The 72,089-nt window shown below is 37.3% G+C and overlaps 3 protein-coding genes across 3 annotated transcripts; all 3 read right to left on the reverse strand.

Annotated features, from left to right (window-relative positions):
* Positions 1-17,715: 17,715 nt before the first annotated feature.
* Positions 17,716-21,409, reverse strand: LOC133834818 (probable fructokinase-7). Its single transcript, XM_062264572.1, has 7 exons — positions 21,124-21,409; positions 19,892-20,085; positions 19,150-19,362; positions 18,842-19,039; positions 18,551-18,691; positions 18,294-18,410; positions 17,716-18,114 (listed from the first exon to the last, which is right to left on the reverse strand). The coding sequence occupies exons 1-7, from the start codon at positions 21,143-21,145 to the stop codon at positions 17,983-17,985; spliced, it is 1,017 nt and encodes a 338-aa protein (XP_062120556.1). The 5' UTR covers positions 21,146-21,409; the 3' UTR covers positions 17,716-17,982.
* Positions 21,410-43,981: 22,572 nt separating this feature from the next.
* LOC133779117 (uncharacterized) lies at positions 43,982-45,598 on the reverse strand. The gene is made up of 2 exons (XM_062219114.1): positions 45,394-45,598; positions 43,982-45,300 (listed from the first exon to the last, which is right to left on the reverse strand). The coding sequence occupies exons 1-2, from the start codon at positions 45,596-45,598 to the stop codon at positions 43,982-43,984; spliced, it is 1,524 nt and encodes a 507-aa protein (XP_062075098.1).
* A 2,513-nt stretch (positions 45,599-48,111) lies between these two features.
* Positions 48,112-51,833, reverse strand: LOC133779118 (uncharacterized). The gene is made up of 6 exons (XM_062219115.1): positions 51,476-51,833; positions 51,331-51,354; positions 50,857-50,961; positions 50,670-50,770; positions 49,337-50,240; positions 48,112-49,250 (listed from the first exon to the last, which is right to left on the reverse strand). The coding sequence occupies exons 1-6, from the start codon at positions 51,831-51,833 to the stop codon at positions 48,112-48,114; spliced, it is 2,631 nt and encodes an 876-aa protein (XP_062075099.1).
* Between the last annotated feature and the right edge of the window lie 20,256 nt (positions 51,834-72,089).

Raw genomic sequence — 72,089 nt, forward strand, 5'->3', positions numbered from 1 at the left:
GAGGATAATGCCTTTTAGGCCTTCCATTTAATATTTTTTTGTCCGTCTGTATCCCTATACTGAACCAACACCATTACTCATACACTAACAAACATCTCTGCGACTCCCAGGGTAGATGGAGGTTTCCAACCCCAGTCATCATCTGCAACCCTCCTGTATTACGATGCCAGGTCTACGAAACCATCCTGTATGCAAACAATCTGAGTTCATCTGCCACTACTGGCTAAACTTCTCAACCCTGAGGTTCACACTCCGAACCAAACCATATCCAGGTCCAAGTAATCACAATGTTCATACACACATAGAACATAATAAACATTAATTCACATCTCTATGCACTTAGCTACCAAATTTATTACTGCCACGTTTATTCACACCTTCTCATGCTTCCTATAAATCAATAGACAAGCATAGCATATAAATTCAGCTTGGGCAATCACCCACAAGCAACCAAGATGCAATCCATCATTCCAATATTCATTCACATGCAACAGCAATGCTAATCAGCACGCCTCCATCACATCATGCAATAGTCAAGGGCCAGGCCCTATCAGTTTTCATGCTCCCTATAGTCATACAGCATAATACTTTCATATTTTATTCAAAAGCTTAAGCATATAGTCTCAAATATTCAATCAAAGAACCCTAAGTCGAGCTTGTCTTCAGCGGCAAGTGTACATGTCCAGCCTATCTCCAGGAACCCTTAAACCTAGGACGCTCTGATACCAAGTTGTAACGCCCTAGATAACCAAGACCATTATACCGTGTGTTTGGAACAGTGCAAGACTTGCTAATCAAGTCATTTAATTCAAAATGTGTTTCTAATGACACAAGCAGATTAGGTTTCAAAGAATTTTGGTTATAAACGATTAAACTTTATTAAAAACAAATGTTTAATACATGGGATCCCAAATCAAGGTTTAAATAACGTCAATACAAAACTCTTAATTACAAGTAAATAACCGAGCCACTCTAATGGCAAAATATACGTTTTAGGTTCCCGTTCATGTACAAATCCTCGACCGTGGTGGCCGAGCAGCTGACAATGTACACCTCGCCCCCAGAGCTCTCCAACCCATGGTCAACTTGTCTTACCTGCACCATGTAGTACCCGTGAGCCGAAGCCCAACAAGAAAACATAATATCATAACATAACAGTATTAACAGCTAACAGTTCACAAAGCATAGTCAAATAACCACAAAATACTATTCGGTTCCATCAAGCCATAAAATTCATTCAAAGCAGCACACTGATCAATAACCATTAATCCAGCTCCAGATACTCATTAAGTCACAGAAAATAATCCACAATAAACACATATCAAGCAATAACTAGGGTTAACGCCCGCAGGCCGCACCCTCTGTTTAACTCACTGCCTTTGGCTCGCTTAGGCTAACTCCAGTGACATGCCCACTGACTCCGGCCAGCTTAACCGAGCTCAGTGAATAATAAGCTGTCCTCGGATACCAGTGTCCAAGCCGCGCCATATGCGCAAGTGTGGATTTCGGCACCCTTAGGCCATTACCACATGTCCCCGTGGCATAATACCACCTTATTACATTCATACGATTATAGGGAACTCTTAGTCCCAACATATTCACATGGTTTATTATGATCACATAATAATACATTCAATTATAGGGAACACTTAGTCCCATCCTATCCACATACACAGGTGCAATTTTCTTACCTTGATTCCAAGTGCTATAATTAGAGAGGACGACCCCCAAGCACGATCCATTCCCGAGCCCTAGCTTATCACCTAGCCGCAACCAAGATAATGGATTCCATTAATATTTACATATAGGTTTTCATGTACAAAACTAGCTTCCGGGAAGTCGAATCCCACCAAGCACGGTGGTGAGATTGACCCCGAGCACCCTAGGCTCGATCCCCGTACTTTAAAACCTTGAACGTTCAAGTATGTGTCTAAGGGCTGCGGCCCCTAAAGCTTAGTCGTGGCCCTGCCCTTAAACAGAACCAAGGCCCTCCCTGAAAGAAGACACACGCCACGACCCTTGCCTTGGGCGCCGCGGCGCTCCCCCTTGGCCGAGCCCTCCTGGCTTATCTTCAACTTAGGGCCGCAACGCTCTAGAACAGAGTCGCGGCCCTTCCCTTCGAGCCCAAAATTTCCACCATTTCCAACCTCTAAACCTTACCCAAAATCATCCCAAAGTTCTCTATTTCATTATCAATCATTCCCAACACTCTTAGCATAAATTAAACAGCATAATTCAACAGAATTATAGCCCAACAACCTACTAGAACCCCATCTCCAACTTCTGAAACTCAAGAACCTCAAACACTCAAACTAACCATTCAAACTCAGATTAAAACCACTAAACCATGAATTGAAACTTACCTCTTTTGCTGAACCACTTCACCAAGCCAAAACCAAGCTAGTTCCCAAGCTTTCCTCCTTAATTCTGTCTTTAAACATCAAAACCATGTTTACCTCAAAACCAAACCAAAACCCAGAATTTATAATCACAGAAAAGAAGATTCAATGCTTACCTTAGTGTTGATTCTATTCCTTGGATGATTCTTGAACTAAGCCCCAAAGATCCAGCCTCAATTTCCAGAAATTCCCAGCTTGTTTCCCTTTAGATTTCAGTGTTCCTTTTGCCTTGTTTTTCCTTAAGAGAGAGTAGAGTATAGAGCTGAAAAAGAGTCGGTTTATTTTCCTCTAAGGGTTTCCTTAAGTTTATCTTATCTGCTAAGTTAATTCCCAAGGCTCGGGGTGCCGAAACCGTCCCCGAGGCCAAAACAGTAAAATTCCCCAATATTCCCACCTAGACTTTCTAACCTCAAATATATCTCCATATATTTATTTTCATAACCCGATAGTCTAAATAACTACCCGATACCTATAATATCCTTGACTTATCCAAAGCCAACTATTAAGCCCCGTTGTGACTTTTCCCGCTACCTGCTCCCTAGGATCGCCTCGTGCCGATAGTTACAAATGCACACACCTGTACACACATAAACATTTATCAATCTATCCACATAATAATGTGGTCCCAACAATTTATCACACGCATTCACATTTATGCCCTAACGGGCCAAAATTACAATAACAGCCTTACCATCCAAACAGGGCCCGCATTACTTATCCAATACCCATATTCATGCTTTCTTACCATTAATTCTCTTAACCTCCAATTATGTCTTCCCGGCACACTAACCAAGGCCCTTAAGCCTTATTAGTAATTTTGGGTCGTTACATCAATGACAAGTTCACTTAAATTGGAAATGCTTTTTGGATGCTTTTCAATGAGTAACACCCGCAAAGAGCGTGAAAGGTAGTCTCAATCTCTCTAAAATACAATAGACATAGGGCTAGTGTTTAAAATTCTTTGGGCTAAGTTACCAAAAGTAGGAAGTCAATGTAAATGAATATCTTAATTACATTATTCATTGAATGTTATTTAATCCATCTCAAAATAAATAAATAAAGGTGTTGTTCGATAATGTTTTTAAAAATAATTTTATTTTTATTTAAATAAAAAACAAAAAACAAAATACAAAAACTTGTTAGGTAAACTTATTTCTATTTTTTATTTTTTTTTAATACATTGAAAAAAAAATTAACAAATTTTATGTATCTCCTTAGATAACTCCATATTTTTCTCTCTAATAACACATTTTTTTCTCCTTTTCGTTTATCCATTTTTTTAATCCTTTAAGCTTTCAGAAAGAAATGTGTGCTATCTCAGGCTCCCATCGCCATGGTCGCGGACAAATAAACCGATTCCCATTGCCATGGTTGCCAGTGAAGAAGTTGTTGATCTCATTCTCATCAGTACAATATCAATCTTTAGCATAGCCTGGTCTATTGGTGGGGAAACTCCATGAATTGACCCTATTTTATAGGCTAATACTAACTCTAACGCCACTTTAATATTTCTCATGTTTTTAACCTTATACCCATGTGAAAGGACTAACTTACCCTTCTTAACATTTAGGCTTCTTCCTTCCTTTTTTTTCCTTCCCATTTCATTTTTAGCCACCTTCTCTCTCACAAAGAGAACAAACACTCTTCCTTCTCCCTCTCTCTCAAATCATCATCAAAGAGAGATCATCACCATTTTTCTTCTCACGAAGCTTTGGAAAGTGATGTAATCTATCACAATTTTTTTTTCTTCTCACCCAAGTTGAAGAAGATTGAAGATTAAAGAAAAATCATCTCCCAAATTTGAAGAAGTTTGAACATTTGATTTGATAATGAGTAAGTTTTTTTTTTATTATTTATAGGTTATGGGTGTCTTGTGCAATAGTTTAAATAGAATTTTCGAACTACTCTACACTAAAAAATCTGTGAAAAGAAATAATTTTATGTTGAGATGACGAATTTTCGATTGATTTTCGCGATTTAGGTCACTGCGTTCACACACTGTTCAAACGAGTTCACACATTATTCACACTTGGTCCACACATGATTCATACTTGGTTCACACTTGGTTCACACATGGTTCACACTAGGTTTACACATTGTTCACATATGGTTCACACACGATTCACACTTGGTTCACACACAGTTCAATGATTTCCACGATTTAGGTCACTGCGTTCACACATTGTTCAAACGAGTTCACACATTATTCACACTTGGTTCACACATACTTCACACATGATTCACACTTGGTTCACACATGATTCACATATGGTTTACACATTGTTCACACATGCATGCTTCACACTTGGTTCACACACAGTTCACACATGGTTCACACACGTTTCACACTTGGTTCACACATACTTCACATACTTGACACATGCTTGCTTCACACGTTTATTTCTTATTTCTTTTGGCTAGTTTTACCTAATAACCTTTGGGTTCCGAACCTTTTGTCATATATTATACAGGTCAAACACATATAAATATTGTGGTGCTATCTTATAAAAGCGTGTGACTCTGATATCACTGTGGTCTCCAACAAGGAGTTTGAGAATAAAATGAGCAGATGGGGAAAAATTCTACCATATCTAATTCAATCCAGTGGGCTAAGCCATAGGAAAGATGTCCAACTACAAGCAGAGAAAGTGTGTTTTGAGTTCACAAGACTTGCCACAGAAAAAGTGCCACAAACCAAAACTAGGTATAACTTTGTTAAGTGTTGATGCCCATAATCTCATCAAGAGAAAGTATGAGGCCGAGGCAAGGCCCTTAGGCCACTGTCGTCTCGGGAAGCCATCGCGCCATCACAACACGAGTCTGGGTTCGTTTCTCGTGGAGTCGATGCCAAGTGGCCCACGTTGGCAAGGCATAGGTGCCAAGGCTCAGTAGCCTCGCGAGACCCATCTCGCCCATGCACTCAGCCCCACGGCCTCGCCCCATGGCCTCGCCCATGCACTCGGCCCCACGGCCTCGCCCCATGGCCTCACCCGTGCACTCGGCCCCACGGCCTCGCCCTATGGCCTCGCCCATGACCTCGCCCCATGGCCTCGCCCATGCACTCGGCCCCACGGCCTCGCCCCACGGCCTCGCCCCATGGCCTCAGCCCCATGGCCTCACCCCATGGCCTCGCCCATGGCCTCGGCCCCATGGCCTCCTCCCATGCCCTCGGCCCCATGGCCTCGCCCACGGCCTCGCCCCATGGCCTCAGCCCCATGGCCTCGCCCCATGGCCTCGCCCATGCCCTCGGCCCCATGCCCTCGCCCCATGGCCTCGCCCATGGCCTCGCCCATGGCCTCGCCCCATGGCCTCACGCCCATAGTCTCGACCTCATGGTCTAGACCCCATGGTCCCGTGCCCATGGCCTTGGAGGTGAGAACACTCATAAGGGGCAAGGTACACACATGAATATAATATGGAATGTACCTACAAACCTAAAGAAGTCAGAGTACGGATATGGTACCCCTACCAGACAAGTAGTGGGAACGCCAGGAGTCAGAGTCGACACCACTACCACCTACACCACTACGCCTGCCACCACGCATCAGACATGGGTATATACAAGTAGTGGAGACATCCTCCTGACACCTGCTCCTGTACGGGATGTACGACCACAACCTCTGAAGCCACTCCCCTGACACAGTACATATGTACCACTTGGTCCCCTGGACCACTATGTACCTAAGGCCATTAGAGCCTACTATAAAATGAACTCTAAGACCACCTGAAAGAGGGTTGGGAATTTTACTGTAGCAGAGGCTTAAGTGTGAATGAAAGACTGAATTCTCCATTGTTGTTCTATCATTGTTCTTGAGTTATTGTTCAAATTTTTACGGCTTTCCGATTAGTGATCTTGATTTGATAATTTTTCCAACTCAACTTAGTTGATGAGTTCTCACTGTCAATAGTTTGGCGTCGTCTATGGGAAAGTTAGTTTCAAGCTACTGTTCCACCATTGTCTCCGGCAAGAAGAAGATGCCAAGACGCTCGAAGCGACTGAGGGAGCCGCGGGAGGTAGAGGTTCACCTGAACGGAGTCCAGCTGAAGGCCTCCATGAAGGACGCTCCTCCACCCAGAGACGTGGAGCCCCCGAAAGACCCTGAAATTCACGGAGGTGATAGGGTGGCCTCATCACCAGCCGCTCCACCTGAAGGAAGTCCTCCAAGAGCCCCACCGGTAAACGCTGACGAGTTCCCTCCTCCAAAACCGCCGCAGGCACCGAACTCCGGCCGGCATGACCCGGGCCCTTCTGCCCGTAGGCATGATAAGCACCCCCGGGTCCACTCCGTGAGCTCGAGTTCGAAATCCCGGTTTTACGAAGAGGAAATACGTGAGCTCCATCGTAAGAACCAAAGGTTGGAAACCACCTTGGAAAACATGCAAGAGGTCCTTAACGGCCTGCTGCAGGGTAAGTCAAGCGTAACTTTGCCTAAGAGGAAGGAGAAGGGCAAGGATGGGGTGGAGACCACTGTACCGGTAGATAATGGGAGAACCCGACATTCAACCAGTAACACCCCCCTGACGAACCAACGTAATCACCCCGAACCGCCTAAGCAGGCCCAGAAGCCAGCGCCGAGGACCAATGCTGCCCCTCGCAATGAGGATGAGGTCACCTCCAAAAGAGCACCCTCAGACTTGCAAGAGGAGCTCAATAAGAAGAGGGCGGGCAAAGGGACCACGCCCCCTGTGGCGCCTCGAGAAGGCAAGGGAAAGGCGGATCCTAGCCCGTCCGCTTTGAGGGACACTCTCAGCAAGAGGAGGCAGGACCTAGACACGGAGATGAGGAGCCTGCGGAGCAAGATCGTCACCGCGTCAGGCGGCCAGGCCTTTGAGGAGGACTTCGACCATGAGTCGCCCTTTATGAGAGAAATTCAGGCAATCCGACTCCCTACCAATTTTAAGGAGCCCAACATGACCCCCTACGAAGGGAACACGGATCCAAAATACCACCTGGATGCGTTTAATGATCTGATGAAACTGAGGGGGATTGGAAGTGGTGCTAGGTGCCATTGCTTCGTTGTTACTCTGAAAGGATCCGCCTACAAATGGTTTAAAAGACTAAGGCCGGGGTCCATCAGGTCCTGGCAGCAATTTTCTGACGAATTCCTCCAACAGCACCATGCCGTGTGGGACTACACGATGCCAGGCACCAGCCTGGCCAACGTGAAGCAAGGGGAGAATGAGAGCCTGAAGAGCTACATTCACTGGTTCAATATGGAGGCCACAAAAGTGGGGAGCCTAACACGCCGAGAGTTAAAAATGGCCATTACCGCTGGAGTGCTCCCAGGAAGCAAGTTGTGGGACAACATATTGAAGAGGGAAGTCACCGACTTAGATGACTTCTATGAGAGAGCGCAGAAGTACATCCGTGTGGAGGATGGCCACGCAAACCTGAAGGCAGGAAAGGAAGAGCCTCACACGAAGCCCCCAACTAACGATGGGTCGAATGTAGCAAAGAAGAAAAGGGCATACGATGGATCAAGAGATGACCACCAGAGGAAAACCAAACATGGGAATGATCACAGGCAAGCGGCTTACACTTACTACACAGACCTCACAGATACCAGGGAGCACATTTACCTCACCAATGAAGATCGAGTTCCTTTCAAAAGGCCCCCACCAATGAGAAAGGACCGGTCCAAAAGGGACCCTAGTAGATACTGTAATGGCTAACTTCGTCGTGGTAGATTGCACCTCAGCCTTCAATGCGGTATTAGGGAGACCCTCCCTGAGAGAATTGAAGGCGATAACTTCTGTGTATCACCTAGCCATGAAATTCCCTACCCCTGGGGGAGTAGCATGTGCGAAAGGGGAGCAGAAGGAAGCGAGGGAATGCTATAACATGTCCCTCCGCGCAGCCACCAAACCATCCATGTCAATGACGATGGTTGTGCATGAAGGAGCGACTCACACAAGTTAGATCCGCACAAGGTGGGACAGGCTACGGAGCCTTTAGAGAAGTGCTACCAGCAAGGCTTCGGCCCTTAATGCCAAAAGAACCTATGTTTAGCTTGTTCTTCGTTATTTTAGTAAGAATCAAAGAGGCTGCCCTAGGTAGCCTCCTAGTTAGATGTAACCCCCCCCCCCTTTTTTATTTTCAAAGTTAGATGTAAACCGCGTTCTATGAATGAAACTGTTTGCTACTTCCTATGTTTATTTTCTTCGCTACACGAGCATCAGCCAAAGTGCCTGCCGAAATAAATTTCACCAAGCACTTGGGGGGCAGGACAGGGGGCAAGAACATGCAGCCAGTAAAAGGGCTCCTAAAAAGGGACCCTCTGACGGAGGATCCTAAAAAGGACCCATTTCCCTCCTAACTCCTAAAAAGGGACCCTCTAACGGAGGATCCTAAAAAGGACCCCTTGCATTCCTAACTCCTAAGGGAGACCCTCTACATAGAGGATCCTGAAAACAACCCTCCATCGAGAGGACCCCAAAAAAGGACCCTTCAACGGGGATCCCAGAGGGACCCCCTATATCAGGGCCTTAAGCAAAGTCCTTACAAGGCATCTCCTGGGATCACAAGGATTAGCTACCCGTGTGAATACCAAGGAGGCCGTAGAGACTGACAAAAAGAAATATGGTAACGATGGTAATAAGTCTAGAGCGGCCACCAAGCCGTCTAGCCAATAATAAGTCTAGCCATTATATGGCGACAACAATAATAAGTCTAGAGCGGCCACCAAGCCGTCTAGCCAATAATAAGTCTAGAGCGGCCGCCAAGCCGCCTAGCCAAAAAGAATCCCAAAAGAGACCCTTGTAACAATAGTACTATGAATAACGACGAGAAGGACGCTTCTCGCAAAGAAATAATAAGCGCGCGCAAGAAAAACATAAAAGGATAACTAAGACCCAAGGGGTCAAAATATCCTTATAGAAGCAACCAAGAGGCACCAAAAGAGGTCCCAGTGAACCCTCTCGCATGGGCTCCAAAGGACCTCCAGCGTGATAGATAAAAGAGGGGGACCAACCAAACCCCATCATACAGGCTTAAAAGGGCCTCAAATGCAATAGAACAAGAAATAAACAGCAACATATGTATTTATACATTAGAAAAAAAGAAGAGTTCTTGAAATATTACAAGAGTTACCAAAAGAAAAGTAGCACGGATAATGATATTACAAAGTAAAAAAGAAAACAAAAAAGAAGCAAGACTATTTCAAGGCCTCCTACAGTGGGCGCTCCACCAGGCCGCTCGGGCAACGGCCTGTTCACCAAAAGAGGAGAAGTCGAAGTTGGGATCCTGCCTCCACACATTGTAAAGAGCACGATCTATAGACCTATGCTTGGTGGTGATCCTCTCCGCCTCCAAGGAAGCGTTCTTCTCCTGAGCCGACTGTAGTTCGGCCCTAAGGGCCTCAACTTCGGTCTCCAGTTGAGTAACCCTCTCTTGCGACGCAGCCGCAGCGGCCTTGGCCCCCTGGAGCTCGCGCTCCAAGTGGCTAGCCTTGCCCTTTAGTTCCTTGATCTTGGCCTTCGTCTTCTCCCCCTTCGAGAACAAGTTGGCAGACTTAGTCTGGGCCTTTTACAACTGGACCTTGGTTTCGCTAAGCTCATTTTCGAGCTCCTGGACCCGGGCCGTGAGGAAGTCCCTCTCAGCAGTAGATGCGGAGAGGACGCCGGACGTGTCAGCATGCCGAAGGGACACAATGTAGATCTGCACAAGAAAGTCAATGGCGTCAGCAATGAGTAACAAAAAGAAAAACACATGTACATCTATACATAATACTAATCGACGCAAGGTGCAAGACCTCACCCAGGCCGCGGCACGCCTTAGGGTTTCCCCAAGGTCTGGTTGGGTCACATTCCCTAGACCTCTCCAGTCGGAGATAGGGAGGTCCGAGGCAATCTGAATGAAATGCTGCGCATAGGATGAGGCCATCCTAGTCACCCAAGGCTCCGCCTCCGCGCCAGGAGCATCTGGTTGAACAGGAATGGACGACCCACTCGCCAAAGCAGGAGGAGGCGCAGGGAAGGAGAAAAACTGAGACCCTGGTACATTGGAAGGGGCCTCCGCGAGGTTGACGAAATCAGCATCCGGTAAGCCAATGTCATGAGGGACCTGAGGGAAGGCGTCACAGCCATCAAGGCCAGGGGGAGCGTAACATCCCGCTGCGGCCCGCGGGTCCAGAGATTGAAAGGCCATGTCCTGGTCATGGGAGCCATAGGGAGGGTATCCCCCGGGGGACAGGGGGCGCTGATAAGATCCCCCACATTCGAGGGGGGCATCCTCCATCTCCTCCTCGGCCTCACCGTCGTGTAGGGACGGCCCAGCCGGCATAGCCATAGCCTTCTTAGACCCAGTGACTGACCACAGAAGGTTGGGGTCGGAGACCGGGGACAGCTGGTAGCGGTTGAGGTTCGCCACAGTAAATAGGACCTCACCTTCTTCAGGGCGGAGTCTGCACTAATGAGTTTTTTGATGGCCTCCGCCTCCGGCCCAATGACCGAGGGATCAGCAAATTGCCCTGCAAGATCCACGCCAATGTCAGTACAAGCAAAAGTGCAAAACAGTAAGTTCTAATAAGAAGAAGAGAAAAACCAGGATACTTACTAGGGCCGGCGCGAAAGCCTTCGCGAACCGAGAGAGGCCCCTCTACCCATTAAAAGTCTTGTTTCCAAGGCCCTGTGTTGGACACTGAGCCCTCTATTAAGGGGAGCTTGTTGTTGGCCTTCTGCAGGTAGTAGAAGCCCTTGGACTTGTGCACTCCCATGAGGTTACACAGAGAATGCACCTCCTGCGCCGTCGGGGCGCGTTGGACGTTTCCCTTGAACCAGATGAAAAGGAAACTTAAAGTCAACCAACTGTTAGGCGACAGTTGCAGAGGGACCAAATCGAAGTAGTTGAGAACCGCCACGAAGAACGGGTGCAAAGGAATGGTGCCACCCGCCTTCAAAATCTGCTCACTCAAAGCCACAAAACCCTTCTCAGGGCGATCGGCCCGGCATGCCTCCTGGGGAGCATATAGGGCGTATTCTGGAGCAATGCAGTAGTTCTTCACGATCTCCTTCAGTTTATTCGAAGATACAAAGGACACTAGGCTGGATGCCAGCGGAGGGACGTCGTCCTCTTCCTGGACGGACACCTGTCTGCGTGCTTTCGACATATCTGCAAAATCAAAAGAAATATGTGAGGAAGAGGCAGAACACTTAACCCTCCATTTTTTCTTCCTAGCAAGATTTTTCCATCGAGGGAGTGATGGCGAAAGCACTAAGCTAGGATAAACTGAGACTAGGGGTTGGGGAGAGGAGCTAGCAGCCCCATGACTGTCATCAGGCGAAGAGGGAGTGGGAGGTTCTGGTGGAATGTGTCCCTCCATAAATTCTAACTCCCATCGCAATTCAAAAAGGGTCGTCCTAAGACGCGCTATGTGGTCACTAAGACCCAGGGGTGAAGGTCCTCCATCTCCTCTCGGCACCGAGTCAATTTCGCTCTCCACCACCCAAATTTTAAGCCTAAGTTCGGCCATACACTCGAGGTGGCGGATGCGGGCCTGCCTTAAGGAGTCATAGTCCTGGTGAGGGTTGCCCTCGGGGGACTCTGAGTCTGAGAACAGGTCAATAAACTCAGCCCTTGGGGGTATGTCGGACGGGCCGTCACTGGCCATGAAACCACGTCCCAATAGCAAAAAGGGGCTCACATATAAACGAGGGGAAGGCTACAAAACACAAAGGAATAGGCTTAATACCTCTAGATGCAAACGCCCTAAATGGCCTACTACAGGGTATAAAAAAAAAAAAAACAACAACAACAAAGAGGAGGGACGTGCATATGGTCAAACTCACTACAAGCTCAGACTAATGTACCTCATCCCACGTACTGCTAGTTTGGACCAGATAAAAATAAATAAATAAATAAATAAAAGGGAGAAGGAAAGAAAATATACCTCAAGCGATTAAGAGAGTGAAGTTGGGATCCAAAGAAGGTCGGGGAGCAAAAAGCACCGAAGAGTCGAAAAGGCACGTCTGCAAGAATTAACCAGAAAGGTGTGTTAGTCATAAAATATACACACCAAGAAATTAGCTCATATGTAAAAAAAAAAAATGAAGTGAAAATATATATAAATCAAATGAAAGGAACTATGGTGAAAGTGAGGTTGTGGGGGATTGAACCCCTTACCTCTTGGAAGGAATAAGGGTCTATGCACCACTAAGCCAAAGGAGTAAGGTGAAAATATTAAGCCATGCATGAGGGCCTATTTATAGGAATCAAGGTGAATAGTCTACAAGAGCACCTAAAGGTACTCTCCTAGACTGGGGGGCAAGTGTTGATGCTCATAATCTCATCAAGAGAAAGTATGAGGCCGAGGCAAGGCCCTTAGGCCACCGTCATCTCGGGAAGCCATCGCGCCATCACAACACGAGTCTGGGTTCGTTTCTCGTGGAGTCGATGCCAAGTGGCCCACGTTGGCAAGGCATAGGTGCCAAGGCTCAGTAGCCTCGCGAGACCCGTCTCGCCCATGCACTCGGCCCCACGGCCTCACCCATGCACTCGGCCCCACGGCCTCGCCCCATGGCCTCACCCGTGCACTCGGCCCCACGGCCTCGCCCATGACCTTGCCCCATGGCCTCGCCCCATGGCCTCACCCCATGGCCTCGCCCATGCACTCGGCCCCACGGCCTCGCCCCATGGCCTCGGCCCCACGGCCTCGCCCCATGGCCTCGGCCCCATGGCCTCGCCCCATGGCCTCAGCCCCATGGCCTCAGCCCCATGGCCTCGCCCACGGCCTCGCCCCATGGCCTCGCCCCATGGCCTCGCCCATGCCCTCGGCCCCATGGCCTCGCCCCATGGCCTCGCCCATGGCCTCGCCCCATGGCCTCGTCCATAGCCTCGGCCCCATGGCCTCGCCCCATGGCCTCACGCCCATAGTCTCGGCCTCATGGCCTCGCGCCCCATGGCCTTGCACCCATGGCCTAGGCCCCATGGTCCCGTGCCCATGGCCTTGGAGGTGAGAACACTCATAAGGGGCAAGGTACACGCATGAATATAATATGGAATGTACCTACAAACCTAAAGAAGTCAGAGTACGGATATGGTACCCCTACCAGACAAGTAGTGGGAACGCCAGGAGTCAGAGTCGACACCACTACCACCTGCACCACTACGCCTGCCACCACGCATCAAACATGGGTACAGACAAGTAGTGGAGACATCCTCCTGACACCTGCTCCTGTACGGGATGTACGACCACAACCTCTGAAGCCACTCCCCTGACACAGTACATATGTACCACTTGGTCCCCTGGACCACTATGTACCTAAGGCCATTAGAGCCTACTATAAAATGAACTCTAAGACCACCTGAAAGAGGGTTGGGAATTTTACTGTAGCAGAGGCTTAAGTGTGAATGAAAGACTGAATTCTCCATTGTTGTTCTATCATTGTTCTTGAGTTATTGTTCAAATTTTTACAGCTTTCCGATTAGTGATCTTGATTTGATAATTTTTCCAACTCAACTTAGTTGACGAGTTCTCACCGTCAACATTAACCATATTTATATTGTAAATAATCACTATGGTCTTCCAATAATTTAAAACTTTATTTCCTTGCAGTGGCGATTGTGGGGAATATGTCATCAAACATTTGGAGTACTTGCTAGCCAAAAAACCATTATCCGAAGTAAATGACAACAACATGGATTTCTTCAAAAAAAAAGACTTGTTTAGATTTGTTTTACCATAACTTACAACCATAGTTGTCTTTTACTTAAATATATGTATCTTGTTTTTGAATGTATGAAGAAACTATGTCAACTTCATCTCATTAAATGGTATTGAATGACTTCGTTTATTTCATCTTAATAGTGGAATAAATCTTTGTCACTTTTATCTTATTAAGTTATGTGTGAATTAGATCTGAATTAAATGTGAACCAGGTGTCAATTGTGTGTGAATTATGTGTGAATCGCATGTGAAATATGTGTGAATCGGGTGTAAACTATGTGTGATTTACGTGCATGTATAAATTAGATGTGTCCAGAACAACAAACTTTAACACAAAAAGTCGTATTACTGAACTAATCTAAAAATTCAAATTCCGCAATTGAAGAGTACAAAGTAAAACAATGAAAGTATAAACTAAGCATGTCTAGATGATGGGGGACAAACAATGGTGCACGTCACTCGATTGTGGCCCAGGACACCACATCTACTACATCTACGTTGTTTGCTATTCTTCTCACCCTTTGATAAACGTCGTTTCTTCTTTGGACGACTAGCCTTCTGCTTCACTAAGGGAGGAGCTATCATCATACTTCCTATGTCATTTGGTATCACCCAAGATTCTTCATTACCCAGCGTATATACAGATCCACTATAAGATGACAGCCACACTTCAACTGTGTAGAATCTGGAGCAGAAAGTATATGGACTAATGCCACGATCTCGAGCACCAGCTAAAACGTGTTCACAAGGAAGACCTGTTAAATCAAATCTTCTACAAATACATTTTTTCCTCCTCAGGTTGACATCTTCATCAAGATCACCGTCCAATACTATTATTTCATACTAACTAGATGGAAAAGGGAACGAGGCAGTGAACTTTTCTGCTAACTTTCGCAAATCAGCTGCCACTTCTGTGGCAAGAGGACTTGTAGTCGATGATGCTGCAGTTCGACGCTCGACAAGACTATTGTAAGTGATAGCTTTGGCATCTTCATACCCTTGCTTTGTTTTGCACTAAATGACCAACCTTCGTTCAAAACTTGTTCCCACGATCCATTATATAACACCACAATATCTATATGTGTTTGACCTGTATAACATATGACAAAAGGTTCAGAACCCAAAGGTTATTAGGTAAAACTAGCCAAAAGAAATAAAAAAATAAACGCGTGAAACAAGCATGTGCGAAGCATGTGTGAACCAAGTGTGAAACGTGTGTGAACTATGTGTGAAAAAAGTGTGAAGCATGCATGTGTGAACAATGTGTAAACCATATGTGAATCATGTGTGAACCAAGTGTGAATCATGAGTGAAGTATGTGCGAACCAAGTGTGAATAATGTGTGAACTCGTTTGAACAATGTGTGCACGCAGTGACCTAAATTGTGGAAATCATTGAACTGTGTGTGAACCAAGTGTGAATCGTGTGTGAACCAAGTGTGAATCGTGTGTGAACCATATGTGAACAATGTGTAAACCTAGTGTGAATCATGTGTGAACCAAGTGTGAATCATGTGTGAAGTACGCGTTAACCAAGTGTGAACCAAGTATGAATCATGTGTGAACTAAGTGTGAATAATGTGTGAACTCGTTTGAACAATGTGTGAACGCAGTGACCTAAATCGTGAAAATTAATCGAAAATTCGTCATCTCAACATAAAATTATTTCTTTTCACAGATTTTTTAGTGTAGAGTAGTTCGAAAATTCTATTTAAACTATTACACAAGACACCCATAACCTATAAATAAAAAAAAAAAAACTTACTCATTATCAAATCAAATGTTCAAACTTCTTCAAGTTTGGGAGATGATTTTTCTTTAATCTTCAATCTTCTTCAACTTGGGTGAGAAGAAAAAAAATTGTGATAGATTACATCACTTTCCAAAGCTTCGTGAGAAGAAAAATGGTGATGATCTCTCTTTGATGATGATTTGAGAGAGAGGGAGAAGGAAGAGTGTTTGTTCTCTTTGTGAGGGAGAAGGTGGCTCAAAACGAAATGGGAAGGGAAAAAAATAGAGGAAGAAGTCTAAATGTTAATTATAGTAAGTTAGTCCTTTCACATGAGTATAAGGTTAAAAACATGAAAAACATTAAAGTAGGATTAGAGTTAGTATTAGCCTATAAAATAGGGTCATTTCATGGAGTTTCCCTATTGGTGTTGGTCGTCAATGTTTGTTTCGCATAATTCAGTGTAGGGGCTATTGAAGATATGAAGGTGCTTTCATTTTTTAATGAAAAAAATAAGTGATTACTGAATGGTGTTTTATTTTAAAATGTTGTAAAAAACAAAAATATTTTTTATTTCATATTTTAAAAAACAAAAATTAGATACAACCCCAAAATAAAGCACACATGTTAAAAACAAAAATTAACAGGTTATCAGAGCACTCCATTGAGAAGGTAAAATATCTAATTCTTTGTAATATAGAGAAAAAATTGTTAAATAGTCTTCCAATAAGTGATGTAAAATTATATTTTTTTATAGTGAAATACTATTCATCAAGCTATAAATATTTTTTTATTTTTTTATAAACTTTTGTATATATATAAGTGTGATACTATTATATTTAATTATTTTATTTCTTAAAATGAATAAAATATTTTTTTTAAATATAATATTTAAATGATGTAGAGAAAAAATAGAGAAGCTAATGTATGGTATAATGTAAAAGTTTGAGGTAAATTATAAAAAAAATATATGTTTTGGTGTTGTATTTTGTAATACACTTTCTTTATAATATTTAGCTAAAACTCACAAAAACATCTTCCATCAGTTCTTTTACAGTATTTATTATAACTATGCACAAACTCCAATTAATCCATATCTACGTTCACATAACATTTACATATCATTTATATAATATTTTAATATTATTATTTTTCTTTATCAGCTTTCTCCCTCCTATTTAGTATATATATTTATTATTATTTTTTTCTTTTTCAATTATTTTATTTTACTTTAATTAATAAAATATGTTTAAAGATATAATATTTAAATGACGTAGAGAAATTATATAGAGAAACTGATGTATGGTATAATGTAAAACTTAGAAGTAAAATAGAAAAAGATGTATTTTATGGAGATATTTTAAAGGATAGAATGGAAAAAATCTATTGGGAGTGGGGGTGCTCTTTCACATATCTTTCCTACAACAATTTGTATGATTTAAGGACGTCTACTGTGTACTTTAAAATTGCATAATATTATTTTACTTTTAATTTCATTTTAATTGTGGTGTATAAGTTCTTATGTTTTGTTTCTCGTTTTATTGTCGTTCTTCTTATGTCGTTTTGAGTTTTTTTTCACTGTTATTTATTTATTTATTTTACTTTACGTGCTACAACACAACAAGCTTCGCACGTGAAGAGAGGCGAAACTGCGAAAGCGACGCAGTAATTAAAGTAACCTTTTCACACTACTTTATATCAAAAGAAAAAGAAAAAGCAAATACAAAGCTTTCGTAGAAGACAATTGTCAACTGTTTACTACGGGGGGAATCGAGAGAAAGCATGCCATGCCATTGAACTTTTTAAAAACATTACTAACGAATAACAATATATAGATACAGACACACATCTATATCAACTGAATTTAATATAGCGGATGAGAATTTTCCATATAAACAAATAAAACTTTCTGCCTAAGAGGATCATTAGAGAAAAGGTATTTATTTATTTATTTGTAAGATGGCGTGGAGTTTCCACCAACGAACTACATAATACCAAGACTGAATTTAGACAAAAGAGAAAAAAACTCATCAAGAAAATGGTTTAAAATATACAAATACCTAGTTAAAATATGCTTATGCCATTTGATTTAGCTCATCAAGGACACCCAGATTACATAATAGTTTGGTACCTGTGTTTTATGACTTAGCCTAGTCTCTTCTCTGCTTTATTATATATAATCAAGCAGCTATCTACTTTTGATTTGATAAGAACTGGAGCACAGCATCTTTTGTGGGCAATGCAGGAATGGCTCCTCTTTCTGTAACTGTGAGGCCACCACAAGCATTTGCGAAAAGTAGAGCTTCTCGCAGCCGCTTCTCATCCTGAGAATTCATACAAAAGTTACAATGTTTTCAAGAACACTGGCTAGTTTTCATCAGTTGTTTCATATCATCCCCTAAAGATCACTCTATACCATAAGACTGGACATAACTAAGTTCTGTAAAAGTAGATTATAAGAGTGAGTAAAGGTGGTGTGGCATTGAGCAAGAACCATGTGTACCTGACAAACACTTTGGTCGGAAGCTATGCTGTTCAGTATCCCACTAACAAATGAATCACCAGCACCAGTTGTGTCAACAGGTTTAACTTTAACGCCAGGAACCCGGCCCTTGAACTCCTGTAAAGAATTAAATTTTGATTGATGTAAGTTTCTAAGTTGAGTAGTTTGTTCATCTTCACTGCTAGACCATCTCTTGGAAGATAAAATACAAGATATGCTCTGACTACAGTAGTAATAGATTTGGTTGACTATACTACCTTTGTGTAATATCTGCAACCCGCTGACCCTTCAGTTACAATCAAAAGCTTAAGATTAGGATGAAAAAGCTTCCTTAACACCACTTCATCAGAATAAGGATCATCAATACCAGTAAGAAATGTAATTTCATCCTCACTTATCTGCAAAATTTTAAGAGAATACAGTTGTGATTTATGTATGTTCTCTTCGTAAGAGAAAATAATATAAAAGTGATTTCATCTCATCTTATTTTTGCCTCTGCTGTAGTAACTGATTTCAACTATGAATATCAGACACTGAGAGTATCATACCTTAATAAGATCAGCCTGGTTCCATATACTCATTATGCCTTGTCGAGCTGCCTCGGGTGAGGGCCACAAAGCCAATCTCAAATTTGGGTCATATGAGAGGAAGCAACCAGCTTTCTTGGCAATGCCCATGGCAGCAAGATGAGTTGACCTGGACGGTTCCTCGATCAAACTAATGGAACCATAGTGAAAGATCCCTGCCTGAGATAAATTTAAGATCGAATGCGTATAATATCAGTTAAGTGTGCTTATTACAGTATGTCAATCCTTTCTTTTCTGTTTTCTAGATAAAGATGGGAAGAAAGACACACCTGTTTAATTAGAGTAACATCAAGTTCTGCTTCATGAAAACGCATGTCAGCACTTGGGTTTCGGAAAAATAAAAACTCACGCTCACCATCAGCTCTGAGAGTAACAAATGCCAATGCAGTTCTTGCAGTTGGATCAAATCGCACACCAGAGTTATTGACATTGTTATCTTTCAAAATTTTAGCTAACATGTATCCGAATTCATCATCACCGACCTATGATACATATGGCAAGAACTTAGAGAAAATTTTATACTTCAGTCAAATGGGAACAAGAGCATGACATGCTGGAGAAACAAGAAATGACACACCCCATGACGCCAGAGGCTTATAGTGTGAAAAACATAAATCTTTTTCTTTTTAAAAGATAAAGTTTAGTCAAAATCAGGTGCAAGAACACCAGGAATCAATGTTTAAATCACTAATGGAAAGTGACAGTAGATTTCAAAATCAGGTGCAGATGCAAACAGACAACCATGAATGAAACATACACATGACATAGTTTGCATATTCTGAAAATGTGTAAGAAGTATTGACCTTTTTCTCAATTTACAGTTGGGATAAAAATGGAGCGGAAAGGGGACCAAAAAATCTTAATTTGCAGCAAAAATAAACCCAATTTTGCAAGTCGAATGTTAATAAAAAGTTCTCTGGCACAGAAACTAGCAGATCCTAATAGATAAATAATCTTATCATATCTTTCTTATGGCTATTCAATGGAAGTAATGAAAGAATTCTAATTCACCTTGCCTATGAAAGCTGATGAACCACCAAGTCTTGCGATGCCAACGGCCACATTCGCAGGAGCACCACCCGGAGCTTTCTTGAAAGCAGGTGCTTCAGCAAGTGAAACTCCAGCAACCGTTGGAACAAAGTCAATTAACATTTCCCCAAAGCAAACAACCAGTGAATTATTATTTTCTGATACTCCATTTGTAGCTGAGGAAAAATCATAGTAAAAATGATTTCGCTAGTATAAAGAACTGAATAGAATTAACAACTGTACATTTTAGACATGCTACTACCGAGACTAATGATAATTTTGACTTAATTACTAGACTAAATAAGAATGAAGTTTTGTGTTCCCCTGTCCTCCCCTGGCTTGAGTGGGGGGTCTTGATTGAAGTCTAGAGAAAATGAAAATTACGATTTTCTGAAAATGAATCAAAACTTGGAAGAAATTTAAAGCAAAAATATAACAAGAATGAAAGAGAGATGGTTCCAATTTAAGTTCAAACAGGTTCTCCAACTGGCATGGGGCGACCAAGCTGGCAGTTACTAAAACTTGAGTCTTTCAGACAAGGCCCAAATAACCTTTTTTTTTTTACCAGAAACAACACAACAGAGAATCTGTTCGATATTTCCAAAGTTTTATTATTAAAACAAATTTCATTCATCATTATAAAATTTCCCAATAGCCTAAAAACTGTTCCGGCTGAACTTTTCAAAGTCACGAGCCATGTAAAACTTAGCATATAATGAGCCGTGCAAGCAAGGACTTCACAACATTTTTAGATTCAGATTTCAGAGTCATATCATACAAACTCAAACAACCAACTCTATTGCATGATTGCATATTAAACACAATAAAAAGAAATGAATTTACACTATTATGTATTCACAAACTGGCACTAAGGATTTGGGATAAAGAAAAATGATTCACACATCAGAGAAAACGCCACAAATCCAATTGTAAAGATCTATTGCTCGATTAAATGAGAGAGAGAGAGAGAGAGGGAAAATGATATAAAAGAAAAAGATTAAGCATACAAACAGTTGGAAGAAAACCCAGAACAAGTGAAGAAGAAAGAAACAATCTTGAGCTCACAAAAGAGCTTAAACCCAGATACCAAATATCTTAAAAAGCATAGAAACACCAAAAATCTTAATACTTATAATCAAGAAAGCAAAGATTATGTACGTATATATATAATATATATGAAAAACAATGATGGAGGTGAAGGAGACAAAGCAAACCTGAAGTGGGATCCGTAGCCATTACGAAGATAAAAATGAGAACAGAGCTGGTGCAATAAGAATTGCAGAAAGCGAAAGAGAAAGAAGGTTAAAGGTTGGTGTGTTGAGAGAAAACAAAGTTAAGAAGAAGAGAAGGAGTAGAAGAGTGGTGGGTTGGGTTTAAATCTTGAATAATCGTTTGCAAGCTGACAATACCAAACAAATCTTTGACCATTCGTGAGTTTCCCCAACCATTTTTATAACCCAGGCCGACGCCTGTTTCAGTCTTTTTCTCAATAAATAAAATTAAAATAAGACTAAAATAAAATTTTGGTTTCATTTGTTGCAAATATATATATTTTGTATTTTATTTCGGCCATAAATAAATAAAATCTTATTTATCGAATAAAGACAGACAAGGTTTCCATTTCTTACTAATTGACAAAATTAAGTTGAGTAATAAACGTATCCGTTGGCATAAAAAACATTATTTTGGTAAACTTATTTATAATGGTTATAAATATTATATATATATATGGATGTCATTAGATACTCAAAGTAGAGTAGAAGCATTAATTTTTTATTATATTTAAAGTAGTTAACCGATTTCTTTAAAAATTATTTATTTTTATTATTTCCCATTAAAATAACTCATATAATAGTTCTACTCTCTTTTTACATCTCTATATTATTCTGTCTATTTTTTTTTTTTTATGCTTTATATTTATATAATCGTAATAGTTTTATAACACGTTATTAGCACGACTATCTAACTATCATTATTTGTAGGTTTAAATTCTTATCATGAATCTCTAGTCATAATCATTCGTTGAATCTTAACTAGATGATTCAATCTTCAATCACCATCTTGTGTTGATAACAAAATTCATTATCAAGCCTCTAGTCGTCATAGTTTATTGAGGTAAAAATATTTTATTGCGAATGTATGTTTATATGATTACCATATTATATATATATTGATCATAAAAAAATGTATATGTGAGTTGTTAATTTACCATTGTAATAGTATTAGATGGTTTAATGTCTTGTTATCGTAAATATGATTATATTCATATGTATATGTTCTTACTAGGCAATATAACCGCGCCTCGCGCGGTGTTTATAATAATTAGTATTATAATTATTTTTTGGAAAATAAGATTTTGGTTTTTTTTTGTAAAAATTTTAAGTTTTATATATATATATATTTAGAATTTATAACTTAAGGAGTTGTTAACATTTTCACTAAATGAGTAACATAGTATGAATCATGACCTTTGATGTTTGAGAATCATTTATATATATATATGGAAGACTTCTCAATGGTTACTACCCATAGATGGGTATTAACAATTATGATGATGTGTCAATATAATGACTTGGTATAGCAAGTCACCAACAAGTAATTTTTTTTTTATGTTAATGTTGAATTTAGTTATTATTATTTTTTTACCATAATTAATCTTTATATAGAAATATTAATCTTTATATAGAAATTGACATGTGTTGGGTGGTCCAGGTGTCATGCTTTGTACTGTCATTGTTATTTATTTTTATAAAAAAAAAATGTAATCTTAAGTCTTTGATGGTGAAATCGAAAAGGGAACAAAATTTTATTTATCTTACTTTAATATTTAAAGGGGCCACACTTATGAAAACCATTATGCCTGAAATGTAAAATGTAGGTACTGTACGTGATGGTGGTGGTGGTGGAGGATGTATTTGGTTTCTCCTTAGTAATTATATTATATATGTGTATGAATGTAAACACTCTTAGAAGTTGTGAATATTGAGTAGTCAAAATACTTGTTATAATTAGTAATAGAAACAGAGTTTTTCCACAATAATATGATGAAAACAATTCCCTCAACATCCTCCATAAACTTAAGATGCAAAATATATATTTTAAATAGAGTGATAAAAGAAATAAAATATCAAATTAAAATCAAATTCTAAAATATAAAATAAATTGATATTGTAAAATAAAAAATACTCACAATATATAGAGATTATAATAGTTTTAATTATTATAAAATCTAAAATCTTTCTAATATTATTAATAAATAAAATGAAATTTCTTAAGTGTACACTATTGTGAGATATTTATGAACTATGAAAAGATATTTAAAAGTATTATATGTTATTTTCTTTTGTTTTAGTCTTTGATTGTTTTCTTAAAAAAAATATGAAAGACACTAATATTTTTTCAATGATCATGTAAATAAATTGTGTTTTTTATTGGTCACTGCAAAAATAATTTTATTGGAATGGTAAAAATAAAAAATATGTTCTTGTTATAGCCAGATTTCGAGCCATGATAAATGTGACCTCGAAAGCTGGATTCGCAGCGAATGAACTCGTAAAGTCTTAAGTATGTTCCAAGACTAGACATCGAGCCTGCAAAGCTGAGACGACTTCGAATATGGTGGCCTCGAAATCCACACGATCTTGAAGGATGGCTCCCGAGATGCATCTGTCCTCAGGGGTGACCTCGGATCATGGGTTCCGAGCCTGACGCGCGTACGATCTCGAAAACCATGTGACCTCGAGAGATGTTATTAGCTCAAAAGTTGATGTGAGACCTGGGAGAATAAGGCCTTGGTGATATATGATAATAACCTTGAATATCTTAAAGTGTTGACTATAAGAGACGTGGTCTACATTTATTACTGTAAATCCCCTAAAATCATGGGATATTATTTGATTAGTTATACGCCCCCTGGTCTTCAAGGACGTTTCCTTTTATATCGGATTATAGGCATTTAAGGCCATTTGATTTATTTGCACAAAAAGAGTAACTACCCGAAATGTGTGGGATAGTATTCTACAATCTTCTCTATAAATAGAGAGGAGATGCACCATTGTAAGGGACCGAATCTCTTAATCTTGAGAGAAAACTCTGAAGAATTCATACTTGAAGAATTTTCAGAGATTATCTTGAGTTTAATAACAAAGACTCATGGACTAGGCAGATTTAACTGCTGAACCACGTAAAAATTGTGTTTTGTATTATCATATTTATATTGGCCATCACTGTTTGTTGTTTACGTGCTCTTCTTTCACTGTTGACGAAAAACGGCGTCAACAGTTTGGTGCTTTCATCGAGAGCCTTAAGCATTCATCCCTGAGTAAGTCATGGCCACTAATAATCAGAACGTTACTGAAGAAAATTACCCAAGACGTCCTGGGAAACAACCAATGGAAAACCCGGATGTTGAAGAAAGAAGTGGTTCTTTCGATTCCCGGGGACCACCTGCTCCACCAAGGGATGAGGATATGTATTACAATCCTGAGCGGTATGTTCCCATTGTGGAACTTGAAAACCGGCAATTGAAGCAGTAGTTGGCAGAGGCCAACAAACAGAATGAGGAATTGGCAAGGATAGCCGCAGAGGCGCAGGTGGCTCAGGCCCCCTTCTCCGCGCGAAAACCAAGTCCCTCCTCCAAGGGACGTACACGTTCCTCCCCGTAGACCCCGTGGGCGCCCACGAAAAGATGCTGCCACAAGGAGGCCGGCTCAACCTCCGGCACCAGCAGAGCCATCCCCTCCCCCTAGGCCTCAGAGAAATACTCGGGCAAGGGCCCCGGCTAACCCGCCTGTGGAAGTACCTGCAGGAACTGAGAACAACCGAACCCCTGCAGAGGCTCAGACTCAAAAACCTAGGAGCGCACCAAATGCGACCAACCCATCTCGGGCAAATTCTGGACCGTCTAGGCCGCGACATGGATGGCAGCCACCGTCACCCATATGGTTCCCTCCATCACCTATAAGATATCCTTCGCCCCCCAGCAAGAATGCTCAACCAGTTCGAGATTAGGGCGAAAGGCGTGCGGGAGGAAGACAAGGAAATGGGGAGGCTTTCCAGGAGCGGAGAGGCGCCCCATCTAAAAAAAGTCAAACATCTCGGTCTCGCACGGCGGAGATGAGGCGACATGGAAAGAATCCATCACGAAATAACCATGCGACGAGTTTTACCAGTGATGATTCTAGAGATACCAGGTCGGTCAGCAAGCATGACCGAGGTCGTAAGAATACTGGAAACCGCAAAAATCGTCCCGACCTGCGAGAGCACCTGAATCAAAGTCGGGGTAATAGTGACCCAATAAATCCGGACCTGAGGGATCGCGTGAATAGGCGTAGAGATCCCTTACGGAGACGCGAGCCTGGAATTATGATCGATGACAACCGATTCCAGACAATACCCTTTGCGGACCCAGTCCAAGAAAGAATCGATCAGCTTGAAAGGGCCTTTAGGCTTTTGAAAAACGAGCAAGAGAATGATCGATATGAAGACTCTGACGAGGAGCTCGAACCTTTTGCTCCCCATATTTCCAATACTCCATTTCCTCAAGGGTTTCGGATCCCTCACGTCCCAACGTTCGAAGGAAAGACCGACCCGTACAGTCATCTGAGCACGTTCAACACCATAATGAGAGCCAGTAACGTGGGTTACGAGCTCAGATGCATGTTATTTCCAGCATCATTGACAGGACCAGCTAAAAGCTGGTTCGAAAAATATAAGAGACATTCAATAACCTCTTGGGAGCAGCTGTCTAAAGACTTTAAAAAGCAGTTCAGAGCCATGATGGGGGTTCGACCTGAGGCGTCAACCCTCACTAATGTTCGGCAACAACCAGGCGAAACATTAAAAAGTTACCTTACAAGGTTTAACTTGGAAGTCGCCCGAGCTCGGAATGTGGATGACAGTGGACACTTAATAGCTGTCCAGGCCAGAGTAATGCCAGGAAGCGCCCTCTGGGACGATATGCAAAGAAAACCGGTGAGGTCCCTAACCGAGTTTAATAGACAAGCGCAGAGGTTTATCAATGTAGAGGAAGCGAGGTCGACACTTAATGTGACTTCCCAGCCCGAAACTACAACGATAAACGTAAACTCTGCCTCAACCTCGGCGGACCCAATAGCTTCAAAGCCTGCTGTGGAAAACCCTTCCCAGAGAAAAAAGAACGAAGGAAGTAATCCCGAGGCCAAAGGAGGAAAGAAAAAGAAGGGGGAGAGATATTTCTCCGTGTATAGAGTATACACCGAGCTCAATGAGTCTCGGGAGAACATATACGTGGCTAATGAAAACCAGGTCCCCTTCAGGCGTCCGGACCCGATGAGAAATCAAAAATCCAAGAGGGACTCCAGTAAGTATTGCCGATTTCACAGAGACACCGGGCATACAACCGATGAATGTCGACAACTGAAGGACGAGATCGAATGATTGATCTCGAGAGGTTACTTCAGGCAATATGTCAAAAACCAGAGTACTAGTCAGGCGGCCGCGAGCCAGAGAGTAGCCGCGCCTCCGATGGCACAAAACAATAATTCCCGAGCTCGGGAAGAAGATAGGCCCCCGCCGATAGATGGAGAGGATGTAATAACCATCTCGGGAAGGCCTCATCCCGCAGGAGTAGGCAGGAATGCCCAAAAGAGATACGTTAACGAGCTGAAAACTGGGGATGGGTCTCCTTATGAACCCAAACCTAGGGCTCCAAAAAGCCAGAGGATTGAAACACAACCAATAACCTTCACTGAGGAAGACGCGTCCCATGTCCAGTTTCCTCACCATGATCCACTGGTCATCACTCTCCAGCTAACCAATAAAAGGGTCCACCGAGTTCTCATAGACAATGGGAGCTCAGTCAACATTCTCTATAAAGCAACCCTCGAAAAGATGGGACTCTCCCTTCGCGACCTGAAAGCGTGTGCAATACTTTATACGGCTTTTCAAGAGAAGGGACCGCCTGCATGGGATCCATCAAGCTCCCCGTGACCTTGGGAGATTACCCAGTCTCGGCAACCAAGATGATGGAGTTCGTGGTAGTAGACTTACCATCAGCCTACAATGTGTTGCTCGGGAGACCCGCCCTGGTCGGGCTGGGGGCAGTTTCATCAGTAAGGCATCTGGCCCTTAAGTTCCCGACCCCCAGCGGAGTCGGAACATTGAAGGGAGATCAATCAGCAGGGAGGGAATGCTACAACATCTCCTTGAGAGGAAAGAAACAGACGAGCACACAAGCACTCGCCATCATTCAAAACAAAGACGGAATGGTCTTAGAGATTGACGAAGAGATTGATCCAAGGATTGAGGAGAAATTTGACCTCGAACCTTTAGAGGAGCTCAAAGAAGCCGATTCCTCGAAAAAGGTGAAGGTTGGAAAACACCTCCAAGATGAGACAAAATAGCAATTAATTTACTTTTTGAAGAAAAACCAAGATGTCTTCGCGTGGTCGCACTCGGACATGGTGGGAATAAGTCCGAGAATAGCAAGCCACGCACTGAATATAGACAAAAGCTTCCCCCCGAAGCAACAAAAGCGAAGACAGCTGGACGAAGATAGAAAGAAAGCACTAAAGGAGGAGGTTGATAGGTTAGAGGCAAACTGATTCATTAGGGATGCCTTTTACCCTGACTGGGTAGCCAATCTGGTGTTGGTCCCAAAGCCCAATGGGACGTGGCGAACCTGTATTGACTACTCAGATCTCAACAAAGTTTGCCTGAAAGACTGTTTTCCGTTGCCAAGGATTGACCAGCTCGTGGATGCCACGGCGAGGCATGGCCTGATATCCTTCATGGATGCCTATTCTTGATATAACTAGATTCCCATGCATGCCCCCGACCAAGAACATACGAGCTTCATCACGGATAAGGGGCTATACTGCTATAATGTCATGCCATTCGGGCTCAAGAATGCTGGGGCCACATATAAGCGGCTCGTGAACATGATGTTTTCAGAGAAAATAGGAAACAACATGGAAGTTTATGTCGATGACAGGCTTGTCAAATCTCAACTCAACAAGAACCATGTTGATGACCTCGAAGAGTGCTTCGGCGTACTCCGAAAATACAACATGAAGCTAAATCCTTAGAAGTGCACTTTTGGGATGTCTTCAGGAAAATTTCTGGGCTTTATCGTGAACTCTCGTGGAATCGAGGCCAACCCCGACAAGATCAAGGCCCTGATTGACATGCCCTCACCTCGAAGGCAAAAAGATGTCCAAAGTTTGACTGGCAGGATGGCAGCCCTAAGCAGATTCATCTCGAAATCTACAGACCGTGGTCTTCCATTTTTCAACCTATTGAGAGGAGGTAAGAAATTTGAATGGATGGAGGAGTGCGAGCTGGCCTTTCAGGAGCTCAAAAAGCACCTTGCGGAACCACCCATCCTGTCAAAACCTGAAACGGGAGAAACTCTGTACCTATACCTCTCAACCACCGAACACGCAATAAGCGCAGTGCTCGTTCGAGAGGAAGAGAAGGTACAAAGACCCGTTTACTACATCAGTAAAAGATTACTGGGGGCAGAGTCAAGATACCCCCTGATGGAGAAGCTGGCGCTTAGTCTAATTCATTCATCTCGTAAGCTCCGCCCCTACTTCCAAGCGCATCCCATCCATGTGTTGACTGATCAACCACTTAGGCAAGTCTTGTCTAAGCCAGAAGCTTCAGGTCGACTTCTTAAATGGGCAGTTGAGCTCGGACAGTTTGAGATCACCTACCACCCGAGAACGACCATTAAGGCACAGGTGTTGGCAGACTTTATAGTGGAATGTACCGGCATAGCCGACGACGAGGTAATAACCCCGGCCCACGAGCTATGGAAACTTTACGTCGACGGCTCATCAAACGAAAATGGAGCGGGGGTAGAGGTCATTTTGGTTACCCCCGCAGGGAGCAGATTTCATTCTGCCTTAAGATTTGGTTTCAAAGCATCGAATAATGAGGCTGAATACGAGGCTTTACTCGCGAGACTTTGTATAGCAAAGGAGCTCAAAGCTAGAGCTGTACATTGCTACAGTGATTCCCAACTCGTGGTAAATCAAATCTTGGGAGAATACCAGGCTCGCGGCACGAGAATGGCAGCTTATTTGGAGAAGGCAAAATCCGCATTGGAGTGTTTTGAATTTTATACAATCGAACAAGTTCCCCGCGAGCAGAACTCAAATGCAGATGCCTTAGCTCGGCTTGCCACATCCGCTGAAAATGAAGAACTGAACGTTGTGCCCATAGAACACCTATCGGCACCTAGCATTAATGATCCAGAGGAGGAAGATGTGTGTATGATCGAAACAAAACCTACCTGGATGACCCCAATAGTTGAATATCTCGAGAACGGAGTCCTTCCAAGAGACCGGAACCAGGCTCGAAAGTTGATGTATCAACTTCCCCGTTACACCATTTTGGACGGAAAGCTATACAGGAGGGGATATTCCATTCCGTTACTTCGGTGCGTAACCCCGCCCGAAGCTAAGAAGATCATTGAAGAAATTCATGAAGGGTTCTGCGGGGATCACACCGGGGGGCATAGCCTGTCCAAGAAGATCATACACCAAGGATATTTCTGGCCAACTATTAAAACGGATTCTTTCGAGTACGTGAAGAAATGCGACAAATGCCAGAGATTCGCCACGATTCCCTGAGCTCCACCATCCGAGCTAACCATGTTGACTTCCCCATGGCCTTTCGCGGTATGGGGCATCGACCTCATAGGCTCTCTCCCGACTGGCAAAGGCGGAGTAAAATATGCTGTAGTCGCCGTGGATTACTTCACGAAGTGGACGGAGGCTGAACCGTTGGCAACTATAACTTCAAAAAAGATCCTTGATTTCGTAGTAAAAAGCATCGTGTGCCGATATGGGGTGCCGAGGAAGATCGTATCCGACAACGGAACCCAGTTCAATTGCGACTTGTTCACCAACTTTTGTGAAAAGAACGGCATAATAAAGAGTGTTTCATCAGTAGCTCATCCTCAAGCGAATGGCCAGGTCGAGGCTGTGAACAAAACTCTCAAAAGTTCTCTGAAGAAAAAGTTGGAGGAAGCAAAGGGACGTTGGCCCGAAGAATTGCCCCAAGTCCTATGGGGTTATAGAACCACGGCTCGAACATCAATGGGGCACACCCCGTTCTCTCTAGCATACGGATGTGAGGCTATGTTGCCTATTGAGGTCGAAATCCCAATGATCCGAACTCAAATTTACGACCAAGACTCAAACCACACTCATCTCGAAGAAACCTTAGACTTGATTGAAGAAAAGAGAAACGAGGCTCAGCTAAGGAACGCTGCCTACCAGCAACGAGCTACTAGATATTTCAACAAAAGGGTTCGAGATTGAAGATTCGGTGTGGGAGATCTGGTGCTAAGGCGCGTATTTTTGGCAACACGAGATCCAGCAGCTGGTGTGCTCGGACCGAATTGGGAAGGACCATACCAGATAGAGTCAGTCATCCAGACCGGTGTTTATAAGCTGGCGAGATTGGATGGGAGCCTGGTACCGCAAGCATGGAATGGCGAACACCTTAGACCTTACTATCAGTAGTGTAGGAAGTGTGTTGCTTGTAACCATGATTGATTATCTGTAGTAGTTTATCTGCTTTTGAATTCCATCAAATAAAGATCTATTTCGTTCAATATGTTATCTCTTTTTATTTTTGCAATCTCTCTTAATTTAATAACCTATGGTCACACTCATAGGATATTAAGGGGGCATCATTGGTATATATACCATTGAAATAAAAAAAATTTTAAAAAAACATAAAAGTATTTGGATATAACCAGATACGCGAGCTTAGATAGTTTGGACATAACCGAATTATCAAAAACATAAAAGTATTTGGATATAACCAGATACGCGAGCTTAGATAATTTGGACAACCGAATTATCAAAAACATAAAAGTATTTGGACATAACCAGATATGCGAGCTTAGATAGTTTGGACAACCAAATTATCAAAAGATAATAACGTTTGGATTTAACCAGATGTGCAAACTTAATAGGTTTGGAACAAACCAGCTAAAACTAATCGACGAGTTGGAATTTAAACCTACTTCGAAATAAGTCGAGATCGAGGCTGGAATATCTTAAAGAAAAATAGTTTCGAACTCATAACCTCGGGGAGATAACCGAGGATGAGGAAAAGTAACTAAGCAATAAGATATAACTAAACCATTCACATTACATACCATACAAGTACTTTTGAGTTCATGGTTAAAGTAATATCCGACCTTGATAAATAACGAGATCAGGAGCGGATAATTCGAACAAACAATGCGTGGATGCATCGAGTTTTGAGCCTAAATCCCAACTATGTTTGTATGAAGAAATAAACATAAAAAACTTATTCATATAAAATATGCAAAATATTTCAAGCCAAGAAATGTAAAGCATATGTAAGTTTATAAAAAAAAAAAAAAAAATTGTATCAGCCCTACGGGCATAAATAAAAATAGTTACAAACAATAGAGGGACGCAGCCCCGAGGTAAGAATCAAGAAGGAGCAGTTCCCTTGGCTTTTCCGGCGTCAATGGCACTAGACCCCCCAGGACGAATAGCATGACTATCCTTCTGAGCAGCCTCTCGAGCAGCTTCACTCGCCTCAAGACGGGCACTCCACCGCTCTACATACTTGGCCTCGAGAGGACCCAGGAAGCTGGTATCGAGGTCGGCATTGTCAACCCAAATTTTGTACATGGCCTGGTCTACCGCCTTCTCCTTCTGCTCTTTGAACTCGTTCAGGAGGCGGGCCTTCTCGCCTTCCATGATGTCAAAAGTAGCAGCTTTCTCCTCTTCGAGCTTAGCGTTAGCCTTCTCCAGCTCGGCAAGACGAGTCTTCGCCTGTTCAAGCTCGGCTTTCGTCTTCTCCAGCTCCGCGAGGCGGGTCTTCACTTTCTCAAGTTCGGTCTTCGAGTCCTTGAGTTCATCAGCCATCTTAAGCTGGAGATCCCTCGACTCTTGGGCCAGAGACATACTCGTGTGCACCTCGTTGGTCAGCTTATAATTAAGCTGTGCTGAAACGACAAGGGCCTGAAATACAAAGAACAAATTAGATCGCGAGCTGAGACACAAACAGTTAAAGGAGAGTTGCGAAGGCTACCGTGGCAGTGAGTTCAATACTCTTATCATAAAGAGTATTACAGTCCGAGGCCTTGTGCACGAGGTCCCAATGGTCGGCACCGAAGCCAGAAAAACTCTGACCCACTCGAGAGAGGACGTCCGAGCTAAGCACAGCCCCTTGGGTCCCGGCGGCGCCGTCAAGCACGAAGTCCTCAATATGATGTCGGGTCGTCGGTAGTTGAACCTTGGAGACGGAAGGTTTCTTCGGGGGCCGGCTGACTGTTATTTGAGTGTCGGTTGGAGGAAGCGAGACGGGCGCGGTTGAACCAGACGCATCAACCTGGACAATCGGCTCCTCGGTTGTGCTCGCAGTAGCCTGAGCCGTTGGGGTCTTCTCGAGGCGTCTGGGGACCTTGGATGGTCGGTCGGACCTCCGCGAGGCTCTCGGGCGTTTACTCTTCTGAGCTCCAGCTCCCTCATCACTAAAAAGCACAGCGTCGAGATCAGGATCCATGGCACCTGCACAGTTCCAATCGAAGTTAGACATAATGATAATAAGCTTGGAAAATAAAAAAGAAAAAACCAAGTAAAGAAAGACCTAACTGGAACTCTCCCCCGAATTAGAGCTCGGGGACCATGAAATTCCCCCATCTTCAGAAGAGGCGGGGGGAGTACCTTCCCTATAGGTGGACGTCAACCTCGAAAGGTCCCTATAATCGTTGGTCCCATATTGGACAGCTATCCCGTTCCACACCTCGTCTGAAGTATAAATGGTGTCATACTTCCCGAGCCAACTATCAAACCTATGAACTCGATCATCTACCCAAGTCCATATGTAGAAGTGGTATCTATCATACGGGCATGAAACTAACCTATCGGGTTTATGCTTTAATAAGGTGGGGGACCACATTCTCGAGGTAAGGATGGCTTTTCCTTCATCCGAGTCTGAACTCAAGGCTTCGTCATTAGCTTCATTCCCCGATGGTGGACTCCTTCGGCGAGCTGGGGGTGGAGGCCTCACCTTTCTCCTCGGGGGGAGGATACCTGTGGGCAAAGGCACCTGCTCCCAATGATCATACTTCTTGTTGGACCAGTCTGAGGTGGACTGGCTATCTCCCAAGAGCCCGCAAGCTCGGAGCTTACTCTCATGTAAGAGGTACGAAAGAGACCTCCGGCCGTAAGGAACTTGGAGCAGGGTCTCTCCATGCTCCTTCATCGTGACGTCGGGGGTAGGACGTTGAAAATTGGCTGGAAAATAAGACACCTTTTAACTAAGTACAAACCTACAAACCAAAACCCGAGCACAGAGATAAAGAAAACTGGAATACTTACGAATCCGCCTGAATGAGTAGCATCGAGACGGGGACAGGCCGTCTGTCCAGAAGAAGGCTTTTTTGAAATCAGGTGGATGATTAGGGAGATCTTCAAAGACCTTTTTCTCTTTGGGATAGCTCGAAAGGTAGTAAAAACCATCTCCTCCCCGAGCTCGGGAGGGGTTGCTTTTTAGACAAAAGAGATATAAAATCTCCTGAGGTGAAGGTCCTTCCCACTTCAGCTCGTGGTATAACGACCTTAGGGCTGGCAGGACCCTGTAAGAATTGGTGTTGAGCTGGAACGGGGCCAACCCAACAAAGTCCGTGAAGTCCTTGAAGAAAGACTTCAAAGGCAGTAGAGCTCCTGCCTTCATGTGTTCCTGGCTCCAGGCCGCATACCTTAGCTTAATTTCAGGGTTTCCAGTCCCTGGAGCATGGCAGCTTCATTCATTAGAGGTCAGAGCTCGACATCTCAAGGAGCTTGACAGCCTCAGGCCATGTAATGCCAGGATGTCAGTTACCTGAATTATTGAGGTTACCGAGCTCCAGTAGTGCTCGGCCTCAAAAAATTCTTTCCTCGGCTGCGAGGAAGAAGGCTCCCCCATCAATGAAAATTGGAGTTCTCCTGGACTATACGCGACGGTGACCTTTAATGCGGGGTCGAGGGGGATCGGCCTAGGCCCTGAATTGGACTCTGGATAAAGGGCCTCCCGAAGAGTTCTCCTCTTCTTCTCTATGACCTCGTCTATTTGGCGGCGATAATGAACTTGAATATCCTCCTGCTCGTGCGCAAGCTCGTACTCACGAATCCGACGTTGATTTCGAGCAAATAGCGACTCCGGGCTCGGGGTTTTTGGCGAGTAAGGGATTGCCAGCAATGACCCCCACCATCTTTCCAGATTCTGTGACATCTAGCGAGAAAGAAAAAATGGTGAGGGCCATGCATGCAAGAATTACGAGCTTGACAGGACAAGCTCGGAGTTTAGGAACAAAACAAGCTCGATACTAAGATCCTTATTAAAGAGTCAGAACGTGTGTCCCACGAGAAAAGGAGGAGAGTGGACAATTTTTTTAAAATCCCGAAAATCAGGGGAAAAAGAGTGGCGGATAACCAGAAAAGGTAACCTTGGGTATCGTGCATTTGTCAAGGCCAAGGTTTTATACCCGATATCTTGGTGTACAAGAAACGTCTTTTAAAATTTTAAAACCCAGAAAACAGAAATCTTGCTCAAACATCAAAACTGGGTATGAACCAGTGATGTAAACCCAGTATGGAAACTTAAAACATAAAAGCCTATCGGATAAAAATTCCCTAACGTATTGTACTAAGAAAATAAACTAGTACATTGACAGAGATAACAAGAACAGTATGAACAAAAATTGGGGTAAGGGAAAACAAAGATTGGACACTTACACAATAATGGCAATTGCAGAGAAATTGCTGACTGAAGGAGAGGCTGCAAATATGAGCTCACGGACTCGAACAAACCAGAGGTCCTTTGTTTTTTCAACTGAGAGAACATGCACAAGAAAGAAGTTCTCTGGGATGGCCTCTGGTTTCGTCCCTTCCTTTTTTGTTTCTGATGCATGTAAAATAAGAGGAAGAAGAAGACCTTGAATATATAAAGGGAGAAAAGTGAAAAAAAAAAAAAGGATTAATCTGGGCCATTGGCCAGAATCCTCATGAAATCCAACGGTCAGGGGTCGATGACATGATGGTACCGAAAAGGTAGCAGACGAATGATCGTGGGCAGGTTTCCAAGGTACTCAAGTACCATAAATGAGCAATATCCAACTGACGCGTGTCCATTCTCAAGTGTGTGACGGTACGGTTCCCGAAGAAAGTAGTTCAAAAGTTTCCTTCTCTTAGGATTCGAACAAATACTTTTGAGGGGGCAAGATGTTATACCCAGATTTCGAGCCATGATAAATGTGACCTCGAAAGCTGGATTCGCAGCGAATGAACTCGTAAAGTCTGAAGTATGTTCCAAGACTAGACATCAAGCCTGCAAAGCTGAGACGACTTCGAATATGGTGGCCTCGAAATCCACACGATCTCGAAGGGTAGCTCCCGAGATGCATCTGTCCTCAGGGGTGACCTCGGATCATGGGTTTCGATCCTGACGCGCGTACGATCTCGAAAACCATGTGACCTCAGGAGATGTTATTAGCTCGAAAGTTGATGTGAGACCTGGGAGAATAAGGCCTTGGTGATATATGATAATAACCTTGAATATCTTAAAGTGTTGACTATAAGAGACGTGGTCTACATTTATTACTGTAAATCCCCTAAAATCATGGGATATTATTTGATTAGTTATACGCCCCCTGGTCTTCAGGGGACGTTTCCTTTTATATCGGATTATAGGCATTTAAGGCCATTTGATTTATTTGCACAAAAAGAGTAACTACCCGAAATGTGTGGGATAGTATTCTGCAATCTTCTCTATAAATAGAGAGGAGATGCACCATTGTAAGGGACCGAATCTCTTAATCTTGAGAGAAAACTCTGAAGAATTCATACTTGAAGAATTTTCAGAGATCATCTTGAGTTTAATAACAAAGACTCATGGACTAGGCAGATTTAACTGCTGAACCACGTAAAAATTGTGTTTTGTATTATCATATTTATATTGGCCATCACTGTTTGTTGTTTACGTGCTCTTCTTTCACTGTTGACGAAAAACGGCGTCAACAGTTCTATAAATATAAATATGTGATAGATTTTTTTATATAATTTATATTGTTTTTGTTAAAAAAAATTAAGTGATAGTTTATTTAAAATGAACATTTATGTATATTTTATTATTTAATTTTTTATTATAGAGAAAAACTATTATTAAGAATATATTGATTTTTTTTAATTAAAATTCTAAATAATGAAAAGACTTTTTAATGAATATTATATTTGTATACGAAGCTACTGAAATTTTTTTTATGTATATTAAAGGGTATTAAATATATCGATTGCCATTTATATTTTTGGAAACAAATAGAATTATAATTTTTCATTAATTACTAAATGGTATTGAATACACCAAACAATCTAGAGCATAATATCTTAATTAATTAATGAGACAAAGAATAATTCCATATATTGGGTGTAAATTTTATTAAATAATAAAAAAACATATATTTAGTTTTTGGGAATTGAAAATGTTAACATTTCAATAAGATACTAAATATAGATTTTTCTTTTTATATTCCAAATATGATTTGTTTGATTAATATACAATTCAAAAAATATATATAAATTTCGAATAATATAAAAATGTTTTGAAAAAAGTCAAAAAGTTATTGTTGCTTTTTTTTTAAAATTATTTTCAAATAAAATTAATAACTTTGATATTTATATATTATTTTAATAAATATATTTTTCTCATTTTGAATTTTGAATTTTGAATATAAATACACAAAAGGGTGATTGAATATTTGAAATTTAAATACTAATCATAGTCAAATTTTGTAATTAGTGAACTTATTAAATAAAAAATGTAACTTCCAATCTTCAAATAAATTTTATTATGAGACAAATAAAAATGACATATATTGGGTATTAAAGTTTATTAGATAATAATAAACACATATTGGGAATTCAAACTTTAACTTTACAATAAGAAACTACATTTAGTTTTTTATTTTTAATTATATTCTAAATAGGACATTTTTTTATAAAAGAAAAATAAAAAATATTTATAAATTTCGAATATGATAAGTTTTTTTTTATAGTAGCTTTTTTTTATTATTATTTCCATATATTGGATATTGGCTTTTATGAAATGCCAATGGAAAACATATAGTTTTTTTTTAGTTAAATTAAATTCTAAAGCTGACTTTGATAGTAGAATTATTGTACTTTTTTAAATAATAAGTGTACGCCCTGATATTCAGCCCGGGTCTTTTGTGCAGCTCAAGTACAGCTGGCTAGCTAAGACCAGTACTGAGGGGCCCACAAGTTGATAATTACACGAGCTGAGGAATACGACGCATTAAGGCACGAGTTGGAGATGGATATAAAATACAACATCCTGGGCACGAGCTGGCGTTATATTCAAGTCGTAGTACTCTGACAACCTGCCATGTCCAAGAGTTTATTAAGCTAGATACGTTATATATAAACGTGCATGATCAGACATCACATATCTGTTTATCCCTAAATTCTCGGACATGTAATATAAACGTGTGTGATCATGTTATATTATTTTATAATATAATGTAATATTATATTATATTATAATATAATGTTTTAGATTAAATAAGTGTGACAAAGAGTGTCACATATTGTAACATATAATAGAGAGTTACAATATTTAGATATATGAGATATATCCAAATAATGTAACATATTTGGTGTTACAAATTTGTAACTTCCAAATATTACCATTTATTGTGTAAATTTGGTGTTACACAATATTTTAGATGAATTTCATAAATCCATATGTGAAATGGTTGTTAGAGATATGATTTTAATCACAATAATGTGTTTTGGGGGTTACAAAATCAATTGGGAGGGTTTAGATCCGTTTGGAAAAACAACACAAATTGGTGTGCTGAAACTGGGTTGTGACCGACCACTGAATGATGGTGGCCGCAGCCTGGGGGACAGAGAGCAGTGGCCGCGGCCACAAGTGCATTTCAAGCCAATTTTTCAATTTTTTCCAAATATGTTGAATGGTTCCAAAAACTCAAATAACTCCTAAATCTCATTTTTAATTCCATAATAATCCAATTAATCATTGGTAACAGCCATGGGGGTTGGTGGAATTTGAAATTCAAAGGGTGTCTCTAAACTCTATAAATAGGAGCCTATAGCTCACTTGAAAGACACAATATTTATATCCATTAGAGCACTTGGCTAGAAACACCTTGAGGCTTGATAATTCCATAAAGCATTTCCAATATCTGAGAGAGATCCCTTAGTGCTTGAGTTAGAGGGAAATAAGCTTTTGGACAAAGGTTTTAAACCTTGTTCAAGTTGGTGATCCCCAACACTCTTCACTTAGGTTGTGTAAGTGAGAGTTTACTTTTTTTTTTTGTTCTTACTTTTTACACTATTGCTTTTCTTCTTATTCTGTTGTTTGTCATTGGTCCTTCGTTCGTAGTGGTCATTGTATAGTGAGAAAGCTCGCCCCTGCCTTTAGACGAGAAAGCCTTCTTTTACATCCCTTAGACAAATTAATAGAAAATGCTACAACCCATTGTTGTTCTTTTGACGATGAACCACTCCAGTACAACAAACTAAAGTGACCTCTACGCTTCGTCCCCAATGCGTAGGGTCGATTCCCGTGTGCTAGAGGGAGACCGGAAAGTTTGTGATAAGCATATTAGTAGGGTTTTGTCTTGTTTAGGCATTTGGTGTCCTCTTTGCCGGCCTGCTTAGCGATAGAGCCATCTTCTTTGGGGCCAGTGAGGAGGACAGGACAATCCCCCACTCTGGCGGTTTCTTTCTTTACAATCGGATTATACCCGTCCTGGTCCTATTTCAAACAAAAAAAAGAAGCAAAGAAGGGAAATCTTTGTAAAGGCTGCAAGGGATGTTGCCTTCAAATTGAGTAGTGAGTCTTATTTCTACTATACTTTTTTGTAATCGAAAGTAGACTCAAGCCTCACCTTTTTTTTTTCTGTATGTGAATTTTTCGAATCTAGTTCTAAATACTGGACTAATATTTCTCTGCTTCACAGACGATCCATTATTCTGGATAGAGATAGACAGGAACTAAGTAATAAGAACAGAATACCAAAGGCTTACTCCCATTTCTCTCCACTCTACTTACTCTATGAAGACTATGAAGGAATTCGTTCATAGAATGCTTTTTGATTGCACTACTTTTTGAAAACAACCAACCGTACGGGACAGACCCGGCGGAGGAGATTGTACCAAAGGAGACCCGTTTAACTTGTAACCTTTGTTTAGAGTTGTAATATTTTTTTATTTTGTTTCAAACATTATTACTTTGCTTGTAATCTTTTGCTTAGAATTGTATTATTCACTATTCTCTTCTTCTTCTTCTTCTTTTCCTTGTTTATTTGTATTTTTCAGTTATAGAGTTGTAACTCTTTTTAATCAATCATTATTTATTTTTAATATATTGCATAGAGTTGTATTTTCTGACCATTTCCATTGAGGCAAAAACTATTTTTCCTAACACAACAACCACTTGCGAGAAGAAAGGGACGAAGGAGACAGTATAAATACAAACTCTCCACCACAGTGGAGGGGGATCAGAAAAACAGCCTACAGACTAGCATTAGGAACATACCGAGCAACTTGGCTTGGTACTTAGCCATGATTCTGTCATACTGTATTGTCTTTTCGCGTGATTGAGCTCAATCGTTGTGCTGACACACTTTCGAGACTACCCAAGCTTCGAGCTCATCGTTCTAGTCACAACCTCCTCCCCATCCACTAATTTTGCCAAAATCATTCCTCGGAGAAGGTTGATGTGTTTGAGCATGCAACTCAAGCTCGAACACTGCAACTCATGCTCGATCGCCAAAAAGAACAAGTCAAGAATCATGCAAATTTGTACAAGTGTCCAGCCACTGCTTGTCATTTTTTAGCATACACTTTACGAGCCTACATTTTGTGGATCATTTATGACTGTGTCGAAATTCGGAAGAACAGGGTGTAACACAAACATACATACTATGGTATAGATAATATAAAGTCGATTTAATAAATATATGTAACAACATTGATGTCATATATTTTTTTTAAAAAATAATAACATATTTAATTTTTTTTATATTATTGTTTTCACTAATATTTTCGAAAAAAATGTCACACATAGTATAATATAAGCTCAATTTTGTAACTATATGTAACAACATTAATGTCATATTATGTATTATATAAAAAAATAGTTTCAAAAAAACATAAATTTTTATATTTTATTTAAGAAAGTTATTTTGATAAAATAAATATCACACACACTACAATATAGCTAATATAAAATAAAATTCACAACTATATGTAACAACATAAAAATCATTTATCGCTAAAATGTCATTTATCAAATAACAAAAATATTTAATTTTTTAATTGTATATATGACTAATGTTATTATAAAATTAATGTCACACATATTATGGTGTAGATAATATAAACTCATATGTAACAATTTTATGGAATATTTGTAAAAAAAAAAAAAAGAAGTATGAAATAACATAAATTGTAATAACACATAGTACTTGATTAATTTGGAAAGTTACAATTGCATGAATTCAATATTATGTGTTCATTTTTTTTAATAATTAAATTGTTTTATGGTATAAATACTCCCCAATCTCTCCAAAAAAACACACACACTCACACAAAACCGAGATTCTATATTATTTTACTAAAAAAAAAGCTTCATCCACAATCACTAACCGTGTCTACGATCAACATTTCTGATACAACCTATTCCAAAAATAAAGAAACCTCTCCATCTTCTCATTCCAATGATCAAGACAGAGTTCGTGATGTGTTACTCTGTGACATGTGTAATGACGATGAAGTAGAGTCCCCACTGAAGAAGATGAAGATTGAACTAATTAGTGATGATGAGAAAGATGTCAAACCGTGTGATGCTTCTCTTGGCGAAGACCTAGAATTTAATCACTTTTTTAAAGATTTTGATTACGGTATCGGTCGTATGATTGAAATGAATAAGTTCATGGATGGACTTTTTGAAGAGGTTGCAAAGTTTTCTAGTGCACTAGAAAATCGTGTTAATCAATTCAAACTTTTTTTGAGGAATAAGTGAAAATGAAAGTAAAGAAAGGAAAACAGTTGAATGAGAAGAAGATGAAGAAGAATGAATAATTTTTTTATGAAGATTCAATGTGTTTTTTTTAATATGTTTTTTTTATGAGTTTAATTGTGTTTGTTTAGCATATGTGTCATTATTGTTTGGTGTTATTTATAATATTGCATCATTTTATATTATGTTTTTGTTTAAATAATCTATATTAATGGAAGCTTAAGTTTTTTTCCTATTTGACCCCTTTATTTTAATATTTTTTTATGAAATAAATTATTTGGAGACTAACACTACAATGATCTTATAAAAAAAATTCGATCATATGTTCTTTTCCTATAAAAAAAAATTAAGTTATGGTGTTATTAAAAATAATGTCCAATAAAAAAACGTAATTAATTAATTTTTATAAAAAATAATGTAATTACTTTTCAATGAATAATCTCTAATAAATAAATATATTACAAATGTAAAAAAAACTACTGTGTTTATATATGGAAACAATAGAATTATAGTTTTTTTATATTTATTATAGGCTATTAAAAATACCCAAACAATCCATAACATTAGATCTGAATTAATATAATGGTTAAAAATAAATTTAAAAATTGATGTAAAAAATGGGGGATAGGTTCTATGGACACTAATTTTCACATCAATTTTTACTTTCAGTTTGAACCATTAAATTATTTTAGATTAGATGGTCTTGATAACTTGATTATTTAATACTCTTTGGTCATTAAACAAAAATCTAATAGTATTTATTACCAAAAATAACAAGTGAATCAATAAACATATTTTAAGTTATTTACTTTAATATACAATAAAATTATAATTCAAGATGCTTCTTACAAAAAATTGAAAGTACAAAATATATATCTTAAATAGAGGGATATAAGATTATAAAATAAATTCTAAAATATAAAATTAATTGATATTTCAAAATAAAAAATACTCACAATATATATAGAGATTATAATAGTTTTAATTATTATAAAATATAAAATCTTCCTAGTATTATTAATAAATTAAATGAAAATTTTTAAGTTTACGTATTTGTGAGAAATTTATGAATTATGAAAAGATATTTAAAAGTATTATGTTCTTTTTTACTATATTCTTTGATATTTTTTTCAATGATTATGTAAATAAATTGTGTTTTTTATTGTTCACTGTCAAATTAATTTTATTTGGATGGTAAAAATAAGGAATAGGTTCTATAAATATAAATATGTGACAGTTTTTTTTTTATATATTTTTTTATTGTTTTTTGTTAAAAAAAATTAAGTGAAAGTTTATTTCAAATGAATATTTATGTATATTTTATTATTTAATTTTTTATTATGTAAAAAAACCTATTATTAAAAATATATTGATTTTTTTTAATAAAAACTCAAAATAACGAAAATATTTTGTAACAAATATTATATTATATATGATGCTAATGAATAAATTAATTTTTTATGTATATGTTAGGCTATTAAATATATCAATTACTATTTTTATTTTTGAAAACAAATAGAATTATAATTTTTCATTAACTACTTAATAGTATTGAATAAACCAATAGAATTATAATTTTTCATTAATTAAAATTTTAAAATAATAAATATATGTACACACTAATATTAAAATTATAAATTATATGTGGAAACTAAAACATGTTACACATATGTAATTGAGTTAATTATAATAAATTTTTATTATAATTATCATGTTTCCAAATATATTATCTTCTTCTTTTTGGATTGACTTTTGACATAAATATGGTCCATTTATCCTTCATACACATTCTAAATCTACAAGAAAATTTGGCTTTCAGCAAATGCTAGTTACGAACATTATGTGCAAAATGAAGAAAAAGATACTGAAAATGCATCGTTTGAACATGAAGTGGAAGTCGATGCGGAGGGTTTGCGTATAGAAGGTAATGAGGATGATGATGTTCATGCACATGAAGAATGGGTCAAACCTGAAGTTGCACAATAGAATATCTTGCTTGAATTTTTTGGGATCTAAACTTGTTAAAACAGGTAAAACAACTTCTCACGATAACTTACAAACTAGTTCTAACAAACTTTTAAATGTGATCAAAATATTTAATTTATATTTTAAACAAGATCCTTTTTTTAATAATACAAAAACCTTAAGCATATTCTTTTTTAATTCAAAATGATGAAAACTTGGTGGACAACAAATAATGAGCTAGCATGCATGTGTTTCTATCTCTCAATTATTCTATCAACTCAATGATAATATATATTAACGTGCTAACTGATTAATATATTAATGTTGCTTTTTTTGTGATTTTAAACAAGATCCTTCCTCCCTTTTCTTTTTGTCACATTTACTTAAAGTGATGAGTTACATTTATAATGCAAATTTTCTATATAATGTTTAGATAAGATTTTTTTAATTATTTAATTTAATAATAATGTGACCGACATGTCATCAGGTCACTCTTCTAAAAATTTGAAAAAATCACAATTTATTTTTAGAAATTTTAATTAAAAACTATAAATATGGACCATTGATCTTAATCCAATAGTTAATATCAAAGTAACCATCTATGGGTAGTAATCATTAAGAGTGCAGCCATATATATATATTTGTTGATTCATTTTAGACTAACAATGAATATTATATTTAGTAAATAAATAAAAGAGTTAATGTAATTCACGATTTGGGGAAAAAAATCATATGTAGTATTATTTTGATTAGATGAGTTGTGAAACAAATAAGGCAAGGAATAATATTGAAATTAGTTAATACTCATATTTTTTTTACTACTATGTTTGTGTAATGAAGTTGATATTGTAATTTACAATAATATAAACACATGTAGCTTCAAAATATATATTTTGCTAAAGATATAATTGAACTATGTACAATAGCAAGAATGGAGAATTTATTTGATTAAAACTAGTAAAATTTATACCTTATAAGGTAAGAATTTGAAGGACATGAATAAGGAGACTATATCATTTTCTAGAATAAATAGATTGTTTTTGAGTGGGTATTTTGAAATACTTCTTTGTAAACAATATTTTTTATTAAGGTTGGGTCTCCCACCTCATCATCAGCATTTAGTATGATCAATCCTTCTCTTGCGGTAACTCGGGACACAGCAACATATAATTGACTGTGGGTGAATACTTGCTTAGGGAGGTACAAGCCAACATGTTTACGAGATTGTCCTTGGCTTTTGTTGATTGTCATGGAAAAACATGGTGCCAAGGGAAGTTGTCTTCTATTAAGCTTGAATGGCCATCTTGATTCATTGGGAGACATGATAATTCTTGGAATTGTGACATTTTCACCAATATTTGTTCCAGAAATGATGTCGCATCTAATGGACCATTTACCAAGATGCCTGATAATCAATCTTGTGCCATTGCATAGGCCTTCTGTTTGATTTAGATTTATAAGGAGCATTATAGGAGCACCTTTCTTAAGTCGCATCTCATGATTAGGGATGCCATTAAATTTCAAACCATGCAAAAATTCAGATGGATACAAAAGATCTTCATCATTTGTCTTTACACTTGCTTTGCATATACTTTCTGAGCTAAAATATGTTCTCCCTTCACCTGGTATAATATTCATAATCATCTCATTTAGTTCATAGACCATTTCATTTTTTGGTATTAATATTGCTCTTTCTGTCAAATATGTAGGATCGTTGTACTTTTGTAAAAGTGATGGGTAGATAACTTTAATTATGGATTTCATTGGATCTTGAGATGGATTTATGGCGATATCAGAAGGAAGCTTAATTAATTGTCTATCAATGTCATCATATAATGAACCATCTCCAATCTGCAACATCCATTTGTCAAAAGAAGCTATTTTAGCAGCCTCAAAACCAGTCAAGCTTCCATTATAGAGCCTCATATTTTGGTTGAGCTCATATATTTTGAAAAATGGCCACAAATATGATGAGTTAAGAAAAGCATCAACAATATCAGCTCTTGTACCTTTTGGGACAACTGGTAATATTTGTCGGAAATCACCACCACACACTATTGTAAGTCCTCCAAAAGGTTTGTTAGAGCTATTTTCAAACCTTGTTCTTAGAATATCTCTTAAGGTCTTATCCAAAGCTTCAAAGCAGAACTTATTTGCCATAGGTGCTTCATCCCAAATGATCAATGAAGTTTTCACAAGAAGTCCAGCTAGTAGGGTGCCTTGTCGAATTTCACAAGTCGACTCTGCTGTAACATTCAAGGGAATATGAAATCGTGAATGAGCTATCCTACCATTAGGCAATAATAAAGCAGCTATGCCTGAAGTTGCTACAGGCAAGACTATTTTTTATTGTGATATGAGCTTTGCAATTATTGTATTCCATAAAAATGTTTTACCAGTACCACCATGTCCATTGATAAAAAATAAATTGCCTTGTTCATTCTCTACTGGATGTACTATTGCTTTATAAGCTGATTTTTGGAAAGGATTTAGAGCAGCAAATGATTTCTCATGCAATATCATTAATTGATCTCGGTCATAATCAAGCTCTTCATTAACCAATCTATTACCCGAGTCTCTTATCAAGGATGGATTAGGCAGGGGCATTCCATCTATATCTTTCAAACTTTTTCCCATCTTCAGCATGATACTTTCAATCTCGAACAATGTGTATGCTCCAATGTAACGACCCCAAATTCGCTATTAAGGCTTAAGGGCCTGGAGTAGTGTGCCTGGAGGGCATAATGGGATTATGTGTGTGACTTTTATGAGTTTAATGCATGATTATGATTTAATGCATGTTATATGACTATTTGATTATTTGTGATGCATGACTATGTGAATTAGTATGCATGTAGACCTGATTGTCTTAAAAAGAGCATAATAGTAATCTGGCCATTTTGGGCATGTTTTGTGTTGATATCGGTGATCCATGACTCGAGACGATCCTAGAGTGAGCGGGTTAGCGGAAAAGTCAAAGCGAGAATCTATACCCGGCTTGGGTTAAGCCTGGGGAGTTTTAATGAGAATTTGGAAATATATTGAGGTTAATCTTGATGATGAGGAATGTATATTTGATGATTAATCAGGTATTGGGTAGCGAGCGGGAATTATTAGGAACACTTGAGGAATTAGTGGGAATTTGGGTAATAGGACTAAAATGCCCCTTTATGGGCATAAAGGTTTAGAATTAGTAAGGGAGGGCATTTTGGTCATTAGGCTTGTAAGAGATAAAATAAAGAAGGGCTTTATACTTAGTGGATTTTGTAGAAAAAAGGGTTATAGGCTGAAAAGAAAGAAAGAAAGAAAGAAGAGAAAAGAAAAGAGAGGGAAAGCTGAAGGGTTTTTGCTCCAAAAGAACGGTTTGTGGCTCTCCCAACCAATTTCCTTCATTTTTCTTGGAGTCAAGGTCAGTGGAGAGCTGGGGTAGGCTGAGAATCAAGGATCCTAAGCTAGGCTTGAGGATTGGCAAGGGGTTAGCAAGATCACATCAGAAATTGAGGTAAGTTCTTGGGGATTTTCTGTTTTAGGGCTTGACTGGTTTGGATTGTGTTTTTGAGCTAAATGGATGGGGTTTTTGGGGAAAACAGGTCAAGGTTGTGAAGGTGCAAGCCAAGGAGGTCTAGGGTTCAATTCAAGGTCGAAATTCCACCCACAGTATGATTTCTAAGACCCTATCCTTGTTGTTTGAGTGGATTTCTGGTTTTTGGGTTCATTGTGTTAGATTTTGAGTTTTGGGTTGCTTGAGCTTGGGATTGAGTTCATGGGATGCTTGGGATGAGTGTGAGGTGTGGTTATGTGTGTTTTTGGGTTTGGAAAAGGTCTGGGCAAGATTGGAGTTGAAATGGGAGAAGAAAATCGCAAAATGCGATTTTGGGTTTGGTCTGGCTGCAACTAGCCCTAGTCAGGGGGCGCTGTAGCGCTAGCCCCTGTTCTGGTGGGGTGGTTCTGCTTGTAGCGCTACAACGCCCTCTTTTGAGCGCTGTAGCGCTGCACTATTCACAGAGGGGATTTTTGGGCTTTTGTGAAGGGATTTTGACCTAGGGTTCAGGGCTCGATTCCGCCACTTTGTTTTGGGGATCTAGGACTTCCCGGGGGCTCGAGATTAGTCCCGAGGTTAGGTTTTGGACTTGAGGATTGGTGATGACTTTGACTTGTGAATTTTGCTTAGGTAAGTGCTAGGGCTCGGGTAGGATCGTGCTCAAGGAGTCAGGTGATCAAGGCTACCGAATCTAAAGGTAAGAAAACCGTAACACCCGAGAATAGGGCATGGGCCCACTGTGTGATTGCAGGGCACGGCCCTAGATTGTATTGTGTGAAAATGTGTAATCTTAGATGAACTATTGTATGTTTGAATGGTTAATTCATAATGTATTATATGTGTGATTATAATGGAATGAACGGCTAAGGCCGAGAACGGCGAAGGCCGGGTACGGCCGTGGGGCCGGAAGTAACGCTCAGCACATGTTATGCTATAGCCAGGGTGGGACCCAAGGGATACATGAGTTATCCTACGGTGAGGATCGAGACCCCAAGCTTTGGTAAGGCCTCTGGGGCGGCATGGCCGTGCTTGTTTAATTTGATGGTTTTCCTATTTGTCAGTGAATTATGCCAGCTATATTATTTGCATATGTTATGTACTATTTGGGTTTTCTTGCTGGGCTTCGGCTCACGGGTGCTCCGTGTGGCAGGTAAAAGCAAGGAGTCAGTCAACCGGCCATGAGTATGGAGAGCGTGGGGGCGGCGCGTACATGTTCGGCCTGCCCGACTGCTTTGGTTGGGGGCATTTTGTAAATGGCTGTATTAATCCATTCTTTTGATAGTTAACTTGGTGTAAATCTATTTTTGAGTTGTAAATATTTTGTAAACCTTATTTTGGGATCCCAGATGTTTTATACTTACGTTTTCAATGAAGTTAAACATTTTAAAAGAGTACAGCCTTAAATTCTGATTTATCCACACTTTTGGTTTTAGAAACCACTTAGAGTCAGTCAAAAGCACGATTTCTATTTTAAACTCACTTAGTAACGGCTCTAAGGTAGTAGGGCGTTACATCCAACTTGTTGTTCAGTTAACTTAAGATCATTCATTCTAAATCTCTTCCTTTGCAATGAAGTTATGTCTTCTGACAATGCAATATAATTAGATTTTCAAAGTTGTGATGCATCAGAAACCTGACAGTGAATGAGTATCATGACGAAAAGATGTCTTAATTCTTTTCCAGTTGCCCATATTGCAGCTTCAATCAAGCAATCTATCCACTCTTTATCGTCGTCTAACAATGCCAAAGCATAGCATGCGCCTTTAAAATTAGGATATGTCACCCCATTTATTGTTCTAATACTTTCATAAGAAGTGCTCCCTTTGACAAAATTTAACAACATTCTCAAATAGAAGTGTTCTCCAGTCGAAGGATGCACGAAGTAAATTCTTCCAATTTCCAATCCATGTTTTCTCCTAGTCCATGTTTTCTCCTTTGAATTCCAAACCCAACTTACAGGGAAATCCGAATAAGTTAGCTCTCGTGCATCATCATAATTCTTGTTTGCCTCCAACCATTGAGTGAACTTTGTTTTTTCTATTCCAGGTATGCAAACAACATTTTCAACACATTTGTTTTCTTCGAATATTACTGTGTGCTCTCCAGGTAAATGGAATGGTAATCTTTCAACTGCTGGCTGTCTGTAATGTATGTCGAATTGGAATATTCTCCAGCAAGCTTCAGTTGCCGAGATATATATGCAATCCAAATATGTTTTTATCTCATCTATTTCTTTGGCAGTGTCAATAAATTCCATTGTTTCAGTAGTTCTGTCAGACCCTTTATGAACATATTTGAAAAGGTATTTGACTGATCTAGAGTAATTGCAAACCTCGACATTAATATGTGCATCAAATTTGACAACCAAATTCCTATGATAAGGAACTACATATCGATTATCTAAAAGGACACCTTTCTTTTCGACATGAATACCTACATTTCTCCTTTTGTAGACTGGAAAGCCATCTGTGTCGATGGTCGTTTGATCATTGAAATTTTTTGGAAAATGTTTTGTGCACCTATCTTGCATCATACATGGAGAGTTTGAATTAAGTTTTCCACAAGGTCCATGAATCATAAATTTATTGACGACATTATAACCATCAGGATCAACATTTAAGTCCGAGATTTCCGCGCTTATTATATTATCAATATGGTCTGTTGAAGGATTTTTCAATGTCGAATGCAAGAAAAGTAGTATGTGTGCTTGAGGCAGTCCTCTTTTTTGGAACTCAATTGTGTATATACCTGCGACAACATAGATAAAAACTTAAAATTTAGAAATTTTGGTGGGAATTGTGAAATTATTGTTGGTAAAAACATTTTTTATAAACAATTGAGTTGAGCTCGTTGTGGATACAAATGTGAAATAAACTTGCATGCGATTATCTTTCCAAACGGTTGTTCTTTTTTCAGATCGTGCATTAGTTGGAATAGCTTTATCTCAAATACTCTGCATATGATATCGACCTGATTGTTATCATATTTTTGGCCTATTAAATGGATCATATCATTTATTTCTGACCACTTTGGGTTGCAAGTGAAAGTAAGAAATAAATCAGGATATCCTGCCCATTTACACATTGCCACAGCATCTTGATAATTTTGTACTCTATATCGCGGTCCCCCAGTGTGTGACGAAGGCAAAATAATTGATTTCCCCACTTTTGAGCAATCTGAATCACCACGATGAATAGCGTCCATTAAACTAGAAAAAAGGTATAATTTGAGTTTTTTTTGGTTATTTCGTATCCAACGAAATCTTTCTTCTTCAATTTCCATGTAAGAATCAACTATATATTGTTGCAGTAGTCTACCAGATCGAAGAAGAGTATGACCCTCATTTAATCTTTGCTGCAACCTAAAGCAATAATGTTGCCTCATTGTCAACTTTTTCCTTTTAAAAGAGCTTTCAGTTACGTCTCTCAAAGGTATGCCAAGTCTATATCCATCTTCACCATAAGGGTGTATTAATGGGTACGTCATAGACATGAAACTTGGATGCAGATCTGTGATTCTCTTAATTCCTTTAGTTCGGTGCTCCACAATAACGTCACGTTCGAAGTTCGCTTCACTAAAATCACCAACTATTAAGCCTGCTACTTCAGATGATGTTGGCATATTGTATTGACGACCATCTGTTGTCCTGCTACTTAGGAGGCGTAAACGAAACGTAGATTCTGGTTGTGCTTTGAATCTATCCCTTGCCATTCTAAAGGATTTGACCAAATTATTATGCTGATCCAACATTTGAGATAATTCATGAACGAATTCGTGTTCAATCTCTATCTTCCTCCCATGTCTTAGTAGTGTATCCATTCGGTTTCCTATCTCATTTTCAGTATCATATATATATATATATATAGTTGAGCAAACTGTGGTTTTTTCCCAACTTCTGGCAACAAAGAACCAATGTGATGATAATTCTGACCACTCATCCAAAAAATATAAGGACCTGCCGATTGATTGATAGACATATCAACTCGGCCACCCATTGATGTGAATGCAAACATGGAGTTATAAGCTCTTATATTTTTTCGAAATTTAAACCCTTTTTGTCCAGATTCTGGTCCTAAGAGAAATTTAAGTAAAGGGGGTGCTTCTTTCAATAATGGCATCTGCACACGTCCTTCCATACAAAAAAAATATGAATTTGGGATGTGAGACCTTTTGTGTTTTCTTTGTCCGTTCCTCATACCATAAAATGGCACCACAATATTGACATGTGTATGAAGGGATTCCAAAATTCCAAGGTGTTGTATAATAAGCTGTTAATTGAACAAATAATAATATATTAACAAATAAAGGATGTAATTTCGTCCAAGTGAATATGGTAAGAAAAGCATTATAATACCTATTTTATCCTCGAACTGGACAAGATTAAGTCCATGAACGGTAACTTGTTGTTTGAGCTTTTTAATTTCTTCGTTTGCTTCCTCATCATTGGACCGAATTATAACTATATTACCAATAAAACATATGTTACATAAATATACTAATATTATCATTAATTCTACATGTAGTTTTATGTAAAGAGGTACCATTATTTGAGCTTGCACCATCTAGTGAGAAGTATGTGGACTCATGTATGTTTTCCTTGAAAGAGAAGCACACTCTTTTTACTGGTCCATGTTAAACTGCATAATTTTATAATTCCAAAAACAAAGAATAGTTTAATAATTTCTAATCTTAGAAGCATTAACAATAATTAACAAAACTCAACAAAAGTAAATATTAATGTACCTGTATGAAGTATGTGTTTTCCTTTATTTTTTTTTATTGTTTTGATCATTATGTAACGATTTATTATTTTCATTTGTAGTTGTACCATGTGATTGGAGGAGATTTCCACCTGAAACATATTACAAACATGTATTAATATACATTTAAAATTTGTTTATATCTATAATAAAGATAATATTTTGTTTTAATTGTAAGTAGGAATAAAAAAATTATTATGGAGAATAACTTACAGTTTGATTGAAGCAATCCAGTGTCACTTCTAATGTTGTCCAACTTCATAAATTTTATGAAAAATTTGACAATTTGAAGGGTCAAGATGATTCTCTTATTTAAATCATGTTTGTATTTATCTTGGATAATTTGAATTTTTCGCTTCAACCTTGTGTGCTTGCATATAGTTTTTTGAATGATAGGTAAATCATCATCTATTGTATGATACTGGACATTTAAGGCATATCTCTTGAGTTTTAATTTTTGAATCCTTTCGTGACGAGCTAAAGATGAAAGTTGAGATTGCAATAAGGAAATTTGTTGTAGAACATTGCTTAAGTGACCACAATCTTTTATAATGGCATAAATCAATTCCATGTACTCTGTTCCCTCACCAAAAAAAAAAAAAATACAAAATTGGTGAAAAATGAAAAAAAAAATTAAAATATAGTGTCATTAAGCATAGAAACTATACAAGTGAGAATTAATAAATGGTACAAATTTTTTTAATGCATATTATGAAATTTGATGAAATATTTTCTCAATCTAGCTAATTATAAAGATTACATTTAAGCAGACAATAATATTAATTTGTACAATATCTTATTAGTACCTGAAGAATGCGAACTTTGTTATTTTCTCTTCATACTACCGTGTTGATTGCTAAAATTGGAACTATTCTAAGTAGATTGTATCATAATTAAATAACATGAAAATAGTTCATTAGGAAAACTGGTTACGCAAATTAAAAGTGGCAATATGTAAAAGCAATAGTAGTAATAATAATTGAAAAAAAATTATTATAATTTTGCAAAATTAAAAAGAAGAGAAGGAGCGAAGAAGAGAGTGTTTGAAGTAATAGCCAGTAAATAATACCTTGAAAGAACTTTCAGAAGAAGAAAAGAAGAATGAAAAAGGCTTTGAAATTTGAGGCTTGTTGCTTTGCTATAAATATATGTAAACTCTAGTAAATAATGCATAAAAAGGACTTGGGCATTATGTTTAAAATAAATTAGAGTAGATGAAAATATGACAGTTATAAAGAAGGTTTAGAATATATATATAAAATCATGAAGATATATTTATATATAATATTATTAATTTATATAATAATTAAATGGTAAAAAAATCAACATATGGTTACACCATAATAATATCATGTACTTCATATTTGAGATATTTATGATAAATAATGCTTAGTTTTTGCCACCGAAAATAATTTATATAAAAAAAAAAAAATCAAAGTGTAACCGTTAATCTAATCTATAGATTTTTCTAATTTTTTAACATATATTAATAAAAAAAATCAATGTGTAACCACGTTATTTATTTTTTAACATATATCTAGCTAAGCAGAAAATTAAAGTGAAAATCAATTATTTAAAATAATAAAGTAAAAATCAATTATTTAAACTAAAGGAAAAATCTTAGCTACCTTATATAATAATAACCAACATATATTATATTTAAAAATAATATAATTATTTACGTTATAGCAACATTATATAATTATTATATCATAATAACTACTTTATATAATTAGTTATGTTATAGCTAGCTAGATATATGTTACAAAATAACTCATAATTTAAAAACATATATTTTATATTTAAAAAATTGTGCTAGGCGGCACAGTTATACTTTTCTAGTAATTAATAATAATAATAATAATAATAATAATAATTAAATTAGTATAGCTACAACTATTTTTTGTTAATAATAAAAACTCAAAAATATTAAGTTTATTATCTTATTTAAATTTTTGTAAGTTTATTAGGTGTTAAAATCAAAGATAATGTATATGAATTTAAAAATTAAATAAAAAAGATGATGGATTTTGTAAATGAATTAAAAAATTAGATTAATGGAGAAAATTAAATAAGTGTTTTGAAAAGATTGTAGAGAGATAATGTATATGAATTTGAAAATTAAAAAAATAGATAATGGATTTTGTAAATGAATTAAAAAATTAGATCAACGGAGAAAATAGAATTAGTGATTTGAAGAGATTGTAGAGCGGTTATATTTTTCTAGAATTAATATGTATAATAATAATTAAATTAATGTATTTATAGTATAGCTGCTACCATTCCGATATGAAATGATAATATTAATATTATTAAGGTAAGTAATATTATTGAATATATATATATATAAGGTTGGTAGTATTATAATCGTTTTGTTTGATAAATGCTATACAAGTGAGAATTAATAAATGCTACAAATTTTTTTAATGCATATTACGAAATTTGATTAAATATTTTCTCAATCTAGCTAATTATAAATATTATATTTAAGCTGACAATAATAGTAATTTGTACAATATCTTATTAGTACCTGAAGAATGTGAAATTTGTTGTTTTCTCTTCATACTAATGTGTTGATTGCTAAAATTGGAACTATCCTAAATAGATTGTATCATAATTAAATAACATGAAAATAGTTCATTAAGAAAACTGGTTACGCAAATTAAAAGTGACAATATGTAAAAGCAATAGTAGTAATAATAATTGAAAAAAATTATTATAATTTTGCAAAATTAAAAAGAAGAGAAGGTGTGAAGAAGAGAGTGTTTGAAGTAATAACCAATAAATAATACCTTGAAATAACTTTCAGAAGAAGAAAAGAAGAATGAAAGAGGCTTTGAGATTTGAGGCTGGTTGCTTTGCTATAAATATATGTAAACTCTAGTAAATAATGCATAAAAAGGACTTTGGCATTATGTTTAAAAGAAATTAGAGTAGAAGAAAATATGAAAATTACAGTATATAAAGACACTAAAATTTGTTGCATGCATTAGATTAGCCTGTGACAAAAACACACAATATATTAATTAAATATAAAATAATTAATAATATAAAGAAAACTGAGAAAAGAAACTTTTTTACAACCTTCTCATCTATAAAAATCATATCTATACTAATTAATTCTCTATTCTTCTTAGTATTGAGAGACTCCCACACTCTACACACTCTGATCGTTATCATCCAATCATCTCTATCATTGTTTAAGTGAGAAAGAAAAGAATAATGTATTATGAATATAAAAATTATAATTGAATGAGTTTAGAGAGAATAAGAGAAAAAAAATTATAATAGAAGAAAATATGAGAATTATAGAAAAGGTTTAGAATATATATAAAATTATGAAGAGATATTTATATATAATATTATTAATTTATATAATAATTAAATGGTAAAAAAATGAATAAAATGAACATATGGTTATACCATAATAATATGAGGTACTTCATATTTGAGATATTTATGATAAATAATGCTTAGTTCTTCTTTATATTTTTTATTATTATATATTTATGAAAAATATATGTACTAAAACTATATACTTTAATTGTCACCGAAACTATATTTAAAATCATATTTATAATTTTTAGATTAATTTAATAGAAAAATTGAAAGTTAGTTTGACATTAATTGTATTGCAGTTGAAAAAATATCTTATTTAAATATATTAATAAAAAAAATATTAATTAAACTTAAAAATGTTGAGGTCGCATCTTAACATATATTAATAAAAAAATTAATGTGTAACCATGTAACCTCTTTCTACTAATTAAGATGCAAACAAAATAAATAAGTTTGTATATTATTAAATCAGTTTGTAAAGTATTATTTCAGCACTTTAATACTTTACATGAATCGGTTTATGTATTTATTTTTTAACATATATTAATAAAAAAAATTAATGTGTAACCGTATATCCTCTTTCTACTAATTAATATATATAAGATGCAAAAAAAAAAAAATTGTATATTATTAAATTAGTCGTCTATAAAGTATTATTTCAGCACTTTAATACTTTACATAAATCAGATTGTATATTTATTTTATCATTATAATAAAATATTTGTTTCTAATTTTGTAACATATATTAATAAAAAAAATCAATATGTAAACGATAATCTAATTTATTGATTTTTCTAATTTTTTAACATATATTAATAAAAAAAAATTAATGTGTAACTGTGTAACAATTCTTTGTTAATTATAAAAATCAAAGATATATGAATATCTTATTTAAATTTTTGTAAGTTTATTAGGTGTTAAAATCAAAGATAACATATTTTTCTAATAATTAATAATAATAATAATTAAATTACTGTATTTATAGTATAGCTACTACTATTTTTTATTAAAAATAAAAACTCAAAAAATATCTTATATAAATATCTTATTTAAATTTTTGTAAGTTTATTAGGTGTTAAAATCAAAGATAATGTATATGAATTTAAAAATTAAATAAAAAAATAATGAATTTTGTAAATGAATTAAAAAAATAGATTAATGGAGAAAATATAATTAGTGTTTTGAAAAGATTGTAGAGAGATAATGAATATGAATTTAAAAATTAAAAAAAAATGATAATGGATTTTGTAAATGAATTAAAAAATTAGATTGATGGAGAAAATATAATTAATGTTTTGAAGAGATTGTAGAGCGGTTATATTTTTCTAGTAATTAATATGTATAATTTTTTTTTTTTGACAATGAATAAAACTTCATTAGATAATCAAATCATTCATTAATACAGAAATGAACTCCGAGGGAGCGTTACTCACTCGCAACTACGATCAGCTATAAAACAAGTAGATCTCGCTAAATAGTGAGCTCCATTGTTTGCAGACCGTTTAACAAACTTTAAAGAAATAGACTTATCTTTTAACTCAAACAACAACTCCTTGCACTTAGAGATTATCCTACCAAAATAAGATCTCATGGTAGATGAACTTCGAATGGACTGTATAGCCACAAGGCAGTCGGACACCACTTCCACCTGACTCCAGTATTGGTGCTTTATCCAGCTTAAAGCCTCAAGTATTCCTATCGCTTCTGCAACTTCAGGCAAAATTACACCTCGAAGACACTTAGCTCTGGCCTCCACCAGTAAACCAGCATGGTTACGGGCCACACACGAGTAGCTGTAGCAGTTTGTTGAGGCGAAGATTGCTGCATCAGTGTTGATCTTAATCGTATTTTCTTTTGGTACCTGCCAATGCTCTCTACCATCATCAGGGGACATCAAACCGAGAGATGGATCAAATGTTCTGTCTTGAGCATAATGCCATTGATTAAGAGCAGTTCGAGCTAACACTATCACATCCGCAACTTCGACACTCTTTTGTTTCCAAACTAATTCATTGCGACTCTTCCAAAGTGCCCAACAAAGCATACCAATCAGTTGCCTTTCCTTTCCACTCCAACTTTCAAACATCAAAAAAAGCCAATCAGCAAAAGAACTTTGCAAAGCAGACGGGTCCCCAATCCCCAAACTTACCCAGCAGGCACGAGAGAAAGGGCAGGAGACAAGAACATGGCTGATGGATTCTCTTTCAGTTATGCAGAAAGGACACAAAGCATCAATTGCAACATGTTTTATTCTCAGTTGCACTTTAGTTGGTAAACAATCTGTGGAAGCTTGCCATAGAAAATTCTTCACCTTGGGTGGCACTTTCAAATTCCAAAGTCTTCTCCAGAAACCCGAGTTAGCAGGTGTTGTCATGACCCTCCTGTAACATCTTGTAGGCACTTTTGACCGAGTAACAACCCAGCTTTTCTTTCTTCCAATACCATGTGTCTTCATCTGCTTTGTCAAGGGGAATACTAACTATCAAGTTAAGATCTCTCTCTATGAAAAGATCCTGCAGAATCTCTAAATCCCACTGCCTTTGATCTAAATGCATCAACTGAGAAACTGATTTCCCAATTAGAGAATCACAAGCCGTGTGTATGTAGGGGTCTTCTTCATTTGGTAGCCAAGGATCAGTTAAGATATTTATAGTCACACCTGAGCCAACACTAATTGCAGCACCCTTTTTAATCAAAGGTTGAGCCTCCATGATACTTCGCCAAACAAAGCTCGGATTCCATCCCAATTCAGCAGAGAGAAAAGAACCTTGAGGGTAGTACCTTGCCTTATAAATCTTGCCCACCAGAGTTTGAGGATGCAATAATAGTCTCCATCCTTGCTTTCCCAGAAGAGCCACATTGAAGTCATAAAGGTTTCGAAAGCCTAATCCACCCTTCACTTTCGGTTTACACATCCTCTCCCAACTCATCCAATGTATACTCTTATCCTTTTTGAGTTAGAGTGCCACCAGAATTTACACATAGTACGCTCCATTTCTTTACTCGTTTCAACAGGCAAAAGGAATACACTCATTGCATAATTAGGTAAAGCTTGTGCAATTGTTTTCAATAATATCTCCTTCCCTGCTTTAGATAACAGCTTCCCTTCCCAGCTTTGAACTCGATTCTGAACCCTCTCTTTAAGGTAACCAAGGATGGATGTTTTTTTGTGCCCAATAATATTTGGAAGACCCAAATAAGTACTATTGTCATCGGCCTCATGTATCCCCAAATCCCCACATATAGCATCACGAGTTCTTACATCGGTATTTCTGCTGAAAAAGATGGAAGACTTATCAAGTTAATCTTCTAGCCAGAAGCTCTCTCAAAAACAGTTAACAAATGCATTACATTATGGGCTTCGCTCTCATTAGCCTTACAGAAGATATAACTATCATCCGCAAAGAAAATATGGGAGACTAAAGGTGCACCCCGAGCCACCCTAATGCCTCTGATTAAGTTTCTTTGCTCATATCGTTTAATTAGTGCAGAGAAACCTTCAGTGCAAATAATGAACAAGTAAGAGGACAAAGGATCTCCCTGGCGTAAACCTCGTCCCGGAATAATATTACCAAATTCCTTGCCGGCATGACTGATTTGATATCGTGCAGAAGTAACACAAACCATGAAAAGTGACACCATAGGCTCATCGAAACCCATCTTCCGAAGAACTGCTTGTAGGTATCCCCACTCTACCCTGTCGTATGCCTTACTCATATCTAGCTTGAGAGCCATAACCCCATTCTTTCCTGAGTTCTTGCGCTTCATGTAATGCATTATCTCAAATGAAACCATGATATTGTCAGTTATCAAACGGCCTGGGATAAAAGCACTTTGATTCTCAGATATTACATAATTCAGTACTTTCTTCAATCTATTAGCAAGCACCTTTGAAACAATTTTGTACAGAACATTACACAGCGATATGGGACGAAGATCAAGCATAGAAGTAGGATTCTTCTTTTTCGGCACAAGAACAATATTAGTAGCTGGCAGACTTGCTTCAAACTCACCAGTCTGGAAGAAATCCTTCACTAACTTGACTGTATCCGGACCCACTATTCCCCAAAATTTTTGGTAGAAACCGGGACTCATCCCGTCTGGCCCCGGGGATTTATCCAGGTGCATTTGGAACAAGGCATCTTTTACTTCATTGTCTTCAATGGGAAGTAACAGCTGTTCATTATGTGATTGAGTAATCATACTGGGAATACAGTTCACTACCTCCTCCCAATTAGACTTAGAGGGCGTGAAAAGCTTCTGAAAGTATGTCACCATGACCTCTTGTATCCCACTTTCCCAATCTACCATTTGGCCATCTTCATTCTGTAGAGAACGAATATGATTAGTGCGTTTCCTGGTTTTTGCAGCAGCATGGAAATACTTTGAATTTTGGTCTCCCTCTTTCAACCACAATTGCTTAGACCTTTGTTTCCAAAATATCTCTTTTTGGGTGAGAATTTCGAATAAATGCTTGTGTTCTTCTTGGTATCTCTGAACCGAGTATTCATCACGATGGCCTTTCAAGGATCTAATAATTTTCTTGCTCTGAGATATACGATGCTGAAAATTTCCTGTGATGTTTTGTCCCCATTCACCCAAAACTTTAGAGCAGTAAAAAATCTTCTCTGCTAAAGGTTTGTCACAAGTTGAGAGCCAGGCATCCTCCACTAATTTATGACACATGGGTTCGCGAAGCCAGGCATTTTCGAACTTGAACTTTCTCATTATAGTTGCAGCAGGGCGAACAACCGGTTCAAGGAGAAGGGGTCAGTGATCGGAGGTAGAAACCTCAAGATTAATAAGTTTAGCATCTTGGAATTTATCCAGCCAACCTGGGGAGACCAATGCCCTGTCCAACCGAATTTCAATCCAACTAGCAGTACCCTTACCTCGTTCCCATGTAAATGGATAACCTTCTAATTCCATATCAATCAAATCACAGCTAGCCAACACATCTTGGAACCCTTGCAGAAGCGAGTTCGGGTATGGGCGTCCCCCTTTTTTATCGTTTTGACTAAGAACATTGTTCATGTCTCCAATGAGGCACCATGGCAAAGTAGAGTTAACAGCAAGATCACTAATTAACTTCCAAGTAAGGTACCTTTTTGCGCGATTTGGTTCGCCGTAAATTCCAGTGAGACGAAATTCAGGCCACCCCTGGACCGTGAGCACCATGTCGATGTGATTCTGACCAAATGTCTTCAAAACGGCTTCTTCCTTGTATCTCCATAGAAATGCAAGACCACCACTGTGACCTTGGGCCTCTACCGTAACCATACCTTCAAAGCTCAGAGCATTTTTAATTCTATCAACTTTTTCCTTCTTACACAAAATTTCACAAAGAAAAATAAATTTGGGTTTCTTCTGGATAACAGTATCCTTAAGGAATTGAACGGTCCATGGGGTCCCAAGCCCACGGCAATTCCAGCTTAAAATACTCATAATCCTTGGCGGGTCCGTTCCACGGATCCCGCCCCACACAAGTTTTTTGGACGGCCATTTTCATCTTGTTCCATACTGACATGTTCTTCTTCATCAGATTCTGGGCCCAACTCAGTATTGAAGCCCACGTTATCACTTAGGCCCAACTCTCCAGCTGTCCTTCTTTTCTTAGACTCCACTAAAATAGGGCCTTTTTTCATTGCTGATACATTATTTGCCATCTCATGCCCTCCTTGCTGCAGTAATGAATGTGATAAACCAATATTCGGGTCAACCAAATTAGAACCCAATAATCCTTTCCACGATTTGTGCCTGTAACATTAACGCCCTGAAATCAGGGGTAGTTAATGCAATATTGCTGCCACGAAATCCTCCATCAGCAACTACTCTTTCGTGTCCGAGATTCTCTGGTCTACCGGTCATCCTTTCCGTGCCACCTTCGACGCCATTTCTCAGCCACTGTGCTCCAATGAGTTTAGTTGAACGCCTAAACGGAGCTTTCATCCACTCCCCATATGGTCTCGTGATCTCATGTTCAGGTGTATCAAAAATTTTTGGACAAAATCTCTCCGAATGACCCAATATTCCACAGATAAAACAAAAGGTGGGAACATTCTCATACTTGAATGTGATCCATATCCAATCGCTCCAGTTTTGCGAACTCGCATACAATGTTTCAGTGGTTTTGACAGATCAATAGTGACCCTTATCCTCATGTAATCCCTCTAGATTCCCATGAAATTTTTGGGACAAGATTCGACAAAAGCACCAACATAGTTTCTGACAGCCTGTAACACCGTTGAAGTCATGAATCCTGTTTTAAGATCATGCAGTTGTACCCATAAGTCTAGCGTATTTAGAGCAAGACAACGGGGGTTAGACTCCTCCTTCATGCGAGTGATAATCAAAGCCTTTCTATTAAAATACCACAGGCTGCCTGCAACGACTCGTTTAATATCAATTTCGTGGTAGAGTTGAAATAGAAATCGGTTGGCGTCTAGTTCCTTCATATAGACCCCCTTACCAGGTTTCCATAGTGCTGCCAGAGTTTGCTGCATAGAGGGGAAGTCTATAGTCCCTGAAGAGATAAAACGACCCACCAAACACAATCTCCAATCATAAACAAACTCCTCCTCACCAACTCCACCAAGATCTTGGAGCACGAGACCTTCTTCAAGCTCTTCTTCAATTACCAGTTCATCCATAATATGACTGGGATTACTGGACGAAGCCATAGAAGATAAAACAAACAACAACTTTTTGGAAAAAAGACAAAAAGACTGAGAGAAAACTATCTGACCATGACAGAAGTCAAGACTAAAAAAGTGTTCAATTAATATGTATAATAATAATTAAATTACTGTATTTATAGTATAGCTGCTACTATTCCGATATGAAATGATAATATTAATATTATTAAGGTAAGTAATATTATTGAATATATATATATACATATATAAGGTTGGTAGTGTTATATTCATTTTGTTTGGAAATAATTTTTATATTGCTTAATAATAATAATAATAATAATTGTCATTAATAATTGGTACTTTATTAGTTAAATATTGAACTATAATATTATAAAATTGGAATCCCAAAATTTTAAAATTGCACTATAATATTTTAAATTAAGCAATTTATCCTAAAATAGATTTTTTTTTCTAATCAAAACAGAAAAATATTAAATTTTTTATTAGTTATTTGTCTTTGAATAAAATTAGCATAGTAAAAAAATTGTTTATGTCAAATTTTGTTATTCTGAGTATACAAGTCACACTTGTATACTACCTAATTGAAATGATAACCACTTGAGTTTAGCCATAATAAATAAATAATATTAAAGTAAGAGATCTAAATTTTAATGGTAGTTCTGGAGTGAGCCTTAAACAGCCTATTGTCAATCCAATAAAAACTGCACATTATCATATCATCATAAACTATATGTGTAAATGATAAAATATCTATTTTTTCGCACAAGAATAGGAGTGTGGTCTATTTTCTTATTAAATAATAAAAATATATTTCAAATTTCATAGTTGAATAATAAAAAAATAAAAAATAGAAATAACACTAAAAACTAAAAACTAAAAAATGTATCCACAAAAATAATATATTTTTTTCTTTATTGAGTATTTTCATCATCACTAACTTCATCATGATCATCAACCATTTGGTTTCTTCTCTTTTTTTTTTCTTGTGATAATCTCCATCAGAATCTTCTAAATCATTGGCATTATGAGGATCCTGTATAAAATTATTAAACAAATAATTAATTTATTTCCATTACATATTTTGCTTACAAATTGAACTTAGCATAAGTAACATTACCTTATTTTTTCCTTTCTTCAATTGATGTTGTTGTTCCAATTTCTCATCTGGCATGAAAACCTTTGATACTGTAAAATTCTCAAGTCCCTCTTTTAAATAATAGTCATTCAACCTCAACTTGTAAACAAAATCTTTTCCACAAAAGCTTTGAATCTCTACAGGAACATCATTATTATTTGAAGACAATTCATTAAACAATTTGTGCGCTAATGTATCTAGCAACTTTTCAGCCATAACATTAAATAAGACCAAAGTAGTGTTTGCAGTTTTGTTCATGACTTTTATATGTATTTTGTACCTACATTAGAAAAATAAATTAGAAAAAAAACAAATAATATAGTGATTTTTTTTATTGGAAGAAAATCTAATATAATTTTCTTACATCACAAGAGGGTAATCACATTCTTTTTTGCAAGTGTGACACATATAAGCACCATTTGTAGATTTAACATTTTTTAAGCAAATTTTGCATGAGACATAGTACCATCCAAATGAGTTGTCTATTTCTATAATTTTGCCTCTCAGAGTAACAATATATTCCTACAATGAAACAATTAGTATTTATTAAAATTATAGGACATAATGATTGAAGAATACAAGAGAAAGGCAAGGGGTTAATAAAAAACCTTCAATTCACCACTCCAATAAGCTTGTAATAGTTCTTGAATGGTCATCCTGTTCACGAACATGTCTTCCTCAAGAGTAGTCTTATTCATATTAGAACTTGCAATAGTTTTCACACCATTAGAGATGGTGGAAAATCTTTCGATTAATGATGTTACATAGTCTATTTGAAGATTTATGTAAATTTTACTTGCACTTGTGGTAGAGAAGCTAACTTCACCTATTTATGGTAAATGTAAATTAACATATATATACATATATATAATTTTTAAATATTAAACATTGGAATCTAAATAAATAATTACTTCGAAATTTTTTAATGGTTGTAGAAGTTACTATCACAATAAATGGACCATCATCTTTATTGTACAAATCTGGATTGAACGTCTCCCCCAAGTTTCCCCACAAAGTAATATTTGATGTGACCAAACTATACATAAAATTTTACAAAAGTTAATAATGCAATAAATAGAAAAAAAAAACTACAATAACAAACATATATATTTGCAATATTACTTTTATGCATTAACTTATACTTACTAATTTGTTAAAACTCTGATATCTCTTTTTTTCCAACCACCTCCAACAATCTCAATATCACCCACAGCACATAAACATCCGACAACATCTAAATACATGATAGAGAAATAAGTTTAAAATGTTAGAATATAAAGATCAATAATTTAAAATTAAAACTTTAAAAATAACAAATATTAATAATTAAAGAACCTGAGAGGATTGTGTTATCATTAACACGCAAATCAATAAAATTTGGAGATATGAATTGGAATTCATTGATTGGAATGTTCACCATTCCTTCTTCTACCCTCTTAAGCTTAGTTGAAACCAAAAAAATAATTTTATGGTAATTTGAAAGTGGCCTATACTGCCTTGTGCTTGCAAAAACTTTGAAATTATTTACACTATATAAAGAACCCTCACTCAATAGATGTGTGAACTTAGACACTAAAATTTTCCTAATTGTTGCATGCATTAGATTAGCCTGTGACAAAAACACACAATATATTAATTAAATATAAAATAATTGATAATATAAAGAAAACTGAGAAAAGAAATTTTGATTCAACCTTCTCATCTATAAAAATCATATCCATACTAATTAATTCTCAATTCTTCTTAGTATTGACAAACTCCCACACTCTACAAATTCTGATCGTTACCATCCAATAATCTCTATCATTATTTAAGTCGGAAAGAAAAGAATACTTCATTATGAAAATTGTAATTGAATGAGTTTAAAGAGAAGAAGAGAAAAAAAATTAGAGTAGAAGAAAATATGAGTTATAGAGAAAGTGTAGAATATATATATATATAAAATCATGAAGAGATATTTATATATAATATTATTAATTTATATAATAATTAAATGGTAAAAAAAATCAACATATGGTTACACCATAATAATTCCATGTACTTCATATTTTTATATAATAATATATAGAGAGGGTCTATGTTAATTGCCTGCTATAAGCTTATGCTATTTCTTATTTTAGCTCGAAGATTTTTTAGCGTAAAACATTTCTGTGTCAACTAAATTGAAAAATTCCACTGACGACTTTTTTAAATGACCGAATTGTCGTCAACATTGACACAATGAGAAAAAGATACGTTCAATAAAAACTTAAATGTAAGTTAAAGTAATTTATTATTTATTTAGTCTAAAATATATATTACCTAATCAAATTATATAAATATCTCTCCATAGCTCATTTAATTTATAATTAAATTACTGTAATTGAAATGATAAGGTCACCCTAATCAAAGATATTTTTCAATCTACCGAATTACTTAAATTAAATTACGCATTTTTAATTAATAATATTATAAATTAGTAACAAATTACCCATTCAAGGCACTATTTCTATTCTTTGTTAATAATAAAAACTAAAAAATTATCTTATATAAATATCTTATTTAAAATTTTGTAAGTTTATTATCTTATTTAAATTTTTGTAAGTTTATTAGGTGTTAAAATCAAAGATAATGTATATGAATTTAAAAATTAAAAAAAAAGATAATGAATTTTGTAAATGAATTAAAAAAAATAGATTAATGGAGAAAAGAATTAGTGCTTTGAAGATATTGTAGATAGATAATGTATATGAATTTAAAATTTTTTAAAAAATAATGGATTTTGTAAATGAATTAAAAAATTAGATTAATGGAGAAAATATAATTATTGCTTTGAAGAGATTATAGAATGCCACATAATCTATGTAAATGAATTGAAAAAATAGATTAATGGAGAAAAAGAATTAGTGCTTTGAAGATATTGTAGAGAGATAATGTATATGAATTTAAAAATAAAAAAAATAATGGATTTTGTAAATGAATTAAAAAATTAGATTAATGGAGAAAATAGAATTATTGCGTTAAAGAGATTGCAGAATGCCATATAATATTATTAATTTATATAATAATTAAATGGTAAAAAAATCAACATATGGTTACACCATAATAATATCATGTACTTCATATAATAATTAAATGATATTATGATAATAAGGTCACCCTAATCAAATTATATAAATATCTCTCCATAGCTCATTTAATTTATAATTAAATTACTGTAATTAAAATGATAAGATCACCCTAATCAAAGATATTTTTCAATCTACCGAATTACTTAAATTAAATGACGTATGATAATAAGGTCACCCTAATCAAATTATATAAATATCTCTCCATAGCTCATTTAATTTATAATATTCAAGGCACTAATAATAAAAACTAAAAAATTATCTTATATAAATATCTTATTTAAAATTTTGTAAGTAGTTTATTATCTTATTTAAATTTTTGTAAGTTTATTAGGTGTTAAAATCAAAGATAATGTATATGAATTTAAAAATAAAAAAAAAATTAGATTAATGGAGAAAATAGAATTATTGCTTTGAAGAGATTGTAGAATGCCACATAATCTCCTTGAAGCTCTCCTTTATATCTATATATATATATAGATATATAGATTACTATCTCACATATTTAATATTGATTTCTCTATAGTAATTATTTTATAGTTATTTACAAATGATTACATTAGAATTTGTAAAGTTCCATGTCTATGGCATATTGAAAAAAAAATTATAGATCCTTAAGAAAATGTCTTCCATATATCCTGACGACTATACAAAAGTGATATTATTCATTAAGATATATAATTGCTAAAGAGTTGTGATATTTTAGCGAAATTCCCTGAAGTGAATATTTCACATATTTGTCAATTATATGACATTTATGAACATAATTAAAAAACATTGAAATATATTATGATTGATGCAATTGGTGACAGATTTTTTCAACTCCCAAAAGTTTTAAGAAAATTGCATCAAAACATTAAAATATGAAATAATGATAAACAAGATTGAAAAACAAATATGAAGAGAATAAACTAATTCAGGTGTAACTACATTTGATATTGACTTGGATATGTGTTTATTGTACAATAAAGAAGTTAACATGTATATCAATTTTGTTGTACATTTAAATATTATTCCCTGAAAAAAAATGGTAGAAAGTAAATTTCATTTTAAGAGTATTGATATTATTAGTCATGTTATTATATATGTAACATTTCTTGCCAGAAGCAAGTATGGTCTTTTCAATGTTATTTATTGAAATGAATGATTCATTACTTGTGTCAATTATTCATTGCACATTCCTAGAAGTGAATATCTAATTATTAGTATTATAGTGAATTTTGTCATTGATCAAAATGTAATTTATAATTACATTCCTCAAAGTGTTATAAAATCACAAAGATTATTTGAAAATGTTCTTGATGAAACCTTAACACAATATATTGCTAGCTAAAGTTAAACATATTTTATGTACCAGTTATACAATTTCTATATAATTGTGAATGTGGCAAAAAATGACTTATAATATGTACCGATTGTACATTTAATTATATAATATATCAAGTCATAAGAATAAGGAATGATTTAGTTCATTAATAAATTTGACCACTTGTTGGAAAGAAATGAGAAAGAAAAATAAGTGATATATTCATATTATGATTATATCTATTTGGCTACAACAAACATGATTATTATCATTGTGTATTAACTTGAATGAATGATAAGTTTATATTTGAAAAATAATTGTGCTTTTAAGCAAGCACATCATTGGATAGATAAAATTGTTAAATATAATGTTGTTGAACATGATATATTACAAAAATCAAATATATATTTTAAAGGATATTAAATTATTTCATTCCCTAGTATATAAACAAAAATGAAACTTTTATAGCGGTTATGTATATGTTGAAAACTTTAGTGAAATACAAAGTATAGTGAACCTGAAGTTCATTAATTGAATGATCAATCAGATGCAATGAAATGTATAAATTTCCCTAAATTTAGATGAAGAACTAGAAGATTCTTTTTATTATTAATTCATTTATGGTGCTCAAGAAAATATGTATATATATTTTGCATATGAGAATTGAAAATAAATTTGAATATCTTGCATTTTTTAAAAGAAAAATATATATTTCAACTGGTTTTCAAATGTTCTGTTTATAAATATTTTAACTTGTCTACTTTTATTGTTAAATTTTTACTTCATATATATCATTTATATAAGTACCACTCATTAGAATGTTAGTGCATTCATTTATCAGATTTTTCATAATTATTTATAAGTTGAAATTATATTTCTTTTGAAAATTATTTTGCTATGTAGTTATATTTTTTTTGTTCAAGATGTATGAGAGAAAAAATATTATATTATATTGATAATGAGTATTTAATTATATTCACTTTGCATTTTTTAATCATTGTTGGATTTTTATTACATAATTTCTTATCGATGTGATGAGGTCATATGATCATGAACTTACAAAAATTATAAGCTTGTATATTTTCAACTATACATATATATGACTCATTCTTGAAAATGAAATATGTTCGTAATTGTGATTTATTGAACCTGAAGTTCAATGACCAAATAATATTGTTTACCCAAAAACAGCTCCTGATGACGTGGCAAGATTGACCTACACGTGGCAGGCACGTGACAACTTTAAGTGAATAAATCATGTTCGACCATCGACCAGAGAGTTATTGATTTATCAAGCCTCACGCTTAGGTGCGACCTGTAACGCCCTGGATAACCAAGACCGTTACACTGTGTACTTATAAAGGTGCAAGACTTGCTAATCAAGTCATTAATTTAAAAATGTGTCACTAAACATGAATGAGCTAGGGTTAAAAGGGTTTTGGGTCTCAAAAGTTACATTTTATATAATTTAACAGTTATTCACATGGAATCCCAAAAGAAACAGAGTATAAAAGTTGGATTACAGACTCTCCAAAATACAGACTGCTGACAGCCACACTAAGGCAAAATGAACACTTCTGGGTCTCGCGTCCCTGCCTAAACCTCAACCGTGGCGGCTGAGCAGCCGATCATGTACATTCAGCTCACAGAGCTCTCCAAGTCAGGGCTGATCAAGCTTGCCCTTGCCTTTACCTGCACCATGTAGCACCCGTGAGCCAAGGCCCAGCAAGAAAACACATTGTGCAACACAAACAATAATAACAAATAGTAAATTCACTAAGCATGATCTTTCACCAAATAATTCACATTAACCAATTAGCATATATTCAGATTTGAGAATGCAATCAATCACTTATAACACTCAAGTCACATAATAATCAGGTCCGGCAACTTAGGCCGCACCCTCTGTTTACCCCATTGACTCCGGCCCGCTTAAACCGATCTCAATGCATATTAAGCTGTCCTCGGCTACCAGTGGCCAAGCCGCGCCCTGTCTGCTAGTGTAACCCTTGGCACCCTTAGGCCGTTGATTCACTAATTAGCTTGCATGGCATAATACCATCCTTTCAAGCATACACAATAGGAAACCCTTAGTCCCATTACAGATATTCAACCAGGTGCAGTTTTCTTACCTTTAACTTCTTCGCTTATTAGTTATGAGCGACGTCCATCGAGCACGATCCTTTCCCGAGCCTTAACTTTAGCACCTAATCACAACCAAGGTATTGGGTTCCATTAATATTCAAATATAGTTTTTCGAGTACAAAATAACTTTCGGGAAATCGAATCCCACCAAGCACGGTGGTGGAATTGATCCCGAGCACTCTAGGCTCAATTCTCGTGCTTTAAAACCCTAAACGTTCAAGTGTGCATCTAAGGGTTGCGGCCCTTGAAGCCTAGCCGCGACCTTGACCTCAAAACAGAACCAAGGGCATGCCTGAAAGAAGACATGCGTCGCGGCCCTTGCTTTGGGCGCCGTGGCGCTCACCCTTGGCCGAACCCTCCTGGCTCATCTTCATCCTAGGGCCGCAGCGCTCTAGAACAGAGCCGCGGCCCTTCCCTTCGAACCCATAAATCCCTCCATTTCCAAGCTTAAAACCTTACCTAGAATCACCCCAAAGTTCCCTATTTCAACAATAATTAATCCCAACACTTTTAGAGTGACTTAAACAGCATAATTCAACTGAAAACTCAACCTAAAACTCATGGTAATCCCATCTTCAATTTCTGAAACTCAAGAACTTCAAACACTAAAACCAGCCATGCAAAACTCGAATTTAAGCCTCTAAATCATGAATTATAACTTACCTCTTCAGCTGAACTCCTTTCCTAAGCAGAATCCCTGTTAATTCCCAAGTTTTTCAGCTCCAATTCAACCTTAAACATCAATATCACAATCATCTCATTACTCAGCCAAAAGCTCAAAGTTTCTAACTTCAAAACACAGTTTAATTCTTACCTTAGCCTTGATTAAATGTTCCCTGGATAATCCTTGAGCTACCCTCTAATTTCCCCTCTGAATTCTTTTGAAATCCCAGCTCAAACTCTAGCAATTTCTCCAAAATCCTCAGTGTCCCTTGTGTTTTCTTCTTAGTTTCCTTGAGAGAAGGAAAAGAGCTGAGAAGGAAAAAGGGTCGGTTTATTTCTCTCTACTGTTTTCTATTTTTTGTAAGTCTAACCTTATCATTTAGGTCAAACCCGAGGCTCGGGGTGCCGGAACCGTCCCCGAGGCCAAAACGGTAAAATTCCCCAATATTCCCGCCTAGACTTCCTAACCTCAAATATATCTCCATATATTTATTTTCATAACCCGATAGTCTAAATAACTACTCGATACATAAAATACCCGTGACTTATCCAAAGTCAACTATTAAGCCCCGTTGTGACTTTTCCCGCTATCTAGCTCCCTAGGATCACCTCAGGTCGCACGCTGCAGATTTTCCCACATAATAATATGGTTCCCACAACTATAACATTTAATCACAATTTAACATTCATATTATCAAACAGGCATTCTTAACATATAATCATATATTTAATCAACTAATCCACAAATGGACCAAATATGCCCTCCCGGCACACTAATCAAGACCCTTAAGCCATATTAGTGAATTTGGGGTCGTTACACGACCAGTCTGGTTGCATACTTTCATTTACTTCCTTTTGGATATGAAATCTTGTAACACTAGCATTTATTATATTTTCTTTTATTACCTTGATATGCAAGTCTTAATTGTAATTAAGGCCCATCGGCCCATGTAACCTTCTTGAGCCTATAAATAAGAATGAAAGAGCTCAAGGAAGGGACTTTTGAACCTTTGATCTTGGGACTCTGAGAGAAGAGGATAGTGTGATTATTCACCGAAATTGTAATCTTCCCAAGACTTATGAAACTCGTGAACCCTAGTTCATTGATCATAGTATTGGGATTTAATATCAATAAGAACACTAAGTGGACGTAGGTCATTACCATCTAATTGGGGTCGAACCACTATAAATCGTTTGTGTCGTTTGTTTTCCATTTGAATTTCTTCTTGTTTCCCTCTCATTCTCTATCGTTGATCTGACTCTGTGTCGTTGACCAATTTGAGGGTAAACATTTTGGTGCTTTCATTGAGAGACTAATTCAAGACTTCAAAAAGATCAAATGGCGAAGACATCCAGAAAGACGGGGCAGACTTTTGGCGCTACTTCCACCCAGCCTCCTCCGCCAAATGTGGCTAAAGATGAGCCATAGTTGGATTTTGAGGAGGAGGAAATGGATTCCGAAACCCTGAGGACAACATTGAGTGTGTTGCAAGAGGAGTTGGCCAGTCTGAGGAACAATCAAGAGAATGCGGCTGAGACGTTAGCATTGCAACAGAGGGAAATCGAACGTCAATGCTAAGAACTGGTAGAGCGGCAAGCAGACATGGACCGCCGGCAGAATGATGCCACTACCGCCCTAGAAGCAGCCATTCAGTTGGATTGGGGGTAAGCTACGCGGGCTTCTCAACTAGATTAGCCACCAAGTGCACCACCACAACCGGCCCCAAACCTAAGTCCTCCGCTTCAGCCGGTGAGCCCTCAAAGGACAGAGCAACCACCTGCTGCTCAATAGGATATCCCAATGCAGGATCCTGAGCAGCAGTCACCTTCTCACGTTGGTCGAGACAATCCCCAGCGTCAAAGGCAGAATAGGGACAGGCAGCCTCCCCGGAGCCCTAGACGCCCAATGGCTGATGGGCCAAATCTGCCGAGCAGGGGGCAACGTCCTTCTGCTAATAGAAGGCACGCCGAGTCAGGCTCTGCGGTCAGGGGACCCCCACAGCATAATAATGCCCGGGGACCCACCGACCAACGTAGGCCTCCCCCTGACCCTCGGGAGGTGCTAGCTAGAGGGGGAACAGCGTGACCAGCCGGTCGCGCCATAGTCGGTCGTAGTTTAAGGACGACCATGATTATAATGAAGCTGACTTCGGTAGGAGGAATGCTAGTCGAGGACATGAAGAAAGAGGTGGAGATAGGAACCCCTCACTAAGAGAAAATAGGCCTGCGAGCCAGAACGTTGGGAGGAAGCCTAGGCAGCATAACTTCTTTGACCATTTGGGCGCTAGCGAGCGAAGGCACATAGATGATGACCTAAGGGACGTGCTCAACGATAGGCGCGAAAGGCACGATGAGTACGCTCCTCCGGCACCAGTCGCCTTAGCGATCCCAAATGCCGTACAAGCCCAGATTAATGCACTAAACCAGGCTGCCCAGGAGCTGGTGGGAAGCCGAACATCCCACATCGAGTACGATC

The sequence above is a fragment of the Humulus lupulus genome, chromosome 5 (assembly GCF_963169125.1).
Source record: "Humulus lupulus chromosome 5, drHumLupu1.1, whole genome shotgun sequence".
Taxonomy (NCBI): Eukaryota; Viridiplantae; Streptophyta; class Magnoliopsida; order Rosales; family Cannabaceae; genus Humulus; species Humulus lupulus.

What these genes read in the sequence shown, in the direction of transcription:
- LOC133779118 (XM_062219115.1), bottom strand. Translation starts at nt 51,833, where the DNA reads ATGGAATTGATTTATGCCATTATAAAAGATTGTGGTCACTTAAGCAAT. An exon ending in TGGATTGCTTCAATCAAACT is followed by an intron (nt 51,355 to 51,475) that starts GTAAGTTATTCT and finishes AATATGTTTCAG; the next exon opens with GTGGAAATCTCCTCCAATCA. An exon ending in CCAGTTCGAGGATAAAATAG is followed by an intron (nt 50,771 to 50,856) that starts GTATTATAATGC and finishes TTCAATTAACAG; the next exon opens with CTTATTATACAACACCTTGG.
- LOC133779117 (XM_062219114.1), bottom strand. Translation starts at nt 45,598, where the DNA reads ATGGGAAAAAGTTTGAAAGATATAGATGGAATGCCCCTGCCTAATCCA. An exon ending in TCCAGTAGAGAATGAACAAG is followed by an intron (nt 45,301 to 45,393) that starts GCAATTTATTTT and finishes AATAAAAAATAG; the next exon opens with TCTTGCCTGTAGCAACTTCA.
- LOC133834818 (XM_062264572.1), bottom strand. Translation starts at nt 21,145, where the DNA reads ATGGCTACGGATCCCACTTCAG. An exon ending in GGCTACGGATCCCACTTCAG is followed by an intron (nt 20,086 to 21,123) that starts GTTTGCTTTGTC and finishes ATTTTTCCTCAG; the next exon opens with CTACAAATGGAGTATCAGAA. An exon ending in CATCAGCTTTCATAGGCAAG is followed by an intron (nt 19,363 to 19,891) that starts GTGAATTAGAAT and finishes TATGTATCATAG; the next exon opens with GTCGGTGATGATGAATTCGG.